Source organism: Aulostomus chinensis, chromosome 1 (assembly GCF_037954235.1).
Source record: "Aulostomus chinensis isolate RoL2024-O1b breed Wild chromosome 1, RoL_Achi_v1.0, whole genome shotgun sequence".
Taxonomy (NCBI): domain Eukaryota; kingdom Metazoa; phylum Chordata; class Actinopteri; order Syngnathiformes; family Aulostomidae; genus Aulostomus; species Aulostomus chinensis.
The window spans coordinates 32,807,273-32,877,962 of record NC_141320.1 but is presented as its reverse complement, the minus strand read 5'-3'; the positions used below and the strand labels follow the sequence as shown (position 1 = coordinate 32,877,962).

The following is a 70,690-nucleotide window of genomic DNA, read 5'->3' as shown; positions in this document are numbered from 1 at the left end:
TCGGAAGAATTGCAAATGAACTCAAGATGATGCTAAAAGTAATGTAGTGGTAGTTGCTAATCAAGTCAGTGATGCTTACAGTAATGTAGTAAGTGTTTCGAACAACCTCAAAGTGATGCTGACAGTCATGTAGTAAGACTTGCTACGAACCTAAAAATAATGCGACAGTGATGTCGGAAGAATTGCTCATGAACTCAAGATGATGCTAACAGTAATGTAGTGATAGTTTCTAATAAACTCAAAGTGATGCTGACAGTAATGTAGTAAGAGTTGCTACGAACCTTAAAATAATGCAACAATAATGTCGTAAGAGTTGCTACGAACCTCAAAATAATGTGACAGTGATGTCAGAAGAATTGCTAATGATCTCAAAATGATGCGACAGTGATGAAGAAAGAATTGCTAATGAAATCAAAATGATGCTAACAGTAATGGAGTGAAACTTTCGAATAACCTCAAAGTCATGCTTACAGTCATGTAGTAAGTGTTGCTACGAACCTCAAAATAATGCGACAGTAATGTAGTAAAAGTTGCTACGAACCTCAAAATATTGCGACAGTGATGTCGGAAGAATTGCTAATGAACTCAAAATGATGCTAACAGTAATGTAGTGATAGTTGCTAAGAAACTCAGTGATGCTTACAGGAATGTAGTAAGAGTTTCGAATAACCTCAAAGTGACGCTGACAGTCATGTACTAAGAGTTGCTATGAACCTCAAAATAATGCGACAGTAATGTAGTAAAAGTTGCTACTAACCTCAAAATATTGCGACAGTGATGTCGGAAGAATTGCTCATGAACTTAAAATGATGCGACAGTGATGTAGTGGTAGTTGCTAATCAAGTCAGTGATGCATACAGTAATGTAGTAAGTGTTTCGAATAACCTCAAAGTGATGGTGACAGTCATGTAGGAAGAGTTGCTACGTCCTCAAAATAATGCGACAGTAATGTAGTAAGAGTTGCTACGAACCTCAAAATAATGCGACAGTGATGTCAGAAGAATTGCTAAAGATCTCAAAATGATGCGACAGTGATATAGTAAGAATTGCTAATGAACTCAAAATGATGCTAACAGTAATGAAGTGAAACTTTCAAATAACCTCAAAGTGATGCTTACAGTCATGTAGTAAGTGTTGCTACGAACCTCAAAATAATGCGACAGTAAGGTAGTAAAAGTTGCTACTAACCTCAAAATATTGCGACAGTGATGTCCGAAGAATTGCTAATGAACTCAAGATGATGCTAACAGTAATGGAGTGAAACTTTCGAATAACCTCAAAGTGATGCTGACAGTCATGTGGTAAGAGTTGCTACGGACCTCAAAATATTGCGACAGAGATGTCGGAAGAATTGCTAATGAACTCCAAATGATGCTAAAAGTAATGTAGTGATAGTTGCTAATCAAGTCAGTGATGCTTACAGTAATGTACTGAAAGTTTCGAATAACCTGAAAGTGATGATGACAGTCATGTTGTAAGAGTTGCTACAAACCTCAATATAATGCAACATTAATGTAGTAAGAGTTGCTATGAACCTCAAAATATTGCGACAGTGATGTCGGAAGAATTGCTAATGAACTTAAAATGATGCGACAGTGATGTCAGAAGAATTGGTAATGATCTCAAAATGATGCTAACAGTAATGGAGTGAAACTTTCGAATAACCTCAAAGTGATGCTGACAGTCATGTACTAAGAGTTGCTACAAACCTCAAAATAATGCGAAAGTAATGTAGTAAGAGTTGCTACGAACCTCAAAATATTGCGACAGTGATGTCGGAAAAATTGCTCATGAACTCAAGATGATGCTAACAGTAATGTAGTGATAGTTGCTAAGAAACTCAGTGATGCTTACAGTAATGTAGTAAGTGTTTTGAACAATCTCAAAGTGATGCTGACAGTCATGTAGTAAGAGTTGCTAATGAACTCAATTCAATGCTACAGTGATGTCGTGAGAATTGCTCATGAACTCAAAATGATGCTAACAGTAATGTAGTGATAGTTGCTAATAAACTCAAAGTGATGCTGACAGTAATGTAGTAAGAGTTGCTACGAACCTCAAAATAATGCAACAATAATGTAGTAAGAGTTGCTACGAACCTCAAAATAATGTGAAAGTGATGTCAGAAGAATTGCTAATGATCTCAAAATGATGCGACAGTGATGTAGTAAGAATTGCTAATGAACTCAAAATGATGCTAACAGTAATGGAGTGAAACTTTCGAATAACCTCAAAGTGATGCTTACAGTCATGTAGTAAGTGTTGCTACCAACCTCAACATAATGCGACAGTAATGTAATAAAAGTTGCTACGAACCTCAAAATGTTGCGACAGTGATGTCGGAAGAATTGCTAATGAACTCAAAATGATGCTAACAGTAATGTAGTGATAGTTGCTAATCAACTCAGTGATGCTTAAGGTAATGTAGTAAGTGTTCCGAATAACCTCAAAGTGATGCTGACAGTCATGTACTAAGAGTTGCTACGAACCTCAAAATAATGCGACAGTAATGTAGTAAAAGTTGCTACGAACCTCAAAATATTGCGACACTGATGTCGGAAGAATTGCTCATGAACTTAAAATGATGCGACAGTAATGAAGTGGTAGTTGCTAATCAAGTCAGTGATGCTTACAGTAATGTAGGAAGTGTTTCGAATAACCTCAAAGTGATGGTGACAGTCATGTACTAAGAGTTGCTACGAACCTCAAAATAATGCGACAGTAATGTAGTAAAAGTTGCTACGAACCTCAAAATATTGCGACAGTGATGTTGGAACAATTGCTAATGAAATAAAAATGATGCTAACAGTAATGTAGTGATAGTTGCTAATCAACTCAGTGATGCTTACAGTAATGTAGTAAGTGTTTCGAATAACCTCAAAGTGATGCTTACAGTCATGTAGTAAGAGTTGCTACGAACCTCAAAATAATGCGACAGTAAATTAGTAAGAGTTGCTACGAACCTCAAAATAATGTGACAGTGATGTCAGAAGAATTGCTAAAGATCTCAAAATGATGCGACAGTGATGTAGGAAGAATTGCTAATGAACTCAAAATGATGCTAACTGTAATGGAGTGAAACTTTCGAATAACCTCAAAGTGATGCTGACAGTCATTTAGTAAGAGTTGCTAATGAACTCAATTTAATGCTTCAGTGATGTCGTGAGAATTGCTCAACAACTCAAAACGATGCTAAAAGTAATGTAGTGATAGTTGCTAATCATGTCAGTGATGCTTACAGTAATGTAGTAAGAGTTTCGAATAACCTCAAAGTGATGCTGACAGTCATGTAGAAAGAGTTGCTACGAACCTCAAAATAATGCGACAGTGATGTCGGAAGAATTGCTAATGATCTCAAAATGATGCTAACAGTAATGGAGTTAAAGTTTCGAATAACCTCAAAGTGATGCTGACAGTCATGTAGTAAGTGTTGCTACGAACCTCAAAATAATGCGACAGTGATGTAGTAAGAGTTGCTACGAACCTCAATTTAATGCTACAGTGATGTCTATGAATTGCTAATAAACTCAAAATGACGCTAAAAGTAATGTAGTGATAGTTGCTAATCAACTCAGTGATGCTAGCAGTAATGTAGTAAGTGTTTCGAACAACCTCGAAGTGACGCTGACAGTCATGTAGTGAGAGTTGCTTCTAACCTCAAAATGATGCTAAAAGTAATGTAGTGATAGTTGCTAATGAACTCAAAGTGATGCTGACAGTCATGTGCTAAGAGTTGCTAGGAACGTCAAAATAATGCGACAGTAATGTAGTAAAAGTTGCTACGAAAATCAAAATATTGCGACAGTGATGTCGGAACGATTGCTAATGAACTCAAAATGATGCTAACAGTAATGTAGTGATAGTTGCTAATCAACTCAGTGATGCTTACAGTAATGTAGTAAGTGTTTCGAATAACCTCAAAGTGATGCTGACAGTCATGTACTAAGAGTTGCTACGAACCTCAAAATAATGCGACAGTGATGTAGTAAGAATTGCTAATGAACTCAAAATGATGCTAACAGTAATGGAGTGAAAGTTTCGAATAACCTCAAAGTGATGCTGACAGTAATGTAGTAAAAGTTGCTACGAAAATCAAAATATTGCGACAGTGATGTCGGAAGAATTGCTAATGAACTCAAAATGATGCTAACAGTAATGTAGTGATAGTTGCTAATCAAGTCAGTGATGCTTACAGTAATGTAGTAAGAGTTTCGAACAACCTCAAAGTGATGCTGACAGTCATGTACTAAGAGTTGCTACAAACCTCAAAATAATGCGACAGTGATGTCGGAAGAATTGCTAATGATCTCAAAATGATGCGACAGTGATGTAGTAAGAATTGCTAATGAACTCAAAATGATGCTAGGAGTAATGGAGTGAAACTTTCAAAATAACCTCAAAGTGATGCTGACAGTCATGTAGTAAGTGTTGCTACAAACCTCAAAATAATGCGACAGTGATGTCGGAAGAATTGCTAATGATCTCAAAATAATGCGACAGTGATGTAGTAAGAATTGCTAATGAACTCAAAATGATGCTAACAGTAATGGAGTGAAACTTTCGAATAACCTCAAAGTGATGCTGACAGTCATGTAGTAAGAGTTGCTACGAACCTCAAAATAATGCGACAGTAATGTAGTAAAAGTTGCTAGGAACCTCAAAATATTTCGAGTGATGTCGGAAGAATTGCTAATGAACTCAAAATGATGCTAACAGTAATGTAGTGATAGTTGTTAATCAAGTCAGTGATGATTACAGTAATGTAGTAAGTGTTTTGAACAACCTCAAAGTGATGCTGACAGTCATGTAGTAAGAGTTGCTACGAACCTCAAAATGATGCGACAGTGATGTCAGAAGAATTGCTAAAGATCTCAAAATGATGCGACAGTGATGTCAGAAGAATTGGTAATGAACTCAAAATAATTCTAAAAGTAATGGAGTGAAAGTTTCGAATAACCTCAAAGTGATGCTGACAGTCATGTACTAAGTGTTGCTACGAACCTCAAAATAATTCGAGTGATGTCGGAAGAATTGCTAATGAACTCAAAATGATGCTAACAGTAATGGAGTGAAACTTTGAATACCCTCAAAGTGATGCTGACAGTCATGTACTAACAGTTGCTACGAACCTTAAAATATTGCGACAGTGATGTCGGAAGAATTGCTAATGATCTCAAACTGATGCGACAGTGATGTAGTAAGAATTGCTAATGAAATCAAAATGATGCTAACAGTAATGGAGTGAAACTTTGAATACCCTCAAAGTGATGCTGACAGTCATGTACTAACAGTTGCTACGAACCTCAAAATAATGCGACAGTGATGTCGGAAGAATTGCTAAAGATATATAAATGATGCGACAGTGATTTAGTAAGAATTGCTAATGAACTCAAAATGATGCTAACAGTAATGGAGTGAACGTTTCGAAAAACCTCAAAGTGATGCTGACAGTCATGTACTAAGAGTTGCTACAAACCTCAAAATAATGCGACAGTAATGTTGTAAAAGTTGCTACGAACCTCAAAATATTGCGACAGTGATGTCGGAAGAATTGCTAATGAACTCAAAATGATGCTAACAGTAATGTAGTGATAGTTGCTAATCAAGTCAGTGATGCTTACAGTAATGTAGTAAGAGTTTCGAACAACCTCAAAGTGATGCTGACAGTCATGTACTAAGAGTTGCTACAAACCTCAAAATAATGCGACAGTGATGTCGGAAGAATTGCTAATGATCTCAAAATGATGCGACAGTGATGTAGTAAGAATTGCTAATGAACTCAAAATGATGCTAGGAGTAATGGAGTGAAACTTTCAAAATAACCTCAAAGTGATGCTGACAGTCATGTAGTAAGTGTTGCTACAAACCTCAAAATAATGCGACAGTGATGTCGGAAGAATTGCTAATGATCTCAAAATATTGCGACAGTGATGTCAGAAGAATTGCGAAAGATCTCAAAATGATGCGACAGTGATTTAGTAAGAATTGCTAATGAACTCAAAATGATGCTAACAGTAATGTAGTGATAGTTGCTAATAAACTCAGTGATGCTTACAGTAATGTAGTAAGAGTTGCTACGAACCTCAAAATAATGCTAACAGTAATGGAGTGAAAGTTTCGCATAACCTCAAAGTGATGCTGACAGTGATGTAGTAAGAGTTGCTCCTAACCTCAATTTAATGCTACAGTGATGTCGTAAGTATTGCAAATAAACTCAAAATGATGCTAACATTAATGTAGTGATAGTTGGTAATAAACTCAAAGTGATGCTGACAGTCATGTTGTAAGTGTTGCTACGAACCTCAAAATAATGCGACAGTCATGTAGTAAAAGTTGCTACGAACCTCAAAATATTGCGACAGTGATGTCGGAAGAATTGCTAATAAACTCAAAATGATGCTAACAGTAATGGAGTGAAAGTTTCGAACAACCTCAACGTGATGATGACAGTCATGTAGTAAGAGTTGCTACGAACCTTTAAATAATGCAACAATAATGTAGTAAAAGTTGCTCCGAACCTCAAAATAATGCGACAGTGATGTCAGAAGAATTGCTAATGATCTCAAAATGATGCGACAGTGATGTAGTAAGAATTGCTAATGAACTCAAAATGATGCTAACAGTAATGGAGTGAAAGTTTCGAATAACCTCAAAGTGATGCTGACAGTCATGTCGTAAGAGTTGCTACGAACCTCAAAATAATGCGACAGTAATGTAGTAAGTGTTGCTACGAACCTCAAAATATTGCGACAGTGATGTCGGAAGAATTGCTAATGAACTCAAAATGATGCTAACAGTAATGTAGTGATAGTTGCTAATCAACTCAGTGATGCTTAAAGTAATGTAGTTAGTGTTTCGAACAACCTAAAAAGTGATGCTGACAGTAATGTAGTAAGAGTTGCTACGAACCTTTAAATAATGCAACAGTAATGTTGTAAAAGTTGCTCCGAACCTCAAAATAATGCGACAGTGATGTCAGAAGAATTGCTAATGATCTCAAAATGATGCGACAGTGATGTAGTAAGAATTGCTAATGAACTCAAAATGATGCTATTCAACTCAGTGATGCTTAAAGTAATGTAGTAAGTGTTTCGAACAACCTCAAAGTGATGCTGACAGTCATTTAGTAAGAGCTGCTACTAACCTCAATTTAATGCTACAGTGATGTCGTAAGTATTGCTAATAAACTCAAAATGATGCTAACAGTGATGGAGTGAACGTTTCGAATAACCTCAAAGTGATGCTGACAGTCATGTGGTTTGATTTGCGAGTAAATTAAAAATGATGCTGACACTGATGTCGTAAGAATTGCTATTGAACTCAAAATGATGCTAACAGTAACGTAGTGATTGTTGCTAATAAACTCAGTGATGCTTACAGTAATGTAGTAAGTGTTTGGAAAAACCTCAAAGTGATGCTGAAAGTAATGTAGTAAGTGTTTCCAACAACCTCAAAGTGATTCTGACAGTCATGTAGTAAGAGTTGCTACGTACCTCAAAATAATGCGACAGTGATGTCAGAAGAATTGGTAATGATCTCAAACTGATGGGACAGTGATGTTGTAAGAATTGCTAATGAACTCAAAATGATGCTAACAGTAATGGAGTGATAGTTGCTAATCAACTCAGTAATGCCTACATTAATGTACTAAGTGTTTCGAACAAACTCAAAGTGATGCTAACAGTCATGTGGTTTGAGTTGCGAGTAAATTAAAAACGATGCTGACAGTGACGTCGTAAGAATAGCTATTGAACTCAAAACGATGCGAACAGTAATGTAGTGATAGTTGCTAATCAACTCAGTGATGCTTGCAGTAATGTAGGAAGAGTTTCGAATAACCTCAAAGTGATGCTGACAGTCATGTAGTAAGAGTTGCTACAAACCTCAAAATAATGCGACAGTGATGTCGGAAGAATTGCTAATGATCTCAAAATGATGCTAGAGTGATTTAGTAAGAATTGCTAATGAACTCAAAATGATACTAACAGTAATGTAGTGAACGTTTCGAACAACCTCAAAGTGATGCTGACAGTCATGTAGTAAGAGTTGCTACAAACCTCAAAATAATGCGACAGTGATGTCGGAAGAATTGCTAATGATCTCAAAATGATGCTAGAGTGATTTAGTAAGAATTGCTAATGAACTCAAAATGATGCTAACATGAATGGAGTGAAAGTTGCTAATAAACTCAAAGTGATGCTGACAGTATTGTAGTAAGAGTTGCTTCGAACCTTTAAATAATGCAACAGTAATGTAGTAAGAGTTGCTACGAACATCAAAATAATGCGACAGTGATGTCAGAAGAATTGCTAATGATCTCAAAATGATGCGACAGTGATGTAGTAAGAATTGCTAATGAACTCAAAATGATGCTAACAGTAATGGAGTGAAAGTTTCGAATAACCTCAAAGTGATGCTGACATTCATGTAGTAAGAGTTGCTACGAACCTCAAAATAATGCGACAGTAATGTAGTAAAAGTTGCTACGAACCTCAAAATATTGCGACAGTGATGTCGGAAGAATTGCTAATGAACTCAAAATGATGCTAACAGTAATGTAGTGATAGTTGCTAATCAACTCAGTGATGCTTAAAGTAATGTAGTTAGTGTTTCGAACAACCTAAAAAGTGATGCTGACAGTGATGTAGTAAGAGTTGCTACGAACCTCAAAATAATGTGACAGTGATGTCAGAAGATATGCTAATGATCTCAAAATGATGCTAACAGTAATGTAGTGATAGTTGCTAATCAACTCAGTGATGCTTACAGTAATGTAGTAAGAGTTTCGAACCACCTCAAAGTGATGCTGACAGTCATGTAGTAACAGTTGCTTCTAACCTCAAAATGATGCTAACAGTAATGGAGTGATAGTTGCTAATAAACTCAGTGATGCTTACAGTAATGTAGTAAGAGTTTCGAACAACCTCAAAGTGATGCTGACAGTCATGTAGTAATGGTTGCTACAAACCTTAAAAAATACAACAGTAAAGTAGTAGAGTCGCTTCGAACCTCAAAATAATGCGACAGTGATGTCAGAAGAATTGGTAATGATCTCAAACTGATGGGACAGTGATGTCGTAAGAATTGCAAATGAACTCAAAATGATGCTAACAGTAATGTAGTGATAGTTGCTAATCAACTCAGTGATGCTTACAGTAATGTAGCAAGTGTTTCGAACAACTTCAAAGTGATGCTGACAGTCATGTAGTAAGAGTTGCTAATGAACTCAATTTAATGCTACAGTGATGTCGTAAGAATTGCTAATAAACTCAAAATTATGGTAACAGTAATGTAGTGATAGTTGCTAATAAACTCAAAGTGATGCTGACAGTAATGTAGTAAGAGTTGCTACGAACCTTTAAATAATGCAACAATAATGTAGTAAGAGTTGCTACGAACCTCAAAATAATGCGACAGTGATGTCAGAAGAATTGCTAATGATCTCAAAATGATGCGACAGTAATGTAGTCAGAATTACTTATGAACTCAAAATGATGCTAACAGTAATGGAGTGAAAGTTTCGAATAACCTCAAAGTGATGCTGACGGTCATGTAGTAAGAGTTGCTACGAACCTCAATATAATGCGACAGTAATGTAGTAAAAGTTGCTACGAACCTAAAAATATTGCGACAGTGATGTCAGAAGATTTGCTAATGAACTCAAAATGATGCTAACAGTAATGTAGTGATAGTTGCTATAAACTCAGTGATGCTTACAGTAATGTAATAAGTGTTTCGAAAAACCTCAAAGTGACGCTGACAGTCATGTAGTAAGAGTTGCTACTTACCTCAATTTAATGCTACAGTGATGTCTATGAATTGCTAATAAACTCAAAATGATGTGACAGTGATGTAGTAAGAGTTGCTACGAACCTTTAGATAATGCAACGGTAATGTAGTAAAAGTTGCTACGAACATCAAAATAATGCGACAGTGATGTCAGAAGAATTGGTAATGATCTCAAACTGATGGGACAGTGATGTCGTAAGAATTGCTAATGATCTCAAAATGATGTGACAGTGATGTAGTAAGAATTGCTAATGAACTCAAAATGATGCTAACAGTAATGGAGTGAAAGTTTCGAATAACCTCAAAGTGATGCTGACAGTCATGTGGTTTGAGTTGCGAGTAAATTAAAAATGATGCTGACAGTGATGTCGTAAGAATTGCTATTGAACTCAAAACGATGCTAACAGTAACGTAGTGATAGTTGCTAACAAACTCAAAGTGATGCTTACAGTAATGTAGTAAGTGTTTCGAACAACCTCAAAGTGATTATGACAGTCATGTAGTAAGAGTTGCTAATGAACTCAATTTAATGCTACAGTGATGTCTATGAATTTCTAATAAACTCAAAATGATGCTAACAGTAATGTAGTAAAAGTTGCTACGAAACTTAAAATAATGCAACAGTAATGTAGTAAGCGTTGCTACGAACCTCAAAATAATGCGACAGTGATGTCAGAAGAATTGGTAATGATCTCAAAATGATGCGACAGTGATTTAGTAAGAATTGCGAATGAACTCAAAATGATGCTAACAGTAATGGAGTGAAAGTTTCGAATAACCTCAAAGTGATGCTGACAGTCATGTAGTAAGAATTGCTAATGATCTCAAAATGATGCTTCCAGTAATGTAGTGAGAGTTGAAACTAGAACAACAAACTGTCCTCTGATGGTTGTACAGGTTGGTTTGGTCCGTCCTCTCACTCATCATTAAAAGCCCTTATTACTCATCATTCATCCAATCTGACACTCACGTCTGCAGTGGGGAATCCCCAGCAACCCGCGGCCAACATGGAGCAGTCTCGGCCAATCACGTGGGGCCTGCAGCGGCACCGACCACCAAATGACTCGCAGGTGTCACTCTCAGCTCCAACCTCATGGCAGGCACAAGGCAGGGCGCCGTTGTTGAAGAGAGCCCAAGAGACACAGCTGAGCTGAGACAGAATGGAGACGAAGGACAAGAGGGACGAAAGAGAAAAAGGAAATGTTAGCGAGACATTTTAGGAAAATTAGTTTAGTGGGGAAAAGGTTCTTAGCCAAACTTGCTCAATGGAAGGACAACAAAAAAGATCTTAAAAAGAAAATTAGCACAAAATGAAACCCTGCAAGAGAAAGTAAATCAAGAACTAAATATTCTTGAGGCTCAGGTCTTTAGTTCCAATGCTTGTAAATGACATCTGAATGCATTCACAACCCAAATCTGAGCAGACAGAAGCGTCCCAGTCAGGCCCAGTTTAGTTCCTCTAGAACATTCAGGGATACAGAACATGGACCAACTCAGGCTGAGAGACACCGACTTGACATGAAAGCTGTTGAGGCCACAGTTGCTGATGAAGTGGTCAGATTTCTCCAGTGGTTCTTGGTTCAAGGAGCTGGAGCTGGAGCTGCTCTCAGGCACCACCAGGACGTAATCCTGGAGAGACAGGAGGAAGAAGTCCAGGCCTGACAGAAGAGAAGGAGGCACAGAGTACAAACAGCAGATACGTGTGGGGAAAGGGAGAGGGTATCAGTCCAGCAGAGGAGCAGGAAACCTACCACCACAGGGCTCTGCCTGCAGGAACCTGCAGGTGAGGAGGACCTGGTGGTCCGGCACATCCAGAATGATCTGGTTTTCAGACACCGGCACGTTTCGGCAGCCGTAAGCGTGGGGACAGAAGGAGGCGTTGGCGTGGCCTGAAAGACACAAACAACCATCTCCATTTGAATGCTTCTCAAACAGCCGGAGCAGGAAAGCTAAGATGAATCAAAGATCCTCCACCCTGCCAGATCCGACCATGGTAATGTAGACCTGCACAGGGTGGGTGGGGTGGAGCGGCTGGTGGTGGTGGAGGATGAAGACGTATCTGCCCAAAGCCTGGACACGGTGGAGTCCACCGCAGCGTTCTGAGTAGAAGGATGAGAGCGATGTTCAATGGTACATGTTTTCTTTCCTGAACCGCCGATGTTTCCAATCACGAATCTCAGTCATGAGATTTGAACATCATGGAGGAGTTCAAAAGTGTCAAACTGGGCCGGTCTCCATTTTATGAGTCCGGAGACCGAGGATAAAACTACAAGTCCCTGGTTCAGATTTGACTCGTCTGAATCCAAACACAGCAGCGTTCTTCCACCAGGCCAGAGGAGTTGATCATGATAACAAGTTATCTTCATGCTACTACAACACACAAACTCATCACCAGAAAAGACTTCATGGTGGAACAACAAATCTCCTCCCAATGGGAAAAACATTGAGTTGAACAATCAACTTTTCCATGATGACATGGAGAGCTTGGCAGCAGCAGCAGGCTTCCATTGGGGGCTGATATGCCAGCTCCACTTAGCCTTCTTTGGAATGGTTTCACCTGGAGTGATGCTGTTATTGAGACCTTTTATCTGGAACAACACCACCTGCATGGAGACTGAGGACTTCAACAGATGCAGATGTTGACCCAGAATAAATCTAAATATTCCAGATGTGTTAAATCAATCCAGCAGCAGTGGTGGGAGCTTCGTAAACTCACTCACTCAGCAGCCGTCAGCCTCCGTACCTGCACGGAGTCCAGCCTGATGTGGTCTCTGTTGTCTGCTCCCAGAGGTGGTCTGTCACCTCTGAACCAGGGGGCTCATCTCTCTGGTGGGAGGGCAGTGGAGGAGCTGCAGCGGGGGAGGCCAGGATGGGCTCCTGTAGGAGGAGCTCTGGCCCTCCTTAAGCACCAACCAGTGGGAGGGAGTTTGGAAACGTGAGGGGACACAGGAGGAGCTTCAGGGGGAGGGAAGGTGGGTCAGAACCGTTCTAACAAGAGCGCTGAGGGGACACAGGAGGAGCTACAGGGGAAGGGAAGGTGGATCAGAACCCTTCTAACAAGAGCGCTGAGGGGACACAGGAGGAGCTACAGGGGGAGGGAAGGTGGATCAGAACCGTTCTAACAAGAGCGCTGAGGGGACACAGGAGGAGCTACAGGGGGAGGGAAGGTGGATCAGAACCGTTCTAACAAGAGCGCTGAGGGGACACAGGAGGAGCTGCAGGGGAGGGAAGGTGGATCAGAACCGTTCTAACAAGAGCGCTGAGGGGACACAGGAGGAGCTACAGGGGGAGGGAAGGTGGATCAGAACCGTTCTAACAAGAGCGCTGTCCCACTAATGTTCCTCACCAGAATCCTCCTGTCAGGGGGGAACCGTCCATGGGTGCTGATGCAGCGGACTGAAGGTTAAACGTAGTCCATGCTGAACTGGTCTTTAGGCACCAGGTGGACTTTGTGCTAAAAACAGCAGAAAAAAAGACAAAAAGGGGAGAATTTTAACAAAAGTATGCAAATGAGCTGAAGATCAAAATAGAAAAAGTAAATCAAGGTTTTTTTCAAATGATTGCCAGCTATTTAGCTAAGAGAAGGACAAATGTCAATCAAGATGTCAGAATGGAACGATCCCACTGGCTTCTGGTCAAGGGAACCATGGAGATGCTAACTTCCTGTTGGACTATCAGGGTGTCTCATCCCTGACATGCTAACTTCCTGTTGGACGATCAGGGTGTCTCATCCCTGACATGCTAACTTCCTGTTGGACGATAAGCGTGTCTCATCCCTGACATGCTAACTTCCTGTTGGAGGATCAGGGTGTCTCATCCCTGACATGCTAACTTCCTGTTGGACGATAAGCGCGTCTCATCCCTGACATGCTAACTTCCTGTTGGACGATAAGCGTGTCTCATCCCTTACATGCTAACCTCCTGTTGGACGATAAGCGTGTCTCATCCCTGACATGCTAACCTCCTGTTGGACGATAAGCGTGTCTCATCCCTGACATGCTAACTTCCTGTTGGACGATAAGCGTGTCTCATCCCCGACATGCTAACTTCCTGTTGGACGATAAGCGTGTCTCATCCCCGACATGCTAACTTCCTGTTGGACGATAAGCGTGTCTCATCCCCGACATGCTACCTTCCTGTTGGACGATAAGCGTGTCTCATCCCCGACATGCTAACTTCCTGTTGGACGATAAGCGTGTCTCATCCCCGACATGCTAACTTCCTGTTGGACTATCAGGGTGTCTCATCCCCGACATGCTAACTTCCTGTTGGACGATAAGCGTGTCTCATCCCCGACATGCTAACTTCCTGTTGGACGATAAGCGTGTCTCATCCCCGACATGCTAACTTCCTGTTGGACGATAAGCGTGTCTCATCCCTGACATGCTAACTTCCTGTTGGACGATATGGGTGTCTTATCCCTGACATGCTAACTTCCTATTGGACTATCCGGGTGTCTCATCCCTGACATGCTAACTTCCTGTTGGACTATCAGGGTGTCTCATCCCTGACATGCTAACTTCCTTTTGGACTATCAGGGTGTCTCATCCCTGACATGCTAACTTCCTGTTGGACTATAAAGCCTGATTTAAGCCTGATTTATGCTTCTGTGTAGCGTAATATTCGTACCTACGCCTTCGACGCAGACCGTACGCCGTAGCCTGAAACGCGCCTCCAAATTATCCTGCCTCCGCATCGCGTCGCCGCGGGGTGACGTCATCGTCGAGGACTGTAATTGGTCCGCTCAAAACGTAACTTTAGCATAATTTTGAGGTTTTTAGCAACTTAATACATTACTGGAGCATCATTTTGAGGTTCGTGGCAACTCTCACTACATCACTGTAGCATCATTTTCAAGATTTTAGCAACTCTCACCACATCACTTTTGCATCATTTTGAGATTTTTAGCAACACTTACAACATTACTGGAGCATTATTGAGGTTCGTAGCAAGTCTCACTACATTACTGACAGCATCATTTTGAGATTTTTAGCAACTCTCATCACATCACTTTAGCATCATTTTGAGATTTTTAGCAACTCTCACCACATCACTTTAGCATCATTTTGAGATTTTTAGCAACTCTCACCACATCACTGTTGCATAATTTCTTAGATTAGTAGCAACTCTCACTACATCACTGTAGCATCATTTTGAGGTTTTTAGCAACTTAATACATTACTGTAGCATCATTTTGAGGTTCGTAGCAACTCTTACAACATTACTGTAGCATCATTTTGAGGTTTTAAGCAACTCTTACTGCATCACTGGAGCATCATTTTGAGGTTAGTTGCAACTCTCACTTCATAACTGTCAGCATCATTTTAACGTTTTAAGCAACTCTCACTACATGACTGTGGAATCATTTTGAGTTTTTAAGCAACTCTTACTGCATCACTGTAGCATCATTTTAAGGTTTTTAGCAACTTTTACTACATCACTGGAGCATCATTTTGAGGTTCGTAGCAACTCTCACTTCATCACTGTAGCATCATTTTGAGGTTTTTAGAAACCTAATACATTACTGTAGCATAATTTTTAGGATTTTAGCAACTCTCATCACATCACTTTCGCATCATTTTGAGATTTTTAGCAACTCCTACTTATTACTGTAGCATCATTTTGAGGTTCGTAGAAACTCTCACTACAATACTGTAGCATCATTTCTTAGGTTTGTAGCAATTCTTATTACATCACTGGAGCACCATTTCTTAGATTAGTAGCAACTCTCACTACATCACTGTAGCATCATTTGGAGGATAGTAGCAACTCTCACTACATTACTGTAGCATCATTTTGTGATTTTAAGCAACTCTCACTACATCACTGTGGCATCATTTGGAGGATAGTAGCAACTCTCACCACATCACTGTAGCATCATTTTGAGTTTTTTAAGAAACTCTCACCACATCACTGTCAGCATCATTTTAAGGTTTTAAGCAACTCTTACTGCATCACTGGAGCATCATTTTTAGCATAGTAGCAACTCTCACTACATCACTGTCAGCATCATTTTTAGGTTTTAAGCAACTGTCATTACATCACTTTAGCATCATTTTGAGGATAGTCGCAACTCTCACAACATCACTGTAGCATCATTTTGAGGTTTCTTGCAACTCTCACTACATCACTGTAGCATCATTTTGAGATTTTTAGCAACTCTCATTACATCACTTTAGCATCATTTTGAGTTTAATAGCAACTCTCACGACATCACTATAAGCATCATTTTGAGGTTAGTCGCAACTCTCACTACATCACTGTCAGCATCATTTCTTAGGTTTTTAGCAACTCTCATTACATCACTCGAAGCATCATTTTGAGGTTAGTAGCAACTGTAATTACATCATAGTCAGCATCATTTTGAGGTTCGTAGCAACTCTCATTACATCACTGTTGCTTCATTTCTTAGGTTAGTAGCAACTCTCACCACATCACTTTCACATCATTTTGAGATTTTTAGCAACTCCTAGTCTATTACTGAAGCATCATTTTGAGGTTCGTAGCAACTCTCACTACATTACTGTAGCATCATTTTGTGATTTTAAGCAACTCTCACTACATCACTGTAGCATCATTTGGAGGATAGTAGCAACTCTCACTACATCACTGTAGCATCATTTTGAGTTTTTTAAGAAACTCTCACCACATCACTGTCGCATCATTTTGAGATTTTAAGCAACTCTCACTACATCACTGTAGCATCATTTTGAGTTTTTTAAGAAACTCTCACCACATCACTGTCAGCATCATTTTAAGGTTTTAAGCAACTCTTACTGCATCACTGGAGCATCATTTTGAGGTTTGTAGCAACTCTCACTTTATCACTGTAGCATCATTTTGAGATTTTTAGCAACTCTTACTACATTACTGTCAGCATCATTTTGAGCATAGTAGCAACTCTCACTTTATCACTGTAGCATCATTTTGAGATTTTTAGCAACTCTTACTACATTACTGTCAGCATCATTTTGAGCATAGTAGCAACTCTCACTACATCACTGTCAGCATCATTTTTAGCATAGTAGCAACTCTCACTACATCACTGTCGCATCATTTCTTAGGTTAGTAGCAACTCCCATTACATCACTGGAGCATCATTTTGAGATTAGTAGCAACTCTCACTACATTACTGTCAGCATCATTTTTAGGTTTTAAGCAACTGTCATTACATCACTTTAGCATCATTTTGAAATTAGTAGCAACTCTCACTACATCACTGTAGCATCATTTTGAGATTAGTAGCAACTCTCACCACATCACTGTCGCATCATTTCTTAGGTTCATCGCAACTCTCATTACATCACTTTAGCATCATTTTGAGGATAGTCGCAACTCTCACAACATCACTGTAGCATCATTTTGAGGTTTCTTGCAACTCTCACTACATCACTGTAGCATCATTTTGAGATTTTTAGCAACTCTCATTACATCACTTTAGCATCATTTTGAGTTTAATAGCAACTCTCACGACATCACTATAAGCATCATTTTGAGGTTAGTCGCAACTCTCACTACATCACTGTCAGCATCATTTCTTAGGTTTTTAGCAACTCTCATTACATCACTCTAAGCATCATTTTGAGGTTAGTAGCAACTGTAATTACATCATAGTCAGCATCATTTTGAGTTTCGTAGCAACTCTCATTACATCACTGTTGCTTCATTTCTTAGGTTAGTAGCAACTCTCACTACATTACTTTTGTATCATTTCTTAGGTTAGTAGCAACTCTCACCACATTACTTTTGTATCATTTCTTAGGTTAGTAGAAACTGTCATTCCATCACTGTAGCATCATTTTGAGGTACGTAGCAACTCTCACTACATCACTGTTGCATCATTTTGAGGATAGTTGCAACTCTCACTACATCACTTTAGCATCATTTTGAGATTAGTAGCAACTCTCACCACATCACTTTAGCATCATTTTGAGATTAGTAGCAACTCTCACCACATCACTGTAGCATCATTTCTTAGGTTTTTAGCAACTCTAACCACATCACTGTAGCCTTATTTTGAGATTTTTAGCAACTATCACTACATCACTGACAGCATCATTTTTAGGATTGTAGCAACTCTCATTTCATCACTTTAGCATCATTTTGAGGTCTTTAGCAACTCTCACTACATCACTGGAGCATCATTTTGAGATTAGTAGCAACTTTCATTACATCAGTTTAGCATCATTTTGAAATTAGTAGCAACTCTTACTACATGACTTTAGCATCATTTTGAGGTTAGTAGCAACTCTCACCCCATCACTGCAGCATCATTTCTTAGTTGAGAAGAAACCCTCATTATATCACTGTAGCATCATTTTGAGGTTTGTAGCAACTCTCACTACATCACTGGAGCATCATTTTATCCTTGAGATTGGGGACCAATAATTTTAATGTCCATTTTGGGGACATGTACTGTACACAGACACACAGATTTATGAAAGTCTCTTTCAGGTGCCTGAAATTCCTTTGGGGACTAAAGTCTAGAAAAGTAATTTGAACATTTGTGTGTACTTTGTTTTGTGATGATAAGATTTTTACCGACCAAGTCAGCCATATTGGCACCACAATCCAATTGGCATGTCAATAAGCATCACCCAATAAACCAGGTCTTCTGTCTAAATGTATGTCACTGAAACATACTGTATTGTATTGCCTCACACTTACAGCATAAAAGGATGCATGGCGTGGGTGGAACTGCCTGAATCTCTTCTGCAATGGAAGTTTGGTCAACCGTGTGGAACATTCCTGCACGATCCCCTTTGAGTGTGAAAGTAGCATCAACACAGCACCACGTGGTCCACCAGCAGCTTGGATTTCTGCTCCTTGTCTTGTAGTTCCACTTGACTTCTCCAAGGGAAGAGACTGCAAATAGTCAAGAACTCTGGGAAATTTGGTGGCTGTGGCCTCCTCAAATTCCACATTGATGTGGACACCAGTTCAAAGTTTGAAGTGCAGTTATCAACTCTGCACTGAAGTTGCTTTGTTAAAGGATAAATGATTTCCATTGTCCAATGATTATTTTACATTCCAATCCTCTAAAGTGATGGACTGATACTGTAAATATGTAGAAATTCTCTATTGTTCAAAGTACAGATTCTGTGTTTATACATTGTTGTAGTTTTTATACTTGGAGAAACCAGAATCTAACAGGAAATCACTGTAGAAAGTTGGCTCAGTTTCATGAAGTAACAACTAAATAGCTTCAATTGACAGCGATTGACCTTAAACTTGGCTATTTTGATGGACTATGCTTGCTTTTCCACTGTCAAATGAACTTTTTAATGGGAAATTCCTGCTCATAGACTGGTTTGTTTCATAAATGAACCAGTAAGAGCCCTGAACTTAGAGAAGAACCTGAAAGGTCCTTGTTCTTCATGTGTTTTTCCATGATGGGCCTGTTTTCCTGCAGTTGAATGCACATTTATCAACACTAAATGGACTGTAATTTAATGAGTCCGGCCTGTGAAACCTGCTGTGTATTTTTACAGTTTATTCCATGTAATTTTGTGGAACAGTTCATTACTGTAATTTGACGGTATTCGTCTGGAAACTCTGCTGCCAGACTTTTTACTGTTTTTTTTATAGTTTTTTTTCTTGACAGTGTACACAGAGGTCTGGTGGTTGAGCCGGGGCATTTTTACAAGCTGCTACCCAAAATGAACGCATTTCTTCATTCAAAAGACAAAACGGCCCCAGAGCTGATTGACCCAGAATGGAAATGGCACCTCGCATTTTGTGTTTGTGCCCCACAACATTGTCTGGCAGACAGTTGACCTGTCAATCACACACAGAGTCCCGCCCCCACACAGCTGAGAAACGCAGCTCTGAGCAGCTGCCTCAGTCACACAGAAGATAGACGCGTTTCCTGGTTGGCGAGTGCAGACACAACTTCTCTGAGTGCAGGATTCACTTCTCTCATTGCTGTTTGTTCACTGTTGAGGTTTTATTCCTCCACCAACCTGCTTCTGTCTGGAAAGAAACAAATAACTGGAGTGCTGTACATCAACAGACGTGGAGTTTGGACACGGACGAATGAAGTTTGGCTTTTTGTTTCTTCCATCAGATCAGAGCTGATAGGAAAAACAATCAGGTGGTTTTATTAAACCAGCAGTGAGCTGGACTTCAGCCCAGGTCCACAGTCCCACTGTCAGTTCACTTCAACATGAACGAACAAAATCCAACCCTCACCTGGCCTGGAAATAAATAACAATTACATAACTCCTTTATTTCTCTCCTGTTCAGGTCCAGTTGGACTCCATCCATCGTCATCTTCCGCTTATTCCTTACTATTAAGGGTCGCGGGGGGGCTGGAGCCTATCCCAGCATCTACGGGCAAGAGGCGGGGTACACCCTGGACAGGTCGCCAGTCCCAGTTGGACTCATTCATCTCTATATGGTAGGATTTCACTTCATGAGTTCAGAAGCATCTTCACATGAGACGCTGGTTCCTCACATTGATTGATAGTTGAATTCTGTGTTTGATGTCTGAATTCTGTGTTTGATGTCGGAATTCTGTCTTTGATCTCTGAATTCTGTCTTTGATCTCTGGGCTCTGAGCATTGATCTCCTGCTTCAGTCTTTGATCTTTGACTGATTCTAAACTCATCAAAGGATCACATCAGCATCTTGGTCCAGACTCCAGATGGTGGTTTTACCAAGTGCACCACAGTCCTTGTTGCTGTCTGCTGTTGGGTCACAGCAAAGTAAGGAAACAGCCTGACGGTCCTCAGGAGGAAATTCAACAGCCTCCAAAGATGGAGGTGAATCTAGACCCTCTCATGTTGGCCATCCTTGATAAACTTGGGCGGTACTCTGGTGCAGGGATGAGGTCATGGAGCTGATCTGGGAGCAGTCCTGATGTTAAATGCTGTGATGAAGGACAGTGTGGAGGCAAAATGGACAAAATGTGTTAACATAAAATAAAATTGTAAACCTGTTTGAAGTCTTATTTTGTGTCTGATGGCCATTTTTAAAATCACTAATGATTTTTTTGACTGAACGTCCTGGATCCTGTGGTGCCTGATGAGGAGACAACTTGAGTACAGAGTTGGAGAAGAGGGTTTTTGGAGGGGAGATGATTTTTGCAGTGCTACAAGTCAATAAAATGTCATCATGTTTCAAAATGTCCTCACTAAGATGGTTATTAATCCCTCATTCTCAGCTGCTACAGCCTTTAAAGAAAACCTTTGACTGGTGGATCTAACAAAGATCAGATGTTGTCTCCTCTAGAACATCAACAGCTTAACGTTGTGGGCAGGACTCCTACCTGAGCAGGGAGACCCCAATGGACTTCTAGTCCTGATAGGGAGAGGGAGCCTCCTGGGTCGCGGAGAGGGGAACCTGATAGGGAGTGGGACGATCCGCCCATTGTGGGTGATTGACAGGGCAGGTTTGATCTATGTTTTCATTTTCAAAAGTAATTTTGAACATTTGTGGACAGTTCGCCCACCTTGAACATGTAGAAGATGTCTTCTGATAGTGAATCGACTGTTGTCACATTTAAGGATCACTTTAGCTGACAAGATGAAGGCTACAAAGGACCAGCTGGAGATGCCAGGGATTGAACCCAGGGCCTCACACATGCTCAGCATGCGCTCTACCACTGAGCTACACCCCCTCTGGTAGAGTCACTGTTTAACTGGTGAATGAATTTCCAGTTGATTTTAGGAAACCTAGAAGTTCCTGAGGTGCCATCAATCTTAAGTCACTCCTTCACTTTGTGTGTGGTTCAAAGTCAGTGGTTTCATCAGAGCTCAACAACAGAACAAGCTGAAGTCTTCTGGAGAACGAGGGCACCGATCCCACCACCTCTCACATGCTAAGCTAGCGCTCTACCATTGAGCTCCCTCCTCTGCTCAGCAACATAACAGATAATGCAGGTTGACCTTCAGGCTGCTGGGAGGTCAACACCTGAAATATTTCCAGGATTCTGTTGTGTTGGTAGAAACAGTTTGAGGGAAGGAAACCCTCAAACATGATGATGTCATTATTAAAGGCTTTACTGCTCCAAACCTTTGCTTGTTCTTCTGTGGTTGTGAGAGGTTCTGAGTGATGAATGGAAACTGATGGTTTAGGCATCAGTTCAAAGTAGCAGGAGCTTAAGGGGACATTTCAGATTTGTTGAAGTTGAGTCCGACTGCCTTCTTGTTCATGACGATGGTGATGTCAGAGTTCTTGCTCAGAACGATCCATGCTGTTCCTCCTATTAGTTCTGGAAAGTTGGAGCAAAACGTCATGCAGGGTCACAAGGTCACGTGTTTTGTGTTATCAGCAGATTTAATCTATAGAGTGAGTGACGTGTGGTGTGTTTGTCAGCTTAAAGACCAAAGTTGTTGACGTACAAGAGAAGTAAACACGTCAAAGCTGCTTCATTTTAATGAGTGAAACTTAAAATTAAGAGAAGAGTGACAACAAAAATGGAGTCAAGAAGTCGTCTTCAAAACACACACACACACACACACACACACACACACACACACACACACACACACTCACATCGTCATGTACACTCTTCTCTTTATGTTGCCCCCTGCTGGACAATTTTTCATGTGGAAAAAAAGCAGACAATAAATACGACTGAACTATTATTGAAATGTCGGCGACTTCATTCGATCTGAAAGTTCATTGTTGACCAAACAGACACTGATACAACAGGCTTAAAGTCTACCTCCATCGGCTAAAGATGCCCCTGGATCATAAAGCACAGCTCGACTGCTGGCTAACATGCAGGCGTGGGCCCATCACTGAAATCAGCAGTCATGAAAAACTGTGCTCGGCCTCCAGACCCAAGCTTGAAGAGGTTTGAAAACTGGACCCAGGAGAATTTTAACTGAAAACCCCTGCTCTAGAGGATCTGAGGGATGCATGACTGCCCTCTGTTGACCCGTTTAATACAGGAATATCTGAGAAGTACTGAGGACGGCAAAGGGTGCTGATTGGCCAGCAGCCCCACACAGGTCAAAGGTCACCCCCACGGCGGACCAGTTTATTATAATAGTCACGACACCATCCGTTACAGTTGGGTTGGGTTCAGGCTCTTCAGCGCTTCTTATTTTTCCGTGAGCTCCTCCAGCTGCTGGTCCGTCTCTCCTCTTTTCTTTCTCTTCTGCTTACTTTTTTGTTTCTTTGTTCTTTAACTTTAAACAGAACTTCTCCTCTCCCCCTTTTCACGGTCACAATACTGTTGACCTCCCGTGAGCCTTGAATCTCCATCCTGACCAGCGGAGAGAAGCCCCCTTGTGCCTGAGAAGAGCATCGCGGATCCCAGTGGGAGCCACGGTCGTTGAGCTGGAGGCTTGGTAGGCCGTCCCCCCACCAGGTCGTTGGAGAGGTTCCGTACATTGATGAGAACAATCCAGCTGAGAACGTGAGCAGGTCCTGTTGGTTGTCGTGCTGTCACAGTAACAAAGACCAGTGCTGCATCTGTTCAGGCCTCAACTCCTGTCTCACTGCCAGCTCCACCTGACTCCTCAGACTCTGCTCAACCTCCATTCAGGAGTTTTCTTTGTTTGGAGGTCACTGACCCTTCATCCTGAACACCTTCTCACCTGCTGCCTTTGCCGTCCACTTGAGTCTCAGATAAATCTTATGATTCATGTCTGATCCTCCATGTGCCTTCATTGCTTTACTGGTATTATTCCTCTGTCTTACGCGCTTCCTTGTTTGTATTCAATCCTCTTAAAATTCCAGGAAGTGTTTCAACTGGTTTTTATATTTGTATGTAAGCCTCTGACCCTCAAAGAACTCACTGACAAGCTGGAACCTGAGACTGAGCGTTTCTCATTGGACTCTAAATTACAACCAGCGGTGCCCTGAGTAACAACTGTGTTAGCATCCTAAAGCTACATCATCACCACCAGCTGATCAAGTCACTACTCTGTACACAAGTCACTGTAACCTCGCAAAGTTGAACCTAGAGGAAAAGTACAGTTGAAGCCAGATGCAAATAGATGTTGATGTTTACTCTGTAGTCCTGGCAGCAAGTGTCCTTGGAGACGTCGCTCCAGACACTCGCAGAGCTGACAGAGATGGTTTGACACAACTCATGATGTTATTGCACTGCAACAGTAACGGACCATCGATGGCATCGCGGTGATGGAGGAGGACAAAGAATTCTGTCATCAAGTTTGGTTCATGTTTTGTAAATGTTCTTCTTGATCTCAGAATTTAGTCTTTGATGTCACAGTGACAGAACGGACCAAAGCTGCCTGTGTCAGAGGAAGCAGAATGACATCAGCATCAGGACATTCAGAGCCTTCAGAAACGTGGTGATGGTTTCACCAAAGAGGGACCAGTTCAGTAAATGTGGTCAGGCTTCTGAGAGTCTGGGTTCAAGATGGAGTTCGGGGTTTTAGCGACTCAGAAAAACTGTTTGTGGCTCAGAAAGCAGAGGAGGGCTGATGAAGAGACCCCACAATGAGTGTCATCAAGGAGGAGGAGGTAGTAGACATCACATGGGGGGGGGGTAGAGCAGCAAGAAGAGAGAGAGGAGGAACAACTTGATTGAATAAAACAAAGAAAAACAATCAAAGAGAGTCAGAGTAGAGGAGCGGCCCTGAGTCACAGTGAATGGTGGAGTTTGATGATCCATCATTCATCTCCTTTAAATGCTGTCAGGGAGGGAGAGCTGTCTGCTTCTGGTGGTGTTCATTCCTCAGTGGGAGCCTCTATGGTTGATGTTCTACTACCCTCTGGTGGTGAGGCAGTGGGGATGCAGGTGATCTGCTGGTCTGGTTGAACGTGAGTGGACAGAAATCTTGTTGAGGTGACTGGGAGTTCCTGACTGTGGTGAGCTGCCATGCTCCTCCTCAGGTCTTCATGGTGGCTTTCTGCTGGACTGTTGTTGAAGGGAACATGGCATCGTATGATTTTCAGCTCTGACATCTGGACAGTGGACAGATGTGACATCATCATGGTCTCACTGCCTGCTTTGTTCATGGATCAATGGAACGTTGTGTTGGAACCTTTATTGTAGAACTGCTATGAGCTGAGAGCTCAGTGTTGTTGGAACAACGCAGCTCCACATGGGACTGATGTGATGAAGAGGTTTTTATTGAGCTGAAGCTGGAGAGCAACAATCAAAATGGAGCAGCAAACATAATGTCTGGTCTCTCTCTCTTCTCTTCCCCACCTCTCTGTCTCCTCTCCTCCCTCACCTCCATCTCTCTCCAGCCCTTTTTAGACAGAAAATGTGCCAAATTTGCCGTCTCGTCTGTGTGAAATGGAGGCGTAATATTCCTCTTTTTGAAAAGACACCCCTTGGTGGGCATCAACACTTGATGTGATGTGCAGCTCACACAACCTCAGTCATTGACAACGCAATGACTGAGGTTGGCAGAGCGGGGCAACAACAGACTCTTGAACTGAAACCCAGGATGGAAACCATCTCGGAGCAGTTGGCCGCTCTGCAAAGAGGAGAGTGATGTTGAAGACCAGAAATTTAACTTTACAATTTGGATTGGACTGAAAGAGAAGACAGATTGGAATGTGTGCGCCTCCGCCCAAACCCACAGCTTCCTTATCGGCTGCCCCATTGTTTATCCTCCAGGAGAACTCCTTCTGCCTTGGTGACGTAAATGGCGCGTACTATCCTCCCCTCCCCTTCCCCCGTGTGTTCCTGACCCCTGCCTCTGCCCTCTCCACCTCCCTTGGGGTGGCAGCGCCGACCTTGTAGTCTGGCTGCAGGCCTCACTCTCACTTGCCTCCATTGGGACAACGGACTGTTCAAGTTCAGCGTACATACATAACAAATGTATATGTGCTGTCGTTAATTCTGAAGTGTACCATTATCACGATTAAACTGTGCATTCAGGGAACATTAAAGTGGTTTCAATCGTATTCATCAGGTTGATTTCAGTTTGTAGACGTTAATGATAAATCTTCTATACAAACCAAAGTTAAACACGGTGTTCCTCAAGGTTCAGTGCTGGGGCCGATACTCTTCACTTTATGTATGGTTCCTTTAGGTCATATTACTGGGAAACAGTCCATAAATTTCCATTGTTACACAGATGATACTCAATTATATTTATCAATAAAGCTGGATGAAGGCCAGCAGTTGTCTAAAACTCCATGTATGAGTTCCATCTAGGCTGGACTTTTGTAATTCTTTATTATCAGGCTGCACCAACAAGTGATTAAAGACTTGACAGCTGCACATGTATTGACAGGAACCAGGAAGAGAAACCATCGTAACAATAACATACACTCATGTAAGATAGTCTGAAGACACTCAAAGATAATTCAGTGTTTGATCAGTGATCAATACGTCAATATAAAGATCAGTAAGTGGTACCAGGTGGATCTTTCCATGGTGACCTCAGAGAAAATAAGATCAGCCCTCTCACCGTCATATCCAATGATGGCTACATTATGTCAGGTTAACTGAGTTCATTTCCTGCTGCATTATCTCAAAAACGCTTTCTTAAACCAGAACCTCCAAGTTGGGTCTGAACGACCATGATAAATTGCATTATCTACTCAGTTTGAGTCACACCAACACAGAATGGACAAAGGACATTTTTCTGTTGTGTTGTTTCATGTTTTCCTGATCTAGGAAGTTTTTGCAACAAATTCAGCAAGACAAATGTCTCTCAAGTGTGTGTTCTCCTCATGTGTCTTTTCACACTTGCCTTTTCTGCAAATGTGGTGCCACAAACTGAGCATGGGAATGGTTTCTCTCCAGTATGTGTTCTCTTCATGTGTCTTTTTAGATATCCATTTTCTGAAAACCCTGTGCCGCAAACTGAGCACGGGTATGGTTTTTCTCCAGTGTGTGTTTTCATGTGTACATCCAAATTCCTTCTGTAACTAAAACCTTTACTGCACTTTGAGCACCTAAAGGGACGCTCATCCTCACTGACTTCTGTCTCAGATTCAGAAGGACCAAAGGTCACGTTCCTGATGATCTCTGATTCTCTTCCAGTCTTTAGTTTTTGTTCTTTTGAGCTGCAATGACTCGCTTCCTGTCCTGGGCTCAGTTTCTGAAGCATATTCCTCCTTGAGCCAAAGGGTTCCTTGTGCTCAGAAGTGGCAGTGTTATCAGGTCTGACCCAATCATCCTCACTGACTTCAGTCTCAGCTTCAGAAGAGTCTGACATCTGGTCTTCAGTCTGGGGTTGTACAAGTGGATCTGGATCTACCTTGCTGGCTGGTTCTGGTTCTGGTCCTCCACTCTCTTCTCCATCAGCTTCTGTTTTCAGAGGATGAATTGGGCTGCTGCTCAGAGACTCTTCTTTCAAGTTCTCCTCAGTTAGACTCTGATGAAGATGTGGGAACTGAGGTTTCTCTTCGTTCCCTTCACTCTTCACAGGAACCAGAGTGAAGGGGAACGTGGTGATATCAGCCTCCTCCTGCCCTTGAAGCTGCCCTCCCTCCTCACTGGTCCAGAGCTCCTCCCACTCCTCTTTAATGTGGGGGGGCTCTGGGTCCTGCAGCTCAGGGGGAACCTCTTCTTTAATCACCAGCAGCTGCTCCACATCTGCAGGACACAAACAGCAACATCAGAAATCTCTTCATTTGACTCTGAAACAGCGGAGCAACAGACAGAAACAGAAATCAACTCAATGAAAAGAGACGTCCTGCTACTGACGACCAGTCAGCAAACTGGGAACAGAAACGCTGGCTTCAGATGCTTGGATCAACGTTGGGTCACCCAGGTCAAAGGTCATAGGTCCCCTCTGCTGAATGGTTTTGTCCATTCATGATCACATCTGCTAGTCAGAATGTTCATTTCTAGAATGAGACCCTGTAGGAGAATGAGAGTTCAGTCCCTAGAACCAGAGGGAACCTGTACTGATGCTAAACATGTCAGCCCACCTACACTCACAGCCAGGGAGGTGCTGGACCACTGTGACCTGTACTGATGCTAAACATGTCAGCCCACCCAAACACAGCAACATGCAGTCAGCCAAGGTCTAAGATTAGTTTATTAAAAATAATCAGGAAATGTCCCTTTCCTTTCCAGTAATTGAGGAAAACTCTGGCTGGGACAAAATTTGTAACGTGTAACCGATGAGATGTTTCTCCGTGTTTCTTAGTTTTGTTTTTTTCTTCCAAACAAATACAAAAAGCAGTAGAACTACGGCGGGAAGGACGCAGCCTGGAAACCAAACAGCGCCATCTACTTGTTGGTCAGGAGGCAGCCAAGATGGCGCCCAGCGTGTCCCGAGCCAGGTGAGGTTTTAAGGCTCCACCAACACCGAATAGCCGTCAACTACGAAACACTTCTACGTTGTTCCACTCCTGCTCAGACGGTCTGAACACAATGACCCGGATTACGGACACAACCTGACCGGAGACACTTGCTGGCAGGACTGCGGTCTCTCGGTTCTCCTGGTCAGTGTGGGGGGACTCACCTGCTCTGTCCAGCCTGACTCGGGGCTTCACCACGGCATCGAGCAGCAACCTCTGCCGGCGGTTCTCCCGCTCGTACTCCGCCACGGTTTCCTCCAGCAGAGCCACGATCTGCTCCGCGGCCGCCGCCAGCCGCTCGGTGAGCAGCGCTCTCAGCACCGGGACTCCAGCCGCTGAGTCTCCTTCTCCCAGCTGCAGCAGGAAGTCTTCAGCGGCGGCGAGGATCCGCTCCTGGACCGACACCCGCAGCAGCTGCGCGGCGCACATGTTGAGGTTCTACCGGCGCCACTCAGCCTTCAGGAGACAAAGACCGAGGCCTTCCGCTTCTTTTCTTCTTCTTCTTCTTCAAAACGAGCAGAGTCCAAGCTCTGTTCTCTGTGCCACTCCAGACTCGCTAACCTGGTAGCAGCGGTAGTGATGAGTGGAGTGATCCAGGATTTCGGTTTGAAAAACGGTTATCGATGACGTATGTAGTGACGTCCAAAGCCTCGCCGACCGGCAGTGACCACGTGACTGATTCAAGACCTGGTTCTCCGGCTTGGCGTGAGATTCTACACCACGAAAGCCTGATTTATGCTTCTGCGTCGCGTCGACGCAAACCCCAACAAAATCCTGCCTCCGTGTCGCGTAAACGCGTGGTGACGTCAACGTCGAGGACTGTAATTGGTCCGCTCAGAACGTCTTTTCCGGTTCAGTCGCAGCACAACAACACCGCCATTTTCAAAGTTTCTGTGGTGAAAGCTTCAAGAAAAAATGGACCAAGCCGAAGAAAGGATTATTCGCGGCACTACAAAGACTGACAAATGGCCAACAATTGTTGTCTGTGACCGGAAGAAAACCAAGGAATCCGACAAGAGCCCCGTAAACAATACAAAGACAAAGCCACACCCCCTAGCGGCTTGGCGGTGAATTGCAGAGCAACGCGTTCCCTCGACGCAGAATAAACCAGGCTTTCCAGTCGCACCTGTTTTACGCCCCCGTGCCAGATAAGGACCCCCATCGGGCTGTGCCTCTCTGGAGGGAGCGCGTCTCACAGTCAGTCAGCGGAACCATGCGGATCCGGGCCGGAGCTGTGGGAAGGAGCGCCAATTGTATCGGGTTGTTGTTTTCTGGACTGCAGCAGAACAGGAGCAGCCGGGACTGGAATGTAGAAGTAGGTTATCTTGAAGTTGACTAAGTTATGGTGAACGATATTGTGGTTCAACACTTTAATGAGCTTTAAGGCAAACATATTTCATGAGGAAACAACGCCGGAATTGGACGGATTTCAGCGGCACACAACAACGTATCCGATACACCTCATTGGAAACCTGGTGGTCTAAGACTAAGAAACACCAGTCACCATGAAGAAAGGAACTTTTAGCTGAGCACTCTTGTTCTTTTCTGCAGGTTGAATGTGGCATTTGTTGGACAGAAGCGTCTCATCTCAACAAAAGCACCTCTTCAGTGCTGAGGCATGATGGGGCCAGGCATGAGAATGAAGTCCCAGATCCACCAGGATGAACTCAGGTATACAGACACTCTCCAGCTGACTCACAGTTGCTTCATTGATCATTAATTCCTATTCATTTCTTCTCTCCTTCATCTTTAACCATCCAGCTTCCAGGAAGCAGATGCTGGATGAGGCTCTGCTGAATTTCATCCTGAAGGACTGCCAGCCCCTCAGCACTGTTGAGAGGGAAGGGTTCAGGGAACTGGTTCAGGTCCTTGAGCCTCATATGTTTGCCAACCAGAAAGGTTTGTGTGGAAATGATCTAAAGCAGTCGTTGATATCTCCAGTTTATTTCATCTCTAATTTCAATGTATTGATTTACTCTGGGTGTCATTTTCAGACCATCAAACAAACGGTGGCCAAAAAGTACCAGGAGGAACGGGAAGGAGTGAAAAAGGAAGTCCAGCTGCCATGTGGACATCTGTGGACATGGAGGCTCCCTTGGCTCTGACCTGTCACTGCATTCGTGAGAATGAATGTGTTGGGAGTGCAAGACTTTCCACAAAGTCACCTTGCTGACAGTGTGGCCCCAGTCCAAAGAGGCATGATGGAGGACTGGGCCATCACCAACAAAGTCAAGTGTCTTGTGAGCGACGCAGCACCAAACATGACAGCATCCACTAGACAGCTCCAAATTCACCACTCAGTCTGCACTGCACATCGTCTGAATCTAGGAGTCAGAAAATCCTGTGATCAGATCCCCACTTCCATCATCAGACACAAAGCCAGGAACACTGTCACATCCTTCAGATCAGCACTACAGCCAAGGAGAAGCTGGCTCAGGTGCAGCAACAGATGGGAGGGCCAACCCTGAAACTCATCAGTGAGGTGCCAACACGCTGGAACAGCACACACAGCTGTCAGGGCTGCATGATGAGAGGGAACCAGTGTGGGAACCTCTGGCCTCTCTCAGACAGATTTGACTCCACTGACAGCTGAGGAGTTCACCACCATAGGAGAAGCACTTCTAGTAAACAGAGGTCATTCTAGTAGCCTGGTCCCTCTGTGGTTGAGCTATAATTTTAGGAAATATGGTCATTATTCAATGGTGACATCTCTCTGCTGAATAATGTAGAACTGAACGGATCCACTGGACCTTCTTTTTACAAACAGCAGCATGCAGCAGCTGTCCTGAGTGGAAAACTGCACATTTCTGTTGGTGAGAGTTAGTCAAGTGATGGACTTTGTCTCTCAACAGAAGCTGTGTGGAAAAACCCTGCAGCTACGAGCGCTTCAGATTCTGAGAGTGATTCTTACGCCATTGGCTGGTTTAACCTGGCGTCTGACCGTGGAGGTGGCCGAGAGGAGCGTGACATGGCTGCACAGGTAAATCAACTAAAGCAGTGTTAGTCTTGGGCAGCAGGCCAGGCCGACAAATGCTAATGTCTCTGACTGACTGACTGATGAAGTTGGACCATTGGTCAGCCACAATGATGCATGACCACAAATAGTGGCCTGGGTCTTGATGAAGCTCACATCACTGTCAGCATCATTTTCAGGTTTTTAGCAAGGATACTACATTACTGTCAGTATCCTTTTGAGGTTTTTAGCAACTCTATCTACATGACTGTCACCATCATTTTGAGGTTTGTAGCAACTCTCACGACATCACTCTAGCATCATTTTGAGGTCGGTAACAACTCTCACCATGTTACTTTAGCATCATTTTGAGGATAGTAGCAACTCTCACTCCATGACTTTAGCATCAATTTTTAGGTTTTAAGCAACTCTCACTACATTACTGTCAGCATCATTTTGAGCATCCTAGTAACTCTCACTACATCACTGTCGCATCATTTCTTAGGTTCGGAGCAACTCTCATTACATCACTTTAGCATCATTTTTAAATTAGTAGCAACTGTCATTACATCACTTGAGCATCATTTTGAGGTTCGTAGCAACTCTCACCACATCAGTGTAACATCATTTTGAGGTTAGTAGCAACTCTCACTACATCACTGAAGAATCATTTTGAGAATAGTTGAAACTCTCACTACATCACTGTAGCCTTATTTTGAGTTTAGCAGAAACTCTCACTACATTACTGTCAGCATCAATTTGAGGTTTTTAGCAACTCTCACCACATCACTGGAGCATCATTTCTTAGGGTAGTAGCAACTCTTACTACATCACTGAAGCATCATTTTGAGGATAGTAGTAACTCTTACTACACCACTGTCGAATCATTTAAAGGTTCGGAGCAATTCTCACTACATTACTGTCAGCATCATTTTGAGGTTCGTAGAACTCTCACCACATCACTGGAGCATCCTTTCTTAGGTTAGTAGCAACTCTCATGACATCACTATCAGCATCATTTTGAGGTTAGTCGCAACTCTCACTACATTATTGTGGCATCATTTTGAGGTTTTTCGCAACTCTCACTACATCACTGTAGCATCATTTGTTTGGTTAGTGGCAATTCTTATTACATCACTGTAGCATCATTTGAGCATCGTAGCAACTCTCACGACATTACTGTTGCATCATCTTGCGGTTTTTAGCAACTCTCACCACATCACTGCAGCATCATTTCTTAGGTTTTTAGCAACTCTCACTACATCACTGTAGCATCATTTTTAGGTGAGTTGCAACTCTCAATACATTACTGTAATCATCATTTTGAGGTTTTTAGCAACTCTCACCACATCACTGGAGCATCATTTCTTAGGTTAGTAGCAACTCTCATTACATCACTGTCAGCATCATTTTGAGGATTTTTGAAACTCCCACTTCATGAGTGTCAGCATCATTTTGAGATTAGTAGCAACTCTCACTACATCACTATCAGCATCATTTTGAGGTTGGTAGCAACTCTCACTACATCACTGTAGCATTATTTTGAGTTAACAGAAACTCACACTACATTACTGTCAGTATCATTTTTAGGTTCTTAGCAACTCTCACTAAATGACTTTAGCATCATTTTGAGGTTCGTAGCAGCTCTCATGACATCACTTTGGCATCATTTTGAGATTAGTTGCAACTCTCACCACATCACTGTGGCATCATTTCTTAGGTTAGTAGCAAGTCTCATTCCATCACTTTGGCATCATTTTGAGGTTTGTAGCAACTCTCACTACATTACTGTAGCTTTATTTTGAGTTAAGCAGAAACTGTCACTACACTCCTGTCAGTATCATTTTTAGGGTTTTAGCAAGTCTCACTTCATTACTTACAGCATCATTTTGAGATTTTTAGCAACTCTCACTACATCACTGTAGCATCATTCATAGATTTTAAGCAACTCTCACTACATCACTGTAGCATCATTTGGAGGTTTGTAGCAACTCTCACTACATCACTGTAGCATCATTTGGAGGATAGTAGCAACTCTCACTAAATGACTGTCAGCATCATTTTAAGGTTTCAAGCAACTCTTACTGCATCACTGGAGCATGATTTTGAGGTTCGTAGCAACTCTCACTACATCACTGTAGCATCATTTTGAGGTTTTTCGCAACTCTCACCACATCACTGTCAGCATCCTTTTGAGGTTTTTAGCAACTCTCACTACATTACTGTAGCATCATTTTGAGGTTTTTCGCAACTCTCACCACATCACTGTCAGCATCCTTTTGAGGTTTTTCGCAACTCTCACCACATCACTGTCACCATCATTTTGAGGTTTGTAGCAACTCTCACTTCATCACTTTCAGCATCATTTTGAGGATAGTAGCAACTCTCACTACATCACTGAAGCATCATTTTGGAGGATAGTAGCAACTCTAACGACATCACTGTAAGCATCATTTTTAGGTTAGTAGCAACTCTCACGACATCACTCTAGCATCATTTTGAGGTCGGTAACAACTCTCACCACATCACTGGAGCATCATTTCTTAGGTACATAGCAACTTTCACATGAAAGTTGATGAGTTGATGAAAGTTGATGAAGTTGGACCATTGGTCAGCCACAATGATGCATGACCACAAATAGTGGCCTGGGTCTTGATGAAGCTCACATCACTGTCAGCATCATTTTCAGGTTTTTAGCAAGGATACTACATTACTGTCAGTATCCTTTTGAGGTTTTTAGCAACTCTATCTACATGACTGTCACCATCATTTTGAGGTTTGTAGCAACTCTCACGACATCACTTTCGCATCATTTTGAGATTAGTAGCAACTCTCACCATGTTACTTTAGCATCATTTTGAGGATAGTAGCAACTCTCACTCCATGACTTTAGCATCAATTTTTAGGTTTTAAGCAACTCTCACTACATTACTGTCAGCATCATTTTGAGCATCCTAGTAACTCTCACTACATCACTGTCGCATCATTTCTTAGGTTCGGAGCAACTCTCATTACATCACTTTAGCATCATTTTTAAATTAGTAGCAACTGTCATTACATCACTTGAGCATCATTTTGAGGTTCGTAGAACTCTCACCACATCAGTGTAACATCATTTTGAGGTTAGTAGCAACTCTCACTACATCACTGAAGAATCATTTTGAGAATAGTTGAAACTCTCACTACATCACTGTAGCCTTATTTTGAGTTTAGCAGAAACTCTCACTACATTACTGTCAGCATCATTTTGAGGTTCGTAGCAACTCTCACTACATCACTGTAGCATCATTTTGAGGTTTTTCGCAACTCTCACTACATTACTGTAGCATCATTTTGAGGTTTTTCGCAACTCTCACTACATCACTGTAGCATCATTTTGAGGTTCGTAGCAACTCTCACTACATTACTGACAGCATCATTTTGAGGTTTTTAGCAATTCTCACTACATTACTGTAGCATCATTTTGAGGTTTTAAGCAACTCTCACTACATTACTGTAGCATCATTTTGAGGTTTTTAGCAACTCTCACCACATCACTGAAGAATCATTTTGAGATTTTTAGCAACTCTTACTACATCACTGTAGCATCATTTTGAGGAAAGTAGCAACTCTCACTTCATGACTGTCAGCATCATTTTAAGGTTTGAAGCAACTCTCACTACATCACTGGAGCATCATTTTGAGGTTTTTAGCAACTCTCACAACATCACTGAAGCATCATTTTGAGATTTTTAGCAACTCTTACGACATCACTGTAGCATCATTTTGAGCTTCGTAGCAACTCTCACTAAATCACTGTTGCATCATTTCTTAGGTTTGTAGCAATTCTTTTTACATCACTGGAGCATCATTTCTTAGATTAGTAGCAACTCTCACTACATTACTGGAGCATCATATTGAGGTTCGTAGTGTCACGTCCCCATGATCACGGGCATGGGGGCGTTGCATTATTTTTGACTTCCTTCCCTTCTCAGGTTCGAGCTTCATGGGGCGGAGCTGCTGACTAATTGGGAGCACCTGGGCCCGGCGTCTCCCAGCTATAAAGCAGGCGATCAACCTGGCCGGTTGTCTCTCGCTCACTCCTCCTGGCCCACGTCGGAGCAATGGTTGTGTTTCTTGAGTTATGTCTTGTTTAGTTCTCTGCATCCATCACACCGCACACATACACCCCCTGTACACTCATGCACACACTCGCACTCACCACTGACACTACTGATAACCACACTCCACTGTACGTTATGGTTTGCCTTGTGTTGATTTTGCGTTACTAATAATAAATTATTAGTTGTGTGTCACGTTTAGTCTGCGTCTCCCTCCTTCGATGTCACGATTTCTGAGCCGGGTCGTGACAGAAGCAAATCTCACCACATCACTGTCGCATTATTTTGAGATTTTAAGCAACTCTCACTACATCACTGTAGCATCATTTGGAGGATAGTAGCAACTCTCACTACATGACTGTCAGCATCATTTTAAGGTTTTAAGCAACTCTCAGTACATCACTGGAGCATCATTTTGAGGTTCATCGAAACTCTCACTACATCACTGTAGCATCATTTTGAGGATAGTAGCAACTCTCACCACATCACTTTCGCATCATTTATTAGGTTAGAAGCAACTCTCATGACATCACTTTCGCATCTTTTTGAAATTAGTAGATACTCTCATTACATCACTGTCAGTATCATTTTGAGTTCATTATTATCATTGAGGTTATTCGAATCTTTCACTGCATTACTGTTAGCATTATTTTGATTTCATTAGCAATTCTTACGACATCTCTGTCGCATTATTTTGAGGTTATTAGCAACTCTTCCTACATCCCTGTAGCATTGTTTTTGAGGTCGTTAGCAACTCTTCCTGCATCACTGTAGCATTTTTTGAGGTTATTCGCAAATCTTACGACATCACTCTCAGCATCATTTTGAGATCATTAGTAACTTTAATTACATCACTGTAGCATCGTTTTGAGGTTCGTAGCAAATATTACTACAAGACTGTCAGCATCACTTTGAGGTTATTCGAAACTTTCACTACATTACTGTCAGCATCACTTTGAGTTTGTTAGCAATCCTTAGAACATCACTGTAGCATCATTTTGAGTTCATTAGGAATTCTTACGACATTATTGTAATCATCATATTGAGGTTTTTCGCAACTCTCACAACATTACCATCAGCATCATTCTTTAATTCATTAACAATTCTTCCTACATCACTGTAGCATCATTTTGAGTTTATTAGCAATCTTTACGACCTCACTGTAGCATCATTTTGAGGTTCGTAGCAACTATTACTACAATAATGTCAGTATTATTTTGAGTTTATTAGCAATTCTTACGACATCACTTTCGCATTATTTTGAGTTTTTTAGCAACTCTTACTACATCACCGTCAGCATCATTTTGAGTTCATTTGCAATTCTTCTGACATCACTGTCACATCATTTTGAGTTCATTAGCAATTCTTACGACATCACTGTCGCATCATTTTGACGTTATTAGCAACTATTACTACATTACTGTCAGCATCACTGAGTTTATTAGCATCTATCACCACGTGACTGTTAGCATCGTTTTGAGTTCAATAGCAATTCTTACGACATCACTGTCATCATCATTTTTAGGTTACTCGCAGCTCTAACCACATGACTGTCAGCATCACTTTGAGGTTATTCGAAACTTTCACTGCATTACTGTTAGTATCATTTTGAGTTTATTAGCAATTCTTACGACATCACAGTAGCATTATTTTGAGTTTCGTAGCAACTCTTACTACATGACTGTCAGCATCACTTTGAGGTTGTTAAAAACACTGACTACATTACTTTAAGCACCAGTGAGTTTATTAGCAACTATCACTACATTACTGTTAGCATCATCTTGAGTTCATGAGCAATTCTGATGACATCACTTTCAGCATCATTTTGAGGTTATTACCAATTCTTCTGACATCACTGTCGCATTATTTTGAAGTTGTTAGCAACTCTTACTACATTACTGTTGCATTATTTTAAGCAACTCTTTCTAACTGACTGTCAGCATCACTTTGAGGTTGTTCGAAACACTTACTACATTACTTTAAGCATCAATGAGTTAATTAGCAACTATCACTACATTACTGTTAGCATCATTTTGAGTTCATTAGCAATTCTTCCGACATCACTGTCGCAATATTTTGAGGTTCGTAGCAACTTTTACTACATTACTGTCAGCATCACTTTTAGGTTATTCAAAACTTTCACTCCATTACTGTTAGCATCATTTTGAGTTCATTAGCAATTCTTACTACATCACTGTCGCATCATTTTGAGATCATTAGCAATTCTTCCGACATCACTATCGCATTATTTTGAGGTTCGTAGCAACTCTTTCTACTTTACTGTTGCATTATTTTGAAGTTATTAGCAGCTCTTACTACATTACTGTCAGCATCATTTTGAGTTCATTAGCAATTCTTACTACATTACTGTTGCATTATTTTGAGGTTAGTAGCAACTCTTACTACATGACTGTCAGCATCACTTTGAGGTTGTTCGAAACACTTACTACATTACTGTAAGCATCACTGAGTTTATTAGCAACTATCACTACATTACTGTTAGCATCATTTTGAGTTTATTAGCAATTCTTACGACATCACTGTATTATCAATTTGAGGTTAGTTTCAACTTTTCCAAAATTACCGTCAGCATCATTTTGAGTTCATTAGCAATTCTTACTACATCACTGTCGCATCATTTTGAGATCATTAGCAATTCTTCCGACATCACTATCGCATTATTTTGAGGTTCGTAGCAACTCTTTCTACTTTACTGTTGCATTATTTTGACGTTATTAGCAGCTCTTACTACATTACTGTCAGCATCATTTTGAGTTCATTAGCAATTCTTACTACATTACTGTTGCATTATTTTGAGGTTAGTAGCAACTCTTACTACATGACTGTCAGCATCACTTTGAGGTTGTTCGAAACACTTACTACATTACTGTAAGCATCACTGAGTTTATTAGCAACTATCACTACATTACTGTTAGCATCATTTTGAGTTTATTAGCAATTCTTACGACATCACTGTATTATCAATTTGAGGTTAGTTTCAACTTTTCCAAAATTACCGTCAGCATCATTTTGAGTTCATTAGCAATTCTTCCGACATCACTGTTGCATTATTTTGAGATTATTAGCAATTCTTCCGACATCATTGTCGCATTATTTTGAAGTTCATACAAACTCTTACTACATGACTGTCAGCATTACTTTGAGGTTATTCGAAACTTTCACAACATTACTTTTAGCATCATTTTGAGTTCATTAGCAATTCTAATGCGGCTCGAGGCCACGCTGGTTCACCGAGCGACAAGGTGAGCCTTGAAAACGGCATCGGCCGAGCTTCCCAGGCTTTGGATACCCTGGTGAATTCCCCAAATGTGGGAGTCTCAACTGCATAATTTCTGACAGTGGGGGACTGCGTCCGCGCTCTTCCCTGTGATCGTGTGAAAAAAGGAAAGAAAGAAAGAAAGGCCGACGACGGCGGCAACAACGGTGACCGCCTGTCCCAGCCAGTTGGTGGTCTCCTCTTGTGCTGGCCAGCCTGAGGAGACCGCGGAGGACGTAGCCTCGATGAGCTCCCAGTATCTCTCACACCTTCCAGCCCTAAATGAAGAGGGCAGGGTTTCTGCCACATTTAGTTGAGGGTCATGGTATCTGACAAGCCCTGGGCTCAGGACAATACATCCACGGCTCGTCTTCGCAGTAAGTGGAATGATACCAGAGAATTCATGCGTGGGACGAGATCAACTTGGAAAACCCCGACTCCAGGATGAGTCGCTGGCTTGTGGCTTTGAACACCGCTTTGTTTTACTTTGAGTCGCCCCACTAGCATAGCAGGGTGAAGGCACCGATTGCCTTTGCTTTGGATAGCAGTGGGGACAACCAGTGTGCCAGATGTAGTGTTTATGGCACTGCATTTTGTGTCGCCACCCAAAATGTTGCAGTTCCTGCCCACAGCCGCGGCCGGGATTGGCTGTACCGGGGGTGCTGGCTCTCACGTCGGGTGGCTGACAGGCATCGCTTCTCGGCCTTTTGGCTAAGATCAAGTGTAGTATCTGTTCTTATCAGTTTAATATCTGGTACGGTCCCTATCCGGGAACCATATATTAAATTGCTTTTTGGAACAGCGAGATGGAACGGGAGCTTGCTCCGTCCTTTCCACGCATCAACCTGGTATTGCAGTGTTTCCAGGAGTGGTGCAATGCCCCGCATTTCTCGTCGGAAATAAAACAAGCCTCCGCCAGGCACTCGCTCACCTGCTCCACCCAAAGCCGGACCAGGGTTCTCCTCCTGCACTGCAGCTTTTCCTCAGCCTGCGGCCGCAATGGCCTTCCTGGAACAGTGCGGGCCCCTCCCCTTTTGTCAGGAGCAAATCCCGTGCTCTTCAGGCCAACTCTCGAGTGCTGCACATGAGGCCGGGGCTGGATTTCTGCCGCTGGGCGTCAAGTTGTGGCTCCGTTTGCACTCCAGATAAGGATGGAGGTCCGCTGACGGCACTGCTCTCGGAGCCTTTCCCAAAAGGCTTTGGAATGCACTCTGAAAGACCTGAACCTTCAATGTGCCTGAGCTTCCCGGGCTTGGGATATCCGACATCCGGCATCGTTGTGAGAAACAAAGGGGGCTGCGCACGCGGCAGATTGGCACAAGGTAGGAAAGATCAGGCGCTGTGTCGGCCTCCCTGCCTGTCAGTCAGAAGGCTGTGTCCCTGGAGCTCATGTCTGTTCCTAAGGTCAGCGAGTCATACTTACCTGGCAGGGGAGATACCATGATCAGCAAGGTGGTTCTCCCCGGGTGAGGCTCAGCCATTGCACTGGGGCTGTGCTGACCCTGGTGAATTCCCCAAATGTGGGAATCTCAACTGCATAATTTCTGACAGTGGGGGACTGCGTCCGCGCTCTCCCCTGTGATCGTGTGAAAAAAGGAAAGAAAGAAAGAAAGGCCGACCACGACGGCAACAACAACAACGGTGACCGCCTGTCCCGGCCAGTTGGCGGTCTCCTCTTGTGCTGGCCAGCCTGAGGAGACCGCGGAGGACGTAGCCTCGATGAGCTCCCAGTATCTCTCACACCTTCCAGCCCTAAATGAAGAGGGCAGGGTTTCTGCCACATTTAGTTGAGGGTCATGGTATCTGACAAGCCCTGAGCTCAGGACAATACATCCACGGCTCGTCTTCGCAGTAAGTGGAATGATACCAGAGAATTCATGCGTGGGAGGAGATCAACTTGGAAAACCCCGACTCCAGGATGAGTCGCTGGCTTGTGGCTTTGAACACCGCTTTGTTTTACTTTGAGTCGCCCCACTAGCATAGCAGGGTGAAGGCACCGATTGCCTTTGCTTTGGATAGCAGTGGGGACAACCAGTGTGCCAGATGTAGTGTTTATGGCACTGCATTTTGTGTCGCCACCCAAAATGTTGCAGTTCCTGCCCACAGCCGCGGCCGGGATTGGCTGTACCGGGGGTGCTGGCTCTCACGTCGGGTGGCTGACAGGCATCGCTTCTCGGCCTTTTGGCTAAGATCAAGTGTAGTATCTGTTCTTATCAGTTTAATATCTGGTACGTTCCCTATCCGGGAACCATATATTAAATTGCTTTTTAGAACAGGGAGATGGAACGGGAGCTTGCTCCGTCCTTTCCACGCATCAACCTGGTATTGCAGTGTTTCCAGGAGTGGTGCAATGCCCCGCATTTCTCGTCGGAAATAAAACAAGCCTCCGCCAGGCACTCGCTCACCTGCTCCACCCAAAGCCGGACCAGGGTTCTCCTCCTGCACTGCAGCTTTTCCTCAGCCTGCGGCCGCAATGGCCTTCCTGGAACAGTGCGGGCCCCTCCCCTTTTGTCAGGAGCAAATCCCGTGCTCTTCAGGCCAACTCTCGAGTGCTGCACATGAGGCCGGGGCTAGATTTCCGCCCGCGCTGCCGCTGGGCGTCAAGTTGTGGCTCCGTTTGCACTCCAGATAAGGATGGAGGTCCGCTGACGGCACTGCTCTCTGAGCCTTTCCCAAAAGGCTTTGGAATGCACTCTGAAAGACCTGAACCTTCAATGTGCCTGAGCTTCCCGGGCTTGGGATATCCGACATCCGGCATCGTTGTGAGAAACAAAGGGGGCTGCGCACGCGGCAGATTGGCACAAGGTAGGAAAGATCAGGCGCTGTGTCGGCCTCCCTGCCTGTCAGTCAGAAGGCTGTGTCCCTGGAGCTCATGTCTGTTCCTAAGCTCAGCGAGTCATACTTACCTGGCAGGGGAGATACCATGATCAGCAAGGTGGTTCTCCCCGGGTGAGGCTCAGCCATTGCACTGGGGCTGTGCTGACCCTGGTGAATTCCCCAAATGTGGGAATCTCAACTGCATAATTTCTGACAGTGGGGGACTGCGTCCGCGCTCTCCCCTGTGATCGTGTGAAAAAAGGAAAGAAAGAAAGAAAGGCCGACCACGGCGGCAACAACAACAACGGTGACCGCCTGTCCCGGCCAGTTGGCGGTCTCCTCTTGTGCTGGCCAGCCTGAGGAGACCGCGGAGGACGTAGCCTCGATGAGCTCCCAGTATCTCTCACACCTTCCAGCCCTAAATGAAGAGGGCAGGGTTTCTGCCACATTTAGTTGAGGGTCATGGTATCTGACAAGCCCTGAGCTCAGGACAATACATCCACGGCTCGTCTTCGCAGTAAGTGGAATGATACCAGAGAATTCATGCGTGGGAGGAGATCAACTTGGAAAACCCCGACTCCAGGATGAGTCGCTGGCTTGTGGCTTTGAACACCGCTTTGTTTTACTTTGAGTCGCCCCACTAGCATAGCAGGGTGAAGGCACCGATTGCCTTTGCTTTGGATAGCAGTGGGGACAACCAGTGTGCCAGATGTAGTGTTTATGGCACTGCATTTTGTGTCGCCACCCAAAATGTTGCAGTTCCTGCCCACAGCCGCGGCCGGGATTGGCTGTACCGGGGGTGCTGGCTCTCACGTCGGGTGGTTGACAGGCATCGCTTCTCGGCCTTTTGGCTAAGATCAAGTGTAGTATCTGTTCTTATCAGTTTAATATCTGGTACGTTTCCTATCCGCGAACCATATATTAAATTGCCCATGGAACAGGGAGATGGAACGGGAGCTTGCTCCGTCCTTTCCACGCATCAACCTGGTATTGCAGTGTTTCCAGGAGTGGTGCAATGCCCCGCATTTCTCGTCGGAAATAAAACAAGCCTCCGCCAGGCACTCGCTCACCTGCTCCACCCAAAGCCGGACCAGGGTTCTCCTCCTGCACTGCAGCTTTTCCTCAGCCTGCGGCCGCAATGGCCTTCCAGGAACAGTGCGGGTCCCTCCCCTTTTGTCAGGAGCAAATCCCGTGCTCTTCAGGCCAACTCTCGAGTGCTGCACATGAGGCCGGGGCTAGATTTCCGCCCGCGCTGCCGCTGGGCGTCAAGTTGTGGCTCCGTTTGCACTCCAGATAAGGATGGAGGTCCACTGACGGCACTGCTCTCGGAGCCTTTCCCAAAAGTCTTTGGAATGCACTCTGAAAGACCTGAACCTTCAATGTGCCTGAGCTTCCCGGGCTTGGGATATCCGACATCCGGCATCGTTGTGAGAAACAAAGGGGGCTGCGCACGCGGCAGATTGGCACAAGGTAGGAAAGATCAGGCGCTGTGTCGGCCTCCCTGCCTGTCAGTCAGAAGGCTGTGTCCCTGGAGCTCATGTCTGTTCCTAAGCTCAGCGAGTCATACTTACCTGGCAGGGGAGATACCATGATCAGCAAGGTGGTTCTCACCGGGTGAGGCTCAGCCATTGCACTGGGGCTGTGCTGACCCTGGTGAATTCCCCAAATGTGGGAATCTCAACTGCATAATTTCTGACAGTGGGGGACTGCGTCCGCGCTCTCCCCTGTGATCGTGTGAAAAAAGGAAAGAAAGAAAGAAAGGCCGACCACGGCGGCAACAACAACAACGGTGACCGCCTGTCCCGGCCAGTTGGCGGTCTCCTCTTGTGCTGGCCAGCCTGAGGAGACCGCGGAGGACGTAGCCTCGATGAGCTCCCAGTATCTCTCACACCTTCCAGCCCTAAATGAAGAGGGCAGGGTTTCTGCCACATTTAGTTGAGGGTCATGGTATCTGACAAGCCCTGAGCTCAGGACAATACATCCACGGCTCGTCTTCGCAGTAAGTGGAATGATACCAGAGAATTCATGCGTGGGAGGAGATCAACTTGGAAAACCCCGACTCCAGGATGAGTCGCTGGCTTGTGGCTTTGAACACCGCTTTGTTTTACTTTGAGTCGCCCCACTAGCATAGCAGGGTGAAGGCACCGATTGCCTTTGCTTTGGATAGCAGTGGGGACAACCAGTGTGCCAGATGTAGTGTTTATGGCACTGCATTTTGTGTCGCCACCCAAAATGTTGCAGTTCCTGCCCACAGCCGCGGCCGGGATTGGCTGTACCGGGGGTGCTGGCTCTCACGTCGGGTGGCTGACAGGCATCGCTTCTCGGCCTTTTGGCTAAGATCAAGTGTAGTATCTGTTCTTATCAGTTTAATATCTGGTACGTTCCCTATCCGGGAACCATATATTAAATTGCTTTTTGGAACAGGGAGATGGAACGGGAGCTTGCTCCGTCCTTTCCACGCATCAACCTGGTATTGCAGTGTTTCCAGGAGTGGTGCAATGCCCCGCATTTCTCGTCGGAAATAAAACAAGCCTCCGCCAGGCACTCGCTCACCTGCTCCACCCAAAGCCGGACCAGGGTTCTCCTCCTGCACTGCAGCTTTTCCTCAGCCTGCGGCCGCAATGGCCTTCCAGGAACAGTGCGGGCCCCTCCCCTTTTGTCAGGCGCAAATCCCGTGCTCTTCAGGCCAACTCTCGAGTGCTGCACATGAGGCCGGGGCTGGATTTCCGCCCGCGCTGCCGCTGGGCGTCAAGTTGTGGCTCCGTTTGCACTCCAGATAAGGATGGAGGTCCGCTGACGGCACTGCTCTCGGAGCCTTTCCCAAAAGGCTTTGGAATGCACTCTGAAAGACCTGAACCTTCAATGTGCCTGAGCTTCCCGGGCTTGGGATATCCGACATCCGGCATCGTTGTGAGAAACAAAGGGGGCTGCGCACGCGGCAGATTGGCACAAGGTAGGAAAGATCAGGCGCTGTGTCGGCCTCCCTGCCTGTCAGTCAGAAGGCTGTGTCCCTGGAGCTCATGTCTGTTCCTAAGCTCAGCGAGTCATACTTACCTGGCAGGGGAGATACCATGATCAGCAAGGTGGTTCTCCCCGGGTGAGGCTCAGCCATTGCACTGGGGCTGTGCTGACCCTGGTGAATTCCCCAAATGTGGGAATCTCAACTGCATAATTTCTGACAGTGGGGGACTGCGTCCGCGCTCTCCCCTGTGATCGTGTGAAAAAAGGAAAGAAAGAAAGAAAGGCCGACCACGGCGGCAACAACAACAACGGTGACCGCCTGTCCCGGCCAGTTGGCGGTCTCCTCTTGTGCTGGCCAGCCTGAGGAGACCGCGGAGGACGTAGCCTCGATGAGCTCCCAGTATCTCTCACACCTTCCAGCCCTAAATGAAGAGGGCAGGGTTTCTGCCACATTTAGTTGAGGGTCATGGTATCTGACAAGCCCTGAGCTCAGGACAATACATCCACGGCTCGTCTTCGCAGTAAGTGGAATGATACCAGAGAATTCATGCGTGGGAGGAGATCAACTTGGAAAACCCCGACTCCAGGATGAGTCGCTGGCTTGTGGCTTTGAACACCGCTTTGTTTTACTTTGAGTCGCCCCACTAGCATAGCAGGGTGAAGGCACCGATTGCCTTTGCTTTGGATAGCAGTGGGGACAACCAGTGTGCCAGATGTAGTGTTTATGGCACTGCATTTTGTGTCGCCACCCAAAATGTTGCAGTTCCTGCCCACAGCCGCGGCCGGGATTGGCTGTACCGGGGGTGCTGGCTCTCACGTCGGGTGGCTGACAGGCATCGCTTCTCGGCCTTTTGGCTAAGATCAAGTGTAGTATCTGTTCTTATCAGTTTAATATCTGGTACGTTCCCTATCCGGGAACCATATATTAAATTGCTTTTTGGAACAGGGAGATGGAACGGGAGCTTGCTCCGTCCTTTCCACGCATCAACCTGGTATTGCAGTGTTTCCAGGAGTGGTGCAATGCCCTGCATTTCTCGTCGGAAATAAAACAAGCCTCCGCCAGGCACTCGCTCACCTGCTCCACCCAAAGCCGGACCAGGGTTCTCCTCCTGCACTGCAGCTTTTCCTCAGCCTGCGGCCGCAATGGCCTTCCAGGAACAGTGCGGGCCCCTCCCCTTTTGTCAGGCGCAAATCCCGTGCTCTTCAGGCCAACTCTCGAGTGCTGCACATGAGGCCGGGGCTGGATTTCCGCCCGCGCTGCCGCTGGGCGTCAAGTTGTGGCTCCGTTTGCACTCCAGATAAGGATGGAGGTCCGCTGACGGCACTGCTCTCGGAGCCTTTCCCAAAAGTCTTTGGAATGCACTCTGAAAGACCTGAACCTTCAATGTGCCTGAGCTTCCCGGGCTTGGGATATCCGACATCCGGCATCGTTGTGAGAAACAAAGGGGGCTGCGCACGCGGCAGATTGGCACAAGGTAGGAAAGATCAGGCGCTGTGTCGGCCTCCCTGCCTGTCAGTCAGAAGGCTGTGTCCCTGGAGCTCATGTCTGTTCCTAAGCTCAGCGAGTCATACTTACCTGGCAGGGGAGATACCATGATCAGCAAGGTGGTTCTCCCCGGGTGAGGCTCAGCCATTGCACTGGGGCTGTGCTGACCCTGGTGAATTCCCCAAATGTGGGAATCTCAACTGCATAATTTCTGACAGTGGGGGACTGCGTCCGCGCTCTCCCCTGTGATCGTGTGAAAAAAGGAAAGAAAGAAAGAAAGGCTGACCACGGCGGCAACAACAACAACGGTGACCGCCTGTCCCGGCCAGTTGGCGGTCTCCTCTTGTGCTGGCCAGCCTGAGGAGACCGCGGAGGACGTAGCCTCGATGAGCTCCCAGTATCTCTCACACCTTCCAGCCCTAAATGAAGAGGGCAGGGTTTCTGCCACATTTAGTTGAGGGTCATGGTATCTGACAAGCCCTGAGCTCAGGACAATACATCCACGGCTCGTCTTCGCAGTAAGTGGAATGATACCAGAGAATTCATGCGTGGGAGGAGATCAACTTGGAAAACCCCGACTCCAGGATGAGTCGCTGGCTTGTGGCTTTGAACACCGCTTTGTTTTACTTTGAGTCGCCCCACTAGCATAGCAGGGTGAAGGCACCGATTGCCTTTGCTTTGGATAGCAGTGGGGACAACCAGTGTGCCAGATGTAGTGTTTATGGCACTGCATTTTGTGTCGCCACCCAAAATGTTGCAGTTCCTGCCCACAGCCGCGGCCGGGATTGGCTGTACCGGGGGTGCTGGCTCTCACGTCGGGTGGCTGACAGGCATCGCTTCTCGGCCTTTTGGCTAAGATCAAGTGTAGTATCTGTTCTTATCAGTTTAATATCTGGTACGTTCCCTATCCGGGAACCATATATTAAATTGCTTTTTGGAACAGGGAGATGGAACGGGAGCTTGCTCCGTCCTTTCCACGCATCAACCTGGTATTGCAGTGTTTCCAGGAGTGGTGCAATGCCCCGCATTTCTCGTCGGAAATAAAACAAGCCTCCGCCAGGCACTCGCTCACCTGCTCCACCCAAAGCCGGACCAGGGTTCTCCTCCTGCACTGCAGCTTTTCCTCAGCCTGCGGCCGCAATGGCCTTCCAGGAACAGTGCGGGCCCCTCCCCTTTTGTCAGGCGCAAATCCCGTGCTCTTCAGGCCAACTCTCGAGTGCTGCACATGAGGCCGGGGCTGGATTTCCGCCCGCGCTGCCGCTGGGCGTCAAGTTGTGGCTCCGTTTGCACTCCAGATAAGGATGGAGGTCCGCTGACGGCACTGCTCTCGGAGCCTTTCCCAAAAGTCTTTGGAATGCACTCTGAAAGACCTGAACCTTCAATGTGCCTGAGCTTCCCGGGCTTGGGATATCCGACATCCGGCATCGTTGTGAGAAACAAAGGGGGCTGCGCACGCGGCAGATTGGCACAAGGTAGGAAAGATCAGGCGCTGTGTCGGCCTCCCTGCCTGTCAGTCAGAAGGCTGTGTCCCTGGAGCTCATGTCTGTTCCTAAGCTCAGCGAGTCATACTTACCTGGCAGGGGAGATACCATGATCAGCAAGGTGGTTCTCCCCGGGTGAGGCTCAGCCATTGCACTGGGGCTGTGCTGACCCTGGTGAATTCCCCAAATGTGGGAATCTCAACTGCATAATTTCTGACAGTGGGGGACTGCGTCCGCGCTCTCCCCTGTGATCGTGTGAAAAAAGGAAAGAAAGAAAGAAAGGCCGACCACGGCGGCAACAACAACAACGGTGACCGCCTGTCCCGGCCAGTTGGCGGTCTCCTCTTGTGCTGGCCAGCCTGAGGAGACCGCGGAGGACGTAGCCTCGATGAGCTCCCAGTATCTCTCACACCTTCCAGCCCTAAATGAAGAGGGCAGGGTTTCTGCCACATTTAGTTGAGGGTCATGGTATCTGACAAGCCCTGAGCTCAGGACAATACATCCACGGCTCGTCTTCGCAGTAAGTGGAATGATACCAGAGAATTCATGCGTGGGAGGAGATCAACTTGGAAAACCCCGACTCCAGGATGAGTCGCTGGCTTGTGGCTTTGAACACCGCTTTGTTTTACTTTGAGTCGCCCCACTAGCATAGCAGGGTGAAGGCACCGATTGCCTTTGCTTTGGATAGCAGTGGGGACAACCAGTGTGCCAGATGTAGTGTTTATGGCACTGCATTTTGTGTCGCCACCCAAAATGTTGCAGTTCCTGCCCACAGCCGCGGCCGGGATTGGCTGTACCGGGGGTGCTGGCTCTCACGTCGGGTGGTTGACAGGCATCGCTTCTCGGCCTTTTGGCTAAGATCAAGTGTAGTATCTGTTCTTATCAGTTTAATATCTGGTACGTTCCCTATGCGGGAACCATATATTAAATTGCTTTTTGGAACAGGGAGATGGAACGGGAGCTTGCTCCGTCCTTTCCACGCATCAACCTGGTATTGCAGTGTTTCCAGGAGTGGTGCAATGCCCCGCATTTCTCGTCGGAAATAAAACAAGCCTCCGCCAGGCACTCGCTCACCTGCTCCACCCAAAGCCGGACCAGGGTTCTCCTCCTGCACTGCAGCTTTTCCTCAGCCTGCGGCCGCAATGGCCTTCCAGGAACAGTGCGGGCCCCTCCCCTTTTGTCAGGCGCAAATCCCGTGCTCTTCAGGCCAACTCTCGAGTGCTGCACATCAGGCCGGGGCTGGATTTCCGCCCGCGCTGCCGCTGGGCGTCAAGTTGTGGCTCCGTTTGCACTCCAGATAAGGATGGAGGTCCGCTGACGGCACTGCTCTCGGAGCCTTTCCCAAAAGGCTTTGGAATGCACTCTGAAAGACCTGAACCTTCAATGTGCCTGAGCTTCCCGGGCTTGGGATATCCGACATCCGGCATTGTTGTGAGAAACAAAGGGGGCTGCGCACGCGGCAGATTGGCACAAGGTAGGAAAGATCAGGCGCTGTGTCGGCCTCCCTGCCTGTCAGTCAGAAGGCTGTGTCCCTGGAGCTCATGTCTGTTCCTAAGCTCAGCGAGTCATACTTACCTGGCAGGGGAGATACCATGATCAGCAAGGTGGTTCTCCCCGGGTGAGGCTCAGCCATTGCACTGGGGCTGTGCTGACCCTGGTGAATTCCCCAAATGTGGGAATCTCAACTGCATAATTTCTGACAGTGGGGGACTGCGTCCGCGCTCTCCCCTGTGATCGTGTGAAAAAAGGAAAGAAAGAAAGAAAGGCCGACCACGGCGGCAACAACAACAACGGTGACCGCCTGTCCCGGCCAGTTGGCGGTCTCCTCTTGTGCTGGCCAGCCTGAGGAGACCGCGGAGGACGTAGCCTCGATGAGCTCCCAGTATCTCTCACACCTTCCAGCCCTAAATGAAGAGGGCAGGGTTTCTGCCACATTTAGTTGAGGGTCATGGTATCTGACAAGCCCTGAGCTCAGGACAATACATCCACGACTCGTCTTCGCAGTAAGTGGAATGATACCAGAGAATTCATGCGTGGGAGGAGATCAACTTGGAAAACCCCGACTCCAGGATGAGTCGCTGGCTTGTGGCTTTGAACACCGCTTTGTTTTACTTTGAGTCGCCCCACTAGCATAGCAGGGTGAAGGCACCGATTGCCTTTGCTTTGGATAGCAGTGGGGACAACCAGTGTGCCAGATGTAGTGTTTATGGCACTGCATTTTGTGTCGCCACCCAAAATGTTGCAGTTCCTGCCCACAGCCGCGGCCGGGATTGGCTGTACCGGGGGTGCTGGCTCTCACGTCGGGTGGCTGACAGGCATCGCTTCTCGGCCTTTTGGCTAAGATCAAGTGTAGTATCTGTTCTTATCAGTTTAATATCTGGTACGTTCCCTATCCGGGAACCATATATTAAATTGCTTTTTGGAACAGGGAGATGGAACGGGAGCTTGCTCCGTCCTTTCCACGCATCAACCTGGTATTGCAGTGTTTCCAGGAGTGGTGCAATGCCCCGCATTTCTCGTCGGAAATAAAACAAGCCTCCGCCAGGCACTCGCTCACCTGCTCCACCCAAAGCCGGACCAGGGTTCTCCTCCTGCACTGCAGCTTTTCCTCAGCCTGCGGCCGCAATGGCCTTCCAGGAACAGTGCGGGCCCCTCCCCTTTTGTCAGGAGCAAATCCCGTGCTCTTCAGGCCAACTCTCGAGTGCTGCACATGAGGCCGGGGCTGGATTTCCGCCCGCGCTGCCGCTGGGCGTCAAGTTGTGGCTCCGTTTGCACTCCAGATAAGGATGGAGGTCCGCTGACGGCACTGCTCTCGGAGCCTTTCCCAAAAGGCTTTGGAATGCACTCTGAAAGACCTGAACCTTCAATGTGCCTGAGCTTCCCGGGCTTGGGATATCCGACATCCGGCATCGTTGTGAGAAACAAAGGGGGCTGCGCACGCGGCAGATTGGCACAAGGTAGGAAAGATCAGGCGCTGTGTCGGCCTCCCTGCCTGTCAGTCAGAAGGCTGTGTCCCTGGAGCTCATGTCTGTTCCTAAGCTCAGCGAGTCATACTTACCTGGCAGGGGAGATACCATGATCAGCAAGGAGGTTCTCCCCGGGTGAGGCTCAGCCATTGCACTGGGGCTGTGCTGACCCTGGTGAATTCCCCAAATGTGGGAATCTCAACTGCATAATTTCTGACAGCGGGGGACTGCGTCCGCGCTCTCCCCTGTGATCGTGTGAAAAAAGGAAAGAAAGAAAGAAAGGCCGACCACGGCGGCAACAACAACAACGGTGACCGCCTGTCCCGGCCAGTTGGCGGTCTCCTCTTGTGCTGGCCAGCCTGAGGAGACCGCGGAGGACGTAGCCTCGATGAGCTCCCAGTATCTCTCACACCTTCCAGCCCTAAATGAAGAGGGCAGGGTTTCTGCCACATTTAGTTGAGGGTCATGGTATCTGACAAGCCCTGAGCTCAGGACAATACATCCACGGCTCGTCTTCGCAGTAAGTGGAATGATACCAGAGAATTCATGCGTGGGAGGAGATCAACTTGGAAAACCCCGACTCCAGGATGAGTCGCTGGCTTGTGGCTTTGAACACCGCTTTGTTTTACTTTGAGTCGCCCCACTAGCATAGCAGGGTGAAGGCACCGATTGCCTTTGCTTTGGATAGCAGTGGGGACAACCAGTGTGCCAGATGTAGTGTTTATGGCACTGCATTTTGTGTCGCCACCCAAAATGTTGCAGTTCCTGCCCACAGCCGCGGCCGGGATTGGCTGTACCGGGGGTGCTGGCTCTCACGTCGGGTGGCTGACAAGCATCGCTTCTCGGCCTTTTGGCTAAGATCAAGTGTAGTATCTGTTCTTATCAGTTTAATATCTGGTACGTTCCCTATCCGGGAACCATATATTAAATTGCTTTTTGGAACAGGGAGATGGAACGGGAGCTTGCTTCGTCCTTTCCACGCATCAACCTGGTATTGCAGTGTTTCCAGGAGTGGTGCAATGCCCCGCATTTCTCGTCGGAAATAAAACAAGCCTCCGCCAGGCACTCGCTCACCTGCTCCACCCAAAGCCGGACCAGGATTTTCCTCCTGCACTGCAGCTTTTCCTCAGCCTGCGGCCGCAATGGCCTTCCAGGAACAGTGCGGGCCCCTCCCCTTTTGTCAGGCGCAAATCCCGTGCTCTTCAGGCCAACTCTCGAGTGCTGCACATGAGGCCGGGGCTGGATTTCCGCCCGCGCTGCCGCTGGGCGTCAAGTTGTGGCTCCGTTTGCACTCCAGATAAGGATGGAGGTCCGCTGACGGCACTGCTCTCTGAGCCTTTCCCAAAAGGCTTTGGAATGCACTCTGAAAGACCTGAACCTTCAATGTGCCTGAGCTTCCCGGGCTTGGGATATCCGACATCCGGCATCGTTGTGAGAAACAAAGGGGGCTGCGCACGCGGCAGATTGGCACAAGGTAGGAAAGATCAGGCGCTGTGTCGGCCTCCCTGCCTGTCAGTCAGAAGGCTGTGTCCCTGGAGCTCATGTCTGTTCCTAAGCTCAGCGAGTCATACTTACCTGGCAGGGGAGATACCATGATCAGCAAGGTGGTTCTCCCCGGGTGAGGCTCAGCCATTGCACTGGGGCTGTGCTGACCCTGGTGAATTCCCCAAATGTGGGAATCTCAACTGCATAATTTCTGACAGTGGGGGACTGCGTCCGCGCTCTCCCCTGTGATCGTGTGAAAAAAGGAAAGAAAGAAAGAAAGGCCGACCACGGTGGCAACAACAACAACGGTGACCGCCTTTCCTGGCCAGTTGGCGGTCTCCTCTTGTGCTGGCCAGCCTGAGGAGACCGCGGAGGACGTAGCCTCGATGAGCTCCCAGTATCTCTCACACCTTCCAGCCCTAAATGAAGAGGGCAGGGTTTCTGCCACATTTAGTTGAGGGTCATGGTATCTGACAAGCCCTGGGCTCAGGACAATACATCCACGGCTCGTCTTCGCAGTAAGTGGAAGGATACCAGAGAGAATTCATGCGTGGGAGGAGATCAACTTGGAAAACCCTGACTCTCATCTCAGATCATTAGCAATTCTTCTTACATCACTGTTGCATTATTTTTAGTTTCATAGCAACTCTTACTACATTACTGTGTCATTATTTTAAGGTTTTTAGCAACTCTTCATAAATTACTGTCAGCATCACTTTGAGTTTATTAGCAACTATCACTACATTACTGTCAGCATCATTCTTGAATTCATTAGCAATTCTTCCGGCATCACTGTAGCATCATTTTGAGATCATTAGCAATTGTTACGACATCACCGTAGTATAATTTTGAGGTTAGTAGCAACTCTTACTACATGACTGTCAGCTTCACTTTGAGGTTGTTCAAAACACTTACTACGTTACTGTAAGCATAACTGAGTTTATTAGCAACTATCACTACATGACTGTCAGCATCACTTTGAGTTCATTAACAATTCTTCCGACATCACTGTAGCATTATTTTGAGGTTATTAGCAACTCTTACTACATTACTCTCAGCATCATTTTTAGGTTACTCGCAACTCTAACCAGGTGACTGTCAGCATCACTTTGAGGTTATTCGAAACTTTCACTACATCACTGTCGCATCATTTTGAGATCATTAGCAATTCTTCTGACATCACTGTCGCATTATTTTGAGGTTCGTAGCAACTCTTACTGCATGACTGTCAGCATCACTTTGAGGTTATTCGAAACTTTCACGACATTACAGTTAGCATCATTTTGAGTTCCTTAGCAGTTCTTCCGACATCACTGTCGCATTATTTTGAGGTTCGTAGCAACTCTTACTACATGACTGTCAGCATCACTTTGAGGTAGTTCGAAACACTTACGACATTACTGTAAGCATCACTGAGTTTATTAGCAACTATCGCTACATTACTGTTGGCATTATTTTGAGTTCATTAGCAATTCTTACTACATGACCGTCACATCATTTTGATATCATTAGCAATTCTTACAACATCACTGTCGCATCATTTTGAGACCATTAGCAATTCTTCCAACATCACTGTCGCATTATTTTGAGGTTCGTAGCAACTCTGACTACATGACTGTCAGCATCACTTTGAGGTAGTTCGAAACACTAACTACATTACTGTAAGCATCATTTTGAGTGTATTAGCAATTCTTATGACAACAGTGTAGCATAATTTTAACGTTAGTTTCAACTCTTCCTACATTACCATCAGCATCATTTTTAGTTTTTTAGCATCTCTTACTACATCACTGTAGCATCATTTTGAGTTCATTAGCAACTCTTCCGACATCACTGTCGCATTATTTTGAGTTTAGTAGCAACTCTTACTACATGACTGTCAGCATCATTTTGAGGGAGTTTGAAACTCTTACTACATTATTGTAAGTATCACTGAGTTTATTAGCAACTATCACTACGTTACTGTTAGCATCATTTTGAGTTCATTAGAAATTTTTCTGAAATCACTGTCGCATTATTTTGAGGTTATTAGCAACTCTTAATACATTACTGTCCGCATCATTTTTAGGTTACTCGAAACTCTAACCACATGACTGTCAGCATCACTTTGAGGTTATTCGAAACTTTCACTACATTACTGTTAGCATCATTTTGAATTTATTAGCAGCTCTTACTAGATTACCGTCGCATCATTTTGAGATCATGAGCAATTCTTCCGACATCACAGTCGCATTATTTTGTGGTTTTTAGCAACTCTTACATTATTCTTGCATTATTTTGAGGTTCGTAGCAACTCTTACCACATGACTGTCAGCATCACTTTGAGGTTATTCGAAACTTTCACTACATTACTGTTAGCATCATTTTGAATTTATTAGCAGCTCTTACTAGATTACCGTCGCATCATTTTGAGATCATGAGCAATTCTTCCGACATCACAGTCGCATTATTTTGTGGTTTTTAGCAACTCTTACTACATTATTCTTGCATTATTTTGAGGTTCGTAGCAACTCTTACTACATGACTGTAAGCATCACTGAGTTTATTAGCAACTATCACTACATTACTGTTTGCATCGTTTTGAGTTTATTAGCAATTCTTACGACATCACTGTCGCATCATTTTGAGATCATTAGCAATTCTTCTGAAATCACTGTCGCATTACTTTGAGGTTCGAAGCAACTCTTACTACATTACTGTCAGCATCACTTAGTTTATTAGCAACTATCACTACATTACTGTTAGCATCATTTTGAGTTCATTAGCAATGTGGGGCTTTGATTGGGAATTGTAAGAAAAATCACTGAATGAACAACACAAACACAGACTGTGTCTGAAATTCCACACCTGCACCCGAAACCAGTGTGGAATCAATTGTATCCACTGTCAATCCTGATTCTGGAGAAATTTCTTTGTGTGTTTTGATGGACGCGAGCCAAGCAGAAATTTCCCACAATACAATAGGGCGGCGTTTGGTCAGTGTTGAGCAGGCGTCAGTCTGACAATGATGTCATATTATTGTGTCATCACTTGACCAGACCCAAAAGTAGGCTCAGGTATCAGTTTCTTCTCAATGCTAATGTCTGCTAGCTTAGTCTGCTACTTTGATGGCTCTGCCTGCTCAAAGGTCCAGACCCCTGGATGTGGTGGTTCCTACCTGAATGTAGAGTCTGTCAGCTCATGTTGTTAAATCAACTCACCAGGAACACCTGTAGATTTCAATGGACTGACAATGAGTCTCATTGAATGGGTGTCTCGTCCAACGAGAAACAATCAGTCTCAGGTTGAAGCTCATCAATGAGGTCTTGTGGATCAGTGGCTTGCATGAATGAATGAGTTGGAAGACTTCTTGGAAATTAAAGAGGATTTAATACAATTAAGAAAACCCTTAAGACAGAGTGATAATTCCAGCAGAGTAATTAAGGCCCATATTGAGTAGCAGGTATGAATTAGCCTGGATTTATCTGAGCTTCAAGTAGACGGCTAAGAGGCAGGTGGAAAGGTGTGTAGGATGAACGATGGTGACCTCCAACCAAATGAAGAGGACTGAGTGGAGGCTGACCAGCTCTACGGAGTCAGGCGGAGTTTGGCAGCGACACAGGAGTCCAGGCCTGAATCGGTGAAAACCAACGTAACCGGCTTACGTTCTCAGCTGGATTCTCCCATCGATGTACGACGCCTCTCCAACGAACTGGTGGGAGGACGGCCTCCAAAGCCTCCACCTCGTCGACCGTGGCTCCCGCTGAGATTCGCTCGATGAAGAAGGGAAGCGCGTTGATTGGCTACCCTCTGGTCTCAGGCTGCTGGCTGCCTGGACTAAGCTGCTCTTCTCCGACACAAAGGTGGCTTCTCTCTCTTCAAGGCTCACAGGAGGTCAAGAGTGTAGCGACCGTGAGCCGAGATCGATGATGAATTACAAAAATAGAAAATCAAAAAATAAATTAGAGGAATAGAAAAGAAAAGGGGGAGGAGCCGGACCAGCTGCTCTAGGAGCTCACACACAAAGGGCAGAAACAAGAAGCACTGAAGAGAGCGCCAGCAGTGGATGGTGCCACCACTGTTACAGTAAACTGGTCCGCCTCAGAGCAGTGACCTTTGACCTGTGAGGGGTTGTTGGCCAATCAGCACACTTTGCTGTCTTCAGTCCTTCTCAGATATCAACAAATGAAGCTGGTTGAACAGACAGCAATCATCATCACTCAGAGACATCACCTGGAGAGGAAGACTGCTCCGAGTTCTGACAATGACAGTGAAGAGGCAAGGAGAGCTGGACAACCACAGACAGTGAAACATTCGGAACATCATGTTGATACACGTGTGTGTGTGTGTGTGTGTGTGTGTGTGTGTAACCATGTTAAACTCTTTTAAATAAATGTTTCAGCCTGCTATTATCTGGATGCTGTATGATTCCTGCAACCCCAGACTAACTCAGGTGTTCGTACTGCAACCTAAAGCATGGTGATGAGGAGAATGATGAACAATCCACAAGGTGATCAGAAAATAAGAAATGGATTCAGGAACAACAAACCCATCTCTGAACATGTGATTGAAACATGTGAGTGGGACTGGCAGAACCTGGCTTTACCTCAAAGTGTCTCATCCAGAGATCTGTGACAGGCGTCTGCTGTGGAGGGTCAGTCTGTCCGTCCACATTCAGATCATTGATGCAGCGACTCTGCTAGGATCAAACTACTCAGGATGAAACAGACCAATGCTGACATCAAGTAGCAACTCAGCAGCTGATCAACTGAGTCCTCAGCACCAGTAGAGCCTGGTCCTGGTCCCTGGGGGGCTCCAACCACCAGCCTCTCTGTTAACAGCCGAACGCCACAGAGACTCTGAGTCTCCTGCTGTTCATGAAGAGTTTTCAGGCTAAATTCAGTGTGTGAGGTCCACACTGCACATTTGAGGGACCATGAAGGACAGAGGAGAGTCTGACTGTCATGGTGAAAGCCTTCAGCACTAGAACTGAAACAGCCCCACCATCTTAACCCCCCCAGACCAAACATCATCGTCCAGCCTCCAACCAGAGGTCCATCAGTTATCATGGAGCCACAGGTGGAGTCTGGATTCTTTTCTAGAATGAGACGGCAGTGACAGTCCTGCAGAGTGACATCACTGACATGAATGGATGACTTCAGTCACATGACTGGATGACTTCAGTCACATGACTTCAGTGCCAAACAGTGCACATTGGTGCCGACCAGTCAAAACCACCTCAGACTGTATCATTCTATATGCTTGGCTGTAGTGTGTGTGTGTGTGTGTGTGTGTGTGTTTTTAAAAAGGCAAAAAACTCTTTTTTTAAGCAACAGAACTTTAATACAAACACAAAATGAAAAGCAGAACAAGCCAGAACCCAAAATATGGATTTACAGAGGAAGCGTGCTGGGCCCAGAACCCAGAGGTGGATGGATCAAAACCATCCTCTGCTAAAAGAAGGGAACAAAATAAACCTGGTTGTTTTGAAATGTGAATCTGTTGAAGAGGGTGGAAATGGTGAGGGAGTCAGTTGTTCCTTTTGTTTTATGACAGAGACCTCATTGTGAACTAAATCATTTTAATTCTTTACTTGAAGATTCATGCTTTTTCGCTCAAAATGTTTGACAACTTCCTCCATGCTGGTGCCCCATCACACACAACAGGTGCACTTGTCCTCTTTTCACCTCTGACCCTCAAACATTCACAGTCTTCCAGTGAACGTCCAATTGTCCTCTGAAATAAGACATGAATCTTTCCCTGCTGAGACTCCTGATCTCTGACTGTCACTAGCATGTGCTAGCAGAATACAGCACTCCTTCTTCATGATCTGTCTTTGTCTCTGACCAGCTCTCCTGCTCTCTTTCCTCCTACCAGTCAAAGCAGACATCTTCACCTACTGATCTTGGATCTGCTGCCCGTTCCTGCCTGGTAAAAGAAGGAACCAGCACCTGGTTCTCCAGGCTGAATGAACTCCAGGACGTTGGCCAGCCATGTCAGTTGAAACCTTATTTGTCCTAATAGAGAAAAAAATAAGTCTGATTGTTGATGAAAGATGTCATCATGGCTTTGAAACTGTGGTTGGGGACCAGCCAACATGAGCACATTCATGGAAGAATAGCAGGAAAAACAGGAAGTGTTAGTTAGCAAGTACTCACCAGTCTGTCACTATCATACTTGATTCTAGTGGAACAAAATGGCTGCTGCTGACTGTGCTGCCTGGTGGAGGATCACTCTTCACCATCCTCTCAGGCCTTGATGGAACCAAAAAGGCCAGTTCCTGGAGAAGATCCTCTAGGGGTCCAGGTTAAAGCGGTGCCCCAGCTGGCACCAGGCGCTGACCCAGGTCCTGCATGGGAGATACTGTCAGTTCTGTTCTGCCCTGCTCACAACCACAGGCTGGTGTTGAGGCCTGCAGCAACCAGGGCCCCAGTCACCAAGAGTATAAAGGCTGGTCATTGTGGCAGTGGGAGGAGTCAAAATGAAGACAGACCAATGTGAGCAGGACGTTCCTGGAGAAGTCAGAAGAACTTGACCATGTTTCCTACAGTACCCAGGAGGCCTGGTAGTTGTTGAAGGAAGCTCCAAAAGCAAAGAGCAGACAGCAGGACATCAAAAGAAAAGATCCAGACACTAAAACTACAAGTAGAAACAAGAAGAAATACTAAAAGCTTTGGAAAGATACTACAAGGTTGGATATACATTATTATATACACTACTATTCTGACTGACTCCGAAAGAGGGACAGGAAACATTAGAATGTGGATCAGATCAGCTGATTTCAGTGTTGAGTCCATCCCTCCATCCACTTTCTGTTCTTATCCTTTAAGGGTCACGGGGGGGGGGGGGGGGGGCGATCCCAGGTGACGTTGTTCAAGAGGCAGGGTTCACCCTGGACAGGTCACCAGTCCATCAGGAGAAATGAGGTGGACGGTATCATGCAACCTAAACTAATACATTAGTCAGATCAAATTCAGATTAAAGCAAGAGTCTCCAGATCAAAGTCAGAATTCCTGATGATGTCATCAGGGCTTTGACAGTAACTAGAATTCTGTCTTTGATCTCAGGAGGACATGAAAGAAACACAATTGAGGAAAGTAGAAGAGAGCATGGCTGCATGATGGTGCAGTGGTGAGCACTGTGGCCTCACAGCAAGAAGGTTCTGGTTTGAGTCCAGGCTCGGGTGGGGAATCTTTCTGTGTAGAGTCTGCATGTTCTCCCCATGAATGCGTGGGTTCTCTCTGGTACTCCGGCTCCTTCCCACTGTCCAAAGACATGTAATTGGGGACGAGGCTGATTGGACACTCTAAATTGACCGTAGGTATAAATGGTTGTTCGTCTCTGTGTGCTGACCCTGTGATGGACTGGTGACCTGTCCAGGGTGAACCCCGCCTCTGGCCCGTAGATGCTGGGATAGGCTCCACCCCCCCCCCCTCGACCATCAGTGTAGGTGTTTTGTTAATTGCATGCCACATGAAATTATTGTTTATTACTGTTGGTCAGTTTTCTAGCGACAGTCTCACAGTGGCAAGACAAGAACACTTCTACTTTTGATGATGACAGTTTGTTCAACACTAAACTTCATCCAGTACCATGTTGTCAAACACTGGAACCTCCACAGCACCTGAACAGGGACTTGAACCCTGGACCCTCAGATTAAAAGTCTGATGCTCTACCGTCTGAGCTCCTCAGGTTCTTTCTACAGCATTGAGACAGGAACAGAAACACCTGTGAAGGTCAAACTGATGCTTTCTTGACTTGTTCAGTCCTCCATGTTAAAGTCCACCATGCTTTTGATTGGCTCTGATTCTCTGTGGCAAAATCCAACAAGAGGCTCCAAAAATGTCCTGAATGTCACAAGAATGCACAGGACAAGATGTTAGTTTCCTTCATGTCTGCAGTTCCTCCACTGGAAAGTAAAGTCAATGCTGCTCCTCTGCTGAAACCTGGGATCGGATCAGGGACCTTTAGATCTTCAGTCTAAGGCTCTCCCAACTGAGCTGGTTCAGTTCTGAGTGAGGGCCCTGCTTCTCTCATTTATAATCTCTTCCACTCTCACTGGACCTTAGAGAGGATTGGAGCTTCTGAAGTCCTGACACATTGAACAGTTCTCCAGGACCATTTTTGATGAAGGTCTGGATCACACCAGCCTTTTTTGTTTGTCTTCTTGCACCACCGTGCCGCCCCTACTAGTCGTCTACATATCAGTGTTCTCAGTATTGCACGAACATTCACATCAGTATTGTGCTAATATTTTATTTCCTGGCTCTTCAATCCTCCTATTATGAAGTTGATTGCTTCAGCGACCAGGAGACGTTATCATTGGCAGCTAGTTTACTATTATTGCTGCTGCTGTTGTTGGTTGCGTGTCTGTCTTTCATCCCCCTGTCCCTCTGTCTTTCTCTCTGCTTGTCTTTCACCCTCATCTTGTTCCCATCTTTTTGTCATTCTCTCCCTCCTTTCTCTCTGTCTTTTGTCTTTCCTTCTCTATATTTGTCTTCTGCTGTCTGTCCTGTCCTGCTCTCTTTCAACAACCAACCAGTCAAAGCAGATGTCCGGTTAAAAAAATATGATAAAAGAACTCTTGGTTTGATTTGGCTTGAGACATGAAGAAGATAGGATTGTTTTCCTTTCATTTTAGAAGCTTTTCCAGATTCATGAAAAGATCATCAATCAGTGCAGTATTTCAGACAGACTTCTGGTCCGTGAGCACGAGGAATCCAGCACAGATCCACAGAACTCCAACTGCCATCTTTGATGGTTCCTTTACAGTCTGTAGGGTGGAGAGATCCTCCTGAGTCTGGCTTGGAATGTTTGTCTGTAGATGTGTTGGCCCTGTGATGGACTGGTGACCTGTCCAGGGTGAACACGGCCTGTCGCCCAAAAGCTGCTGGGATAGGCTCCACCCCCTCCATGACCCTGAACAGGATAAGCAGAAGACAATGGACAGAAGTCCTGACACATTGAACAGTTCTCCAGGACCATTTTTGATGAAGGTCTGGATCACACCAGCCTTTTTTGTTTGTCTTCTTCCAGTGTCCTCAACATTGTATGAGCCAATAATTCCACATCTGTACCAGACACACCTCTGGTTGGTGGGTTTATGGATCTTTCTGTTCTAACAGTGTCTTTTATCTTGCTTTTATCTTTTCTATCTTTTCTTTGTATCTGCATTCTGTGGGGCACGGTGGCTCTGGAAGAGCGCTCTAACTATTGTCACTGTACCCCCCCCCCCCCCGTACAACGAAAATAAAAGATTCTGATTCCGATTCTGACACACACACACACACACACACACACACACACGTGTATCAACATGATGTTCCGAATGTTTCACTGTCTGTGGTTGTCCAGCTCTCCTTGCCTCTTCACTGTCATTGTCAGAACTCGGAGCAGTCTTCCTCTCTAGGTGATGTCTCTGAGTGATGATGATTGCTGTCTGTTCAACCAGCTTCATTTGTTGATATCTGAGAAGGACTGAAGACAGCAAAGTGTGCTGATTGGCCAACAACCCCTCACAGGTCAAAGGTCACTGCTCTGAGGCGGACCAGTTTACTGTAACAGTGGTGGCACCATCCACTGCTGGCGCTCTCTTCAGTGCTTCTTGTTTCTGCCCTTTGTGTGTGAGCTCCTAGAGCAGCTGGTCCGGCTCCTCCCCCTTTTCTTTTCTATTCCTCTAATTTATTTTTTGATTTTCTATTTTTGTAATTCATCATCGATCTCGGCTCACGGTCGCTACACTCTTGACCTCCTGTGAGCCTTGAAGAGAGAGAAGCCACCTTTGTGTTGGAGAAGAGCAGCTTAGTCCAGGCAGCCAGCAGCCTGAGACCAGAGGGTAGCCCATCAACGCGCTTCCCTTCTTCATCGAGCGAATCTCAGCGGGAGCCACGGTCGACGAGGTGGAGGCTTTGGAGGCCGTCCTCCCACCAGTTCGTTGGAGAGGCGTCGTACATCGATGGGAGAATCCAGCTGAGAACGTAAGCCGGTTACGTTGGTTTTCACCGATTCAGGCCTGGACTCCTGTGTCGCTGCCAAACTCCGCCTGACTCCGTAGAGCTGGTCAGCCTCCACTCAGTCCTCTTCATTTGGTTGGAGGTCACCATCGTTCATCCTACACACCTTTCCACCTGCCTCTTAGCCGTCTACTTGAAGCTCAGATAAATCCAGGCTAATTCATACCTGCTACTCAATATGGGCCTTAATTACTCTGCTGGAATTATCACTCTGTCTTAAGGGTTTTCTTCATTGTATTAAATCCTCTTTAATTTCCAAGAAGTCTTCCAACTCATTCATTCATGCAAGCCACTGATCCACAAGACCTCATTGATGAGCTTCAACCTGAGACTGATTGTTTCTCGTTGGACGAGACACCCATTCAATGAGACTCATTGTCAGTCCATTGAAATCTACTGGTGTTCCTGGTGAGTTGATTTAACAACATGAGCTGACAGAATCTACGTTCAGGTAGGAACCACCACATCCAGGGGTCTGGACCTTTGAGCAGGCAGAGCCATCAAAGTAGCAGACTAAGCTAGCAGACATTAGCATTGAGAAGAAACTGATACCTGAGCCTACTTTTGGGTCTGGTCAGGTGATGACACAATAAAATGACATCATTGTCAGACTGACGCCTGCTCAACACTGACCAAACGCCGCCCTATTACATTGTGGGAAATTTCTACTTGGCTCGCGTCCATCAAAACACACAAAGAAATTTCTCCAGAATCAGTATGGTTAGTGGATACAATTGAGTCCACACTGGTTTTTCATTTTGAGTCGGGTGCAGGTGTGGAATTTCAGACACAGTCTGTGTTTGTGTTGTTCATTCAGTGATTTTTCTTACAATTCCCAATCAAAGCCCCACATTGCTAATGAACTCAAAATGATGCGAACAGTAATGTAGTGATAGTTGCTAATAAACTAAGTGATGCTGACACTCATGTGGTTAGAGTTTCAAGTAACCTAAAAATGATGCAGACAGTAATGTAGTAAGAGTTGCTAATAACCTCAAAGTAATGCGACAGTGATTTCAGAAGAATTGCTAATGATCTCAAAATGATGCGACAGTGATTTAGTAAGAATTGCTAATGAACTCAAAATGATGCTGACAGTAATGTAGTGATAGTTGCTACGAACCTCAAAATAATGCGACTGTGATGTCAGAAGAATTGCAAATGAACTTAAAATGATGCTAACAGTAATGTAGTGATAGTTGCTAATCAAGTCAGTGATGCTTGCAGTAATGTAGTAAGTGTTTCAAACAACCTCAAAGTGATGCTGACAGTCATGTAGTAAGAGTTGCTACGAACCTCAAAATAATGTGACAGTAATGTAGTAAAAGTTGCCACGAACCTCAAAATATTGCGAAAGTGATGTCGGAGTAATTGCTAATAAACTCAAAATGATGCTAACAGTTATGTAGTGATAGTTGCTAATCAACTCAGTGATGCTTACAGTAATGTAGTAAGAGTTTCCAACAACCTGAAAGTGATGCTGACAGTCATGTAGTAAGTGTTTTCAACAACTTCAAAGTGATGCTGACAGTCTTGTAGTAAGAGTTGCTAATGAACTCAATTTAATGCGACAGTGATGTCTTAAGAATTGCTAATAGACTCAAAATTATGCTAACAGTAAAGTAGTAAGAGTTGCTTCGAACCTCAAAATAAAACAACGGTGATGTGGTAAAAGTTGCTACGAACCTCAAAATATTGCGACAGTGTATCGGAAGAATAGCTAATTAACTCAAAATGAAGCTAACAGTAATGTAGTGATAGTTGCTAATCAATTCAGTGATGCTTACAGTAATGTAGTAAGTGTTTCGAAAAACCTCAAAGTGATGCTGACAGTCATGTAGTAAGAGTTGCTACGAACCTCAAAATAATGCGACAGTGATGTCAGAAGAATTGCTAAAGATCTCAAAATGATGCGACAGTGATTTAGTAAGAATTGCTAATTAACTCAAAATGATGCTAACAGTAATGGAGTGAACATTTCGAACAACCTCAAAGTGATGCTGAAAGTCATGTACTAAGAGTTGCTACGAAGCTAAAAATAATGTGACAGTGATGTCGGAAGAATTGCTAATGATCTCAAAATGATGCGACAGTGATGTAGTAAGAATTGCTAATGAACTCAAAATGATGCTAACAGTAATGGAGTGAAAGTTTCGAATAACCTCAAAATGATGCTGACGGTCATGTAGTAAGAGTTGCTACGAACCTCAAAATAATGCGACTGATGTCAGAAGAATTGCTAAAGATCTCAAAATGATGCGACACTGATTTAGTAAGAATTGCTAATGAACTCAAAATGATGCTAACAGTAATGGAGTGAAAGTTTCGAACAACCTCAAAGTGATGCTGATAGTCATGTAGTAAGAGTTGCTTCGAACCTCAAAATAATGCGACAGTGATGTCGGAAGAATTGCTAGTGATCTCAAATGATGTGACAGTGATGTAGTAAGAATTGCTAATGAACTCAAAATGATGCTAACAGTAATGGAGTGAAAGTTTCGAATAACCTCAAAGTGATGCTGACAGTCATGTGGTTTGAGTTGCGAGTAAATTAAAAATGATGCTGAAAGTGATGTTGTAAGAATTGCTATTGAACTCAAAACGATGCTAACAGTATCGTAGTGATAGTTGCAAATAAACTCAGTGATGCTTACAGTAATGTAGTAAGTGTTTCGAACAACCTCAAAGTGATGCTGACAGTCATGTCGTAAGAGTTGCTACTAACCTCAATTTAATGCTACAGTGATGTCTATGAATTGCTAATAAACTCAAAATGACGCTAACAGTAATGTAGTGATAGTTGCTAATAAACTCAAAATGATGCTAAAAGTAATGTAGTGATAGTTGCTAATCAACTCAGTGATGCTTACAGTAATTTAGTCAGTGTTTCGAACAACCTCAAAGTGACGCTGACAGTCATTTAGTAAGAGTTGCTACTAACCTCAATTTAATGCTACAGTGATGTCTATGAATTGCTAATAAACTCAAAATGATGCTAACAGTAATGGAGTGAAAGTTTCGAATAACCTCAAAGTGATGCTGACAGTCATGTGGTTTGAGTTGCGAGTAAATTAAAAATGATGCTGAAAGTGATGTTGTAAGAATTGCTATTGAACTCAAAACGATGCTAACAGTATCGTAGTGATAGTTGCAAATAAACTCAGTGATGCTTACAGTAATGTAGTAAGTGTTTCGAACAACCTCAAAGTGATGCTGACAGTCATGTCGTAAGAGTTGCTACTAACCTCAAAGTGATGCTAACAGTAATGTAATGAGAATTGCTAATGAACTCAAAGTGATGCTGACAGTAATGTAGTAAGTGTTTCAAACAACCTCAAAGTGATGCTGACAGTCATGTCGTAAGAGTTGCTACTAACCTCAATTTAATGCTACAGTGATGTCTATGAATTGCTAATAAACTCAAAATGACGCTAACAGTAATGTAGTGATAGTTGCTAATAAACTCAGTGATGCTTACAGTAATGTAGTAAGTGTTTCAAACAACCTCAAAGTGATGCTGACAGTCATGTAGTAAGAGTTGCTACTAACCTCAATTTAATGCTACAGTGATGTCTATGAATTGCTAATAAACTCAAAATGACGCTAACAGTAATGTAGTGATAGTTGCTAATAAACTCAAAATGATGCTAAAAGTAATGTAGTGATAGTTGCTAATCAACTCAGTGATGCTTACAGTAATGTAGTCAGTGTTTCGAACAACCTCAAAGTGACGCTGACAGTCATTTAGTAAGAGTTGCTACTAACCTCAATTTAATGCTACAGTGATGTCTATGAATTGCTAATAAACTCAAAATGACGCTAACAGTAATGTAGTGATAGTTGCTAATAAACTCAGTGATGCTTACAGTAATGTAGTAAGTGTTTCAAACAACCTCAAAGTGATGCTGAAAGTCATGTAGTAAGAGTTGCTACTAACCTCAATTTAATGCTACAGTGATGTCTATGAATTGCTAATAAACTCAAAATGACGCTAACAGTAATGTAGTGATAGTTGCTAATAAACTCAGTGATGCTTACAGTAATGTAGTAAGTGTTTTGAACAACCTCAAAGTGATGCTGACAGTCATGTGCTAAGAGTTGGTACGAACCTTAAAATAATGCAACAGTAATGCAGTAAGAGTTGCTCCGAACCTAAAAATAATGCGACAGTGATGTCGGAAGAATTGCTAATGATCTCAAAATGATGCAACAGTAATGGAGTAAGAATTGCTAATGTACTCAAAATGATGCTAATAGTAATGTAGTGAAAGTTTCGAATAACCTCGAAGCGATGCTGACAGTCATGTGGTTAGAGTTGCTACGAACCTCAAAATAATGCGAAAGTGATGTCAGAAGAATTGGTAATGATCTCAAACTGATGGGACAGTGATGTCGTAAGAATTGCTAATGAACTTAAAATGATGCTAAAAGTAATGTAGTGATAGTTGCTAATCAACTCATTGATGCTTACAGTAATGTAGTAAGAGTTTCGAACAACCTCAAAGTGATGCTGACAGTCATGTAGTAAGTGTTTCGAACAACTTCAAAGTGATGCTGACAGTCATGTAGTAAGAGTTGCTAATGAACTCAATTTAATGCTACAGTGATGTCGTAAGAATTGCTAACAAACTCAAAATGATGCTAAAAGTAATGTAGTGATAGTTGCTAATCAACTCATTGATGCTTACAGTAATGTAGTAAGTGTTTCGAAAAACCTCAAAATAATGCGACAGTGATTTCGGAAGAATTGCCAATGAACTCAACATGATGCTAACAGTAATGGAGTAAGAAGTGCGAATGTACTCAAATTGATGCTAAATGTAATGTAGTGAAAGTTTTGAATAACTTCAAAGTGATGCTGACAGTCATGTAGTAAGAGTTGCTACGAACCTAAAAATAATGCGACAGTGATGTAGTAAAAGTTGCTACGAACCTCAAAATAATGCGACAGTGATGTCGGAAGAATTGCTAATGATCTCAAAATGATGCGACAGTAATGGAGTAAGAATTGCTAATGTACTCAAAATGATGCTAATAGTAATGTAGTGAAAGTTTCGAATAACCTCAAAGTGATGCTGACAGTCATGTAGTAAGAGTTGCTACGAACCTAAAAATAATGCGACAGTGATGTTGGAAAAATTGCTAAAAAAACTCAAAATGATGCTGACGGTAATGTAGGAAGAGTTGAAACTAACGTTAAAATGATGCTACAGTGATGTCATAAGAATTGCTAATAAACTCAAAATGATGCTAAAAGTAATGTAGTGACAGTTGCGAATGAACTCAGTGATGCTTACAGTAACGTAGTTAGTATTTCGAACTACCTCCAATTGATGCTGACAGTAATGTATTAAGAATTGCTATGTACCTCAAAATAATGCGACAGTGATTTCAGAAGAATTGGTAATGAACTCAAAATAATGCTAACATTACTGTAGTGAAGGTTTGGAATAACCTCGAAGTGATTATGACAATCATGTAGTAAGAGTTGCTACAAACCTCAAAATAATGCGACAGTGATTTCAGAAGAATTGGTAATGATCTCAAACTGATGCTACAGTGATGTCATAAGAATTGCTAATAAATTAAAATGATGCTAACAGTAATGTAGTGACAGTTGCTAATAAACTATGTGATGCTTACAGTAATGGAGTAAGTGTTTCAAACAACCTCAAAGTGATGCTGACAGTCATGTAGTAAGAGTTGCTACTAACCTCAAAATAATGCGACAGTGATGTAGTAAGAATTGCTAATGAACTCAAAATGATGCTAACAGTAATGGAGTGATAGTTGCTAATAAACTCAAAGTGATGCTGACAGTAATGTAGTAAGAATTTCTACGAACCTTAAAATAATGCGACAGTGATGGAGGAAGAATTGCTAATGAACTCAAAATGATGCTCACAGTAATGGAGTGAAAGTTTCAAACAACCTCAAAGTGATGCTGACAGTCATGTAGTAAGAGTTGCTACTAACCTCAAAATAATGCGACAGTGATGTAGTAAGAATTGCTAATGAACTCAAAATGATGCTAACAGTAATGTAGTGATAGTTGCTAATAAACTCAAAGTGATGCTGACAGTAATGTAGTAAAAGTTGCTACGAACCTTTAAATAATGCGACAGTGATGTCAGAAGAATTGCTAATGAACTCAAAATGATGCTAACAGTAATGGAGTGAAAGTTTCGAATAACCTCAAAGTGATGCTAACAGTCATGTACGAAGAGTTGCTACGAACCTCAAAATAATGCGACAGTGATGTAGTAAAAGTTGATACGAACCTCAAAATATTGCGACAGTGATGTCGGAAGAATTGCTAATGAACTAAAATTGATGCTAACAGTAATGTAGTGATATTTGCTAATCAACTCAGTGATGCTTACAGTAATGTAGTAAGAGCTGCTGGAGGCTCAAGGACCTGAACCAGTTCCCTGAACCCTTCCCTCTCAACAGTGCTGAGGGGCTGGCAGTCCTTCAGGATGAAATTCAGCAGAGCCTCATCCAGCATCTGCTTCCTGGAAGCTGGATGGTTAAAGATGAAGGAGAGAAGAAATGAATCGGAATTAATGATCAATGAAGCAACTGTGAGTCAGTTGGAGAGTGGCTGTATACCTGAGTTCATCCTGGTGGATCTGGGACTTCATTCTCATGCCTGGCCCCATCATGCCTCAGCACTGAAGAGGTGCTTTTGTTGAGATGAGACGCTTCTGTCCAACAAATGCCACATTCAACCTGCAGAAAAGAACATGAGTGCTCAGCTAAAAGTTCCTTTCTTCATGGTGACTGGTGTTTCTTAGTCTTAGACCACCAGGTTTCCAATGAGGTGTATCGGATACGCTGTTGTGTGCCGCTGAAATCCGTCCAATTCCGGCGTTGTTTCCTCATGAAATGTGTTTGCCTTAAAGCTCATTAAAGTGTTGAACCACAATATCGTTCACCATAACTGAGTCAACTTCAAGATAACCTACTTCTACATTCCAGTCCCGGCTGCTCCTGTTCTGCTGCAGTCCAGAAAACAACAACCCGATACAATTGGCGCTCCTTCCCACAGCTCCGGCCCGGATCCGCATGGTTCCGCTGACTGACTGTGAGACGCGCTCCCTCCAGAGTGGCACAGCCCGATGGGGTCCTTATCTGGCACGGGGGCGTAAAACAGGTGCGACTGAAAAGCCTGGTTTATTCTGCGTCGAGGGAACGCGTTGCTCTGCAATACACCGCCAAGCCGCTAGGGGGTGTGGCTTTGTCTTTATTGTTTACGGGGCTCTTGTCGGATTCCTTGGTTTTCTTCCGGTCACAGACAACAATTGTTGGCCATTTGTCAGTCTTTGTAGTGCCGCGAATAATCCTTTCTTCGGCTTGGTCCATTTTTTCTTGACGCTTTCACCTCAGAAACTTTGAAAATGGCGGTGTTGTTTTGCTGCGACTGAACCGGAAATGACGTTTTGAGCGGACCAATGACAGTCCTCGACAATGACGTCACCCCGCGGCGACGCGATGCGGAGGCAGGATATTTTGGAGGCGCGTTTCAGGCTATGGCGTACGGTCTGCGTACATTACCAGGGTCGGATCTGGCAGGGTGGAGGATCTTTGATTCATCTTAGCTTTCCTGCTCCGGCTGTTTGAGAAACATTCAAATGGAGATGGTTGTTTGTGTCTTCCAGGCCACGCCAACGCCTCCTTCTGTCCCCACGCTTACGGCTGCCGAAACGTGCCGGTGTCTGAAAACCAGATCATTCTGGATGTGCCGGACCACCAGGTCCTCCTCACCTGCAGGTTCCTGCAGGCAGAGCCCTGTGGTGGTAGGTTTCCTGCTCCTCTGCTGGACTGATACCCTCTCCCTTTCCCCACACGTATCTGCTGTTTCTACTCTGTGCCTCCTTCTCCTCTGTCAGGCCTGGACTTCTTCCTTCTGTCTCTCCAGGATTACGTCCTGGTGGTGCCTGAGAGCAGCTCCAGCTCCAGCTCCCTGAACCAAGAACCACTGGAGAAATCTGACCACTTCATCAGCAACTGTGGCCTCAACAGCTTTCATGTCAAGTCGGTGTCTCTCAGCCTGAGTTGGTCCATGTTCTGTATCCCTGAATGTTCTAGAGGAACTAAACTGGGCCTGACTGGGACGCTTCTGTCTGCTCAGATTTGGGTTGTGAATGCATTCAGATGTCATTTACAAGCATTGGAACTAAAGACCTGAGCCTCAAGAATATTTAGTTCTTGATTTACTTTCTCTTGCAGGGTTTCATTTTGTGCTAATTTTCTTTTGAAGATCTTTGTTTTTTTGTTGTCCTTCCATTTAGCAAGTTTGGCTAAGAACCTTTTCCCCACTAAACTAATTTTCCTAAAATGTCTCGCTAACGTTTCCTTTTTCTCTGTTGTCCCTCCTGTCCTTCGTCTCCATTCTGTCTCAGCTCAGCTGTGTCTCTTGGGCTCTCTTCAACAACGGCGCCCTGCCTTGTGCCTGCCATGAGGTTGGAGCTGAGAGTGAAACCTGCGAGTCATTTGGTGGTCGGTGCCGCTGCAGGCCCCACGTGATTGGCCGAGACTGCCACATGTGGGCCGCGGGCTGCTGGGGATTCCGCACTGCAGACGTGAGTGTCAGATTGGATGAATGATGAGGAATAAGGGCTTTTAATGATGAGTGAGAGGACGGACCAAACCAACCTGTCCAACCATCAGAGGACAGTTTGTTGTTCTAGTTTCAACTCTTACTACATCACTGTAAGCATCATTTCGAGGTTATTAGCAACTCTTACTACATGACTCTCAGCATCATTTTTAGGTTACTCGCAACTTTCACGACATGACTGTTAGCATCATTTTGAGTTCATTAGCAATTATTACAACATCACTGTCGCATCATTTTGAGATCATTAGCAATTCTTCCGACATCACTGTCGCATTATTTGGAGGTTCGTAGCAACTCTTACTACATGACTGTCAGCATCACTTTGAGGTCATTTGAAACTTTCACTCCATTACTGTCGCATCATTTTGAGTTCATAAGCAATTCTTACTACATCACTGTCGCATCATTTTGAGATCATTAGCAATTCTTCCAAAAATCACTGTCGCATTATTTTGAGGTTCGTAGCAACTCTTACTACATTACTGTTGCATTATTTTAAGGTTCGTAGCAACTCTTACTACATTACTGTCAGCATCACTTTGAGTTCATTGGCAACTTTCACTAC

General features: G+C 44.4%; 1 long non-coding RNA gene and 18 other non-coding genes across 19 annotated transcripts; 18 read left to right on the top strand and 1 right to left on the bottom strand.

The window, feature by feature from the left end:
- Nucleotides 1-11,276: 11,276 nt before the first annotated feature.
- Nucleotides 11,277-13,237, bottom strand: LOC147271313 (uncharacterized). The gene is made up of 3 exons (XR_015115771.1): nucleotides 13,136-13,237; nucleotides 11,541-11,678; nucleotides 11,277-11,418 (listed from the first exon to the last, which is right to left on the bottom strand). It is a non-coding gene; the product is annotated as an uncharacterized LOC147271313 (long non-coding RNA).
- A 25,768-nt stretch (nucleotides 13,238-39,005) lies between these two features.
- Nucleotides 39,006-39,196, top strand: LOC147271312 (U2 spliceosomal RNA). The gene has a single exon (XR_015116465.1). It is a non-coding gene; the product is annotated as a U2 spliceosomal RNA (small nuclear RNA).
- Nucleotides 39,197-39,729: 533 nt separating this feature from the next.
- LOC147271311 (U1 spliceosomal RNA) lies at nucleotides 39,730-39,893 on the top strand. The gene has a single exon (XR_015116579.1). It is a non-coding gene; the product is annotated as a U1 spliceosomal RNA (small nuclear RNA).
- Nucleotides 39,894-40,479: 586 nt separating this feature from the next.
- On the top strand, nucleotides 40,480-40,670 carry LOC147271310 (U2 spliceosomal RNA). Its single transcript, XR_015117212.1, has one exon. It is a non-coding gene; the product is annotated as a U2 spliceosomal RNA (small nuclear RNA).
- Nucleotides 40,671-41,212: 542 nt separating this feature from the next.
- LOC147271309 (U1 spliceosomal RNA) lies at nucleotides 41,213-41,376 on the top strand. Its single transcript, XR_015116578.1, has one exon. It is a non-coding gene; the product is annotated as a U1 spliceosomal RNA (small nuclear RNA).
- Nucleotides 41,377-41,962: 586 nt separating this feature from the next.
- Nucleotides 41,963-42,152, top strand: LOC147271308 (U2 spliceosomal RNA). Its single transcript, XR_015116515.1, has one exon. It is a non-coding gene; the product is annotated as a U2 spliceosomal RNA (small nuclear RNA).
- A 542-nt stretch (nucleotides 42,153-42,694) lies between these two features.
- LOC147271307 (U1 spliceosomal RNA) lies at nucleotides 42,695-42,858 on the top strand. The gene has a single exon (XR_015116968.1). It is a non-coding gene; the product is annotated as a U1 spliceosomal RNA (small nuclear RNA).
- Nucleotides 42,859-43,444: 586 nt separating this feature from the next.
- LOC147271306 (U2 spliceosomal RNA) lies at nucleotides 43,445-43,635 on the top strand. Its single transcript, XR_015117149.1, has one exon. It is a non-coding gene; the product is annotated as a U2 spliceosomal RNA (small nuclear RNA).
- Nucleotides 43,636-44,177: 542 nt separating this feature from the next.
- Nucleotides 44,178-44,341, top strand: LOC147271305 (U1 spliceosomal RNA). The gene has a single exon (XR_015116577.1). It is a non-coding gene; the product is annotated as a U1 spliceosomal RNA (small nuclear RNA).
- A 586-nt stretch (nucleotides 44,342-44,927) lies between these two features.
- On the top strand, nucleotides 44,928-45,118 carry LOC147271304 (U2 spliceosomal RNA). Its single transcript, XR_015117148.1, has one exon. It is a non-coding gene; the product is annotated as a U2 spliceosomal RNA (small nuclear RNA).
- A 542-nt stretch (nucleotides 45,119-45,660) lies between these two features.
- Nucleotides 45,661-45,824, top strand: LOC147271303 (U1 spliceosomal RNA). Its single transcript, XR_015116573.1, has one exon. It is a non-coding gene; the product is annotated as a U1 spliceosomal RNA (small nuclear RNA).
- A 586-nt stretch (nucleotides 45,825-46,410) lies between these two features.
- LOC147271302 (U2 spliceosomal RNA) lies at nucleotides 46,411-46,601 on the top strand. Its single transcript, XR_015117147.1, has one exon. It is a non-coding gene; the product is annotated as a U2 spliceosomal RNA (small nuclear RNA).
- A 542-nt stretch (nucleotides 46,602-47,143) lies between these two features.
- On the top strand, nucleotides 47,144-47,307 carry LOC147271301 (U1 spliceosomal RNA). The gene has a single exon (XR_015116572.1). It is a non-coding gene; the product is annotated as a U1 spliceosomal RNA (small nuclear RNA).
- Nucleotides 47,308-47,893: 586 nt separating this feature from the next.
- Nucleotides 47,894-48,084, top strand: LOC147271300 (U2 spliceosomal RNA). The gene has a single exon (XR_015117227.1). It is a non-coding gene; the product is annotated as a U2 spliceosomal RNA (small nuclear RNA).
- Nucleotides 48,085-48,626: 542 nt separating this feature from the next.
- On the top strand, nucleotides 48,627-48,790 carry LOC147271299 (U1 spliceosomal RNA). The gene has a single exon (XR_015116571.1). It is a non-coding gene; the product is annotated as a U1 spliceosomal RNA (small nuclear RNA).
- A 586-nt stretch (nucleotides 48,791-49,376) lies between these two features.
- Nucleotides 49,377-49,567, top strand: LOC147271298 (U2 spliceosomal RNA). Its single transcript, XR_015117142.1, has one exon. It is a non-coding gene; the product is annotated as a U2 spliceosomal RNA (small nuclear RNA).
- A 542-nt stretch (nucleotides 49,568-50,109) lies between these two features.
- Nucleotides 50,110-50,273, top strand: LOC147271297 (U1 spliceosomal RNA). Its single transcript, XR_015116917.1, has one exon. It is a non-coding gene; the product is annotated as a U1 spliceosomal RNA (small nuclear RNA).
- Nucleotides 50,274-50,859: 586 nt separating this feature from the next.
- On the top strand, nucleotides 50,860-51,050 carry LOC147271296 (U2 spliceosomal RNA). The gene has a single exon (XR_015117282.1). It is a non-coding gene; the product is annotated as a U2 spliceosomal RNA (small nuclear RNA).
- Nucleotides 51,051-51,592: 542 nt separating this feature from the next.
- On the top strand, nucleotides 51,593-51,756 carry LOC147271295 (U1 spliceosomal RNA). Its single transcript, XR_015116569.1, has one exon. It is a non-coding gene; the product is annotated as a U1 spliceosomal RNA (small nuclear RNA).
- Nucleotides 51,757-70,690: the final 18,934 nt, after the last annotated feature.